The sequence below is a fragment of the Panthera uncia genome (genome assembly GCF_023721935.1).
Source record: "Panthera uncia isolate 11264 chromosome A3 unlocalized genomic scaffold, Puncia_PCG_1.0 HiC_scaffold_12, whole genome shotgun sequence".
Taxonomy (NCBI): Eukaryota; Metazoa; Chordata; class Mammalia; order Carnivora; family Felidae; genus Panthera; species Panthera uncia.
This window is the reverse complement of record NW_026057579.1, coordinates 12555674-12627762: the sequence shown is the minus strand read 5'-3', so window position 1 is coordinate 12627762 and position 72089 is coordinate 12555674.

The window sequence follows — 72089 nt, the reverse complement described above, 5'->3', positions numbered from 1 at the left end:
TTTGTATATTATTATATGATAGATTCTTACAAAAAAGCTAGAGAAATGTTATTAAGAAAATTATAAGGAAAATATATTTATAGTACTATACTGTAAAAAATCCATATATAAGTGGAAACACACAGTTCATACTCATGTTGTTCAAGGACCAGCTGTGTATCTTTATAAGAAATGAACCATTTGCATTTTTATGTGGGTGTTCCAATCGTTCTGTATTGGTGTCAGCACTTGGAATTGTCGAGTTTTTTTTTTTCCACACCCATTCTAAATAATTATATAGGGGAATCTTATTGTAGTTTTAATTTGCATGTTTCTAATCTCTAAATGATACTGACCATCTTTTAATCTGATACTTTTCCATCTGTGCATATTTTTTATTTTCTGATAAAGTATTCAAATCTTTTGTTCATTTTTAATTGGGTTGTTTGCCGTTGAGTTATGAGAATTCTTTATATACACTACATAAAAGTCTTATGAATATTACTTACAAATATTCTTTCCCTAGTCTGTAGCTTATCTTTTAATTCTCCATTAAGCTTTCATACAGCAAAAAAGAAATTAATTTATTTTAAGTAGGCTCCATGCCCAATGTAGGTATTGAACTCACAACCATGAGATCAAGAATCACATGATCTACCAACTGAGCCAGTCTGGTGTCCCTATTTGTTTAATTTTAAAATCTATTTTATTAACTTTTTCTTTATATATCATGTTATTTTGTGTCATATGTAAGAGTTTTTTACCAAAGCTTAGGTCACACAAATTTTCTCCCATGATTTCTTTCTATAGTTTTACCTTTTACATGTATAGCTGTGATCCATTTTGAGTTAACTTTTCTATGAAGTATGTAGTTTGGAATGAGATTTATTTATTTATTTATGGCAGATAAAGATGCCCAATTATTCCACTTTCTGAGAAGAAAACCAAACACCTTCCCTGTATTTGAATCTTGTCAAAGAGCAATCATATTTCTGTAGGTCTGTTTCTGGACTCAGTTCTGTTCCATTGATCTATGTGCCTCTCTCTTCACCAGTGCCTCTGTCTTGACTAATAAGGCTTTATAGTAAAACCAGGTAGTAAGAATCTTCCACTTCAGGGAACACAATGTGTTCCCTTTATTTTCCCTTTATTTAGGTCTCCATTTTCTTTTAGTGTTTTTAGCAAATAGATCTTCTACACATTAAGTTAGAATTATACGTTTTTCATTATTTTTGGCACAAATATATATTGATGTATTGATATATATCCAGCAAACATTGTGAACTCACTTATTAGTTCTAGGAAATTTTTTCAAAATTACTTGGGATTTGTTACATAGATAGTCATGGGTGTGAATATGAACAGTGTCATTTCATGCTTTCCAATCTGTAGGCCTATTATATTTCTTCTTTTATTGCACTGGCTAGTACTTCCAGCACAATATTGAATTGATGTGGTGAGAATGAATATCCTTCTTTTGTTCTCAATTTGAGAAGAAACATATTTAGTCTTTTTATTATTAAGTATGGGAGTTAAAAGTGTGTTTTCTTTTGAAACAGATTATCACATAAAGGAATTTCCCTTCTAATCCTAGTTTCCTGAGAGTTTCTCTCATAAAATGGCATTCTAGGTTTCCTCTTGCACTGATAAGAATAATTTTAGCCAGAATTATATACTCAGGAAGGAGGGCATAGTGACAGTGTAAGGGAATAACTGACTTTATTGTTAAATTGTGTAATAGAAGGTCAGAATTGGGGTTTTTAAGGTGCCAATATTGGGTGACATTGCTTTGTATTCAAAGCTAGTAGACCAGATATCACAACTACTCTACAAAATGTGTTAGATGATGTCTGCAGATAGGCTTGCCATTGGACATAATGTTCTGTGAAAACGACTTTAATATCATAACTTGCTTTGTTACGGTTATATCCATATCTTATAAGAGGAATGGATCATCAGGTAAATGTGATACAGAAACATTTTATAACTAGTTCGTTTATAATGCATACCCTACATTCTTCCAAAAACACTTGAATTTTGTAGAGAGAAAATCTGTATACTTATTATAGCCTGAAATGTTGATTAAATAATTTTACTATATTTCAATTAATGCTTTATTGACTAATAATTTTTAAAAATAATATTTCTCTAAGTTTTTGAAGCTGATATACTGCAGTTGTCTCAAGTACTTTCCTTATACTTTGGAAGAGTTATTCATTGATTTTCTGTTCTTTAGTGTCTCATAAAAGATTTACATGAATAATTATATCACATAATACATAGTAAGCCAGATTGCACTGGCCACTGCCTTGTTCCTGAATATAATTTAAGGTGCTGACATTGCTTTAAAACCTCTAAGCGTTTGCCATTCTCATTATATTAGAAATTATTGTTCCCAACTGCTCTTTCAAAATAAGGGAGATTAGGCAATACTGATATTACCCATAATTCACCTTTGGAGAGTCACAGCTTAGACATTTATTTTTGTGACTTCATGTAAGGAAGATCTTATCTGTCTCTGTCTGGAAAACCAATATTTGATCTCCCAATAGTTTGTGTGAGGCCTATGGTTTTCAGATTTTCGGGTGGCATCTTCAAATTTTATAGCTGACTTTGTAAAACATGCAATATAAATTGCAATGTCATGAGGAATCTCTTTTTAATGCCTTTATTAGCTATTTATCCCTGAAGCAATTCTTAGAAGAGCACATTTTAAAAATTAACCAAATCTGAAGAGGGTTTAAGAAAATGTATGGCTTGGCATAATTACGAATCTAGAGTAAAGACTATTCATACCCTCATTTTCTTATGACTGAAATTTATTCAGTGAGTTTCACAATGATATTTTGTATTTTTGGACTGCACATCTCTGGATAAATTTTTGCATTCAGTTTACTTCTCTTCTTTACATCTGTAATGGTAGATTACTATAGTGAGATTTTACTCGTAAAATTTTAGAATAAAGTAATTCAGTTTATGTGATAAACATTTTTAATCCAACTCTCTTGTTTTGGGAGAGTTGTAATAAAATATCAATTAATATTGCTTAAATACCTTTGTGCCTCTCTGTCTCCATATATCAAAAGAATAAATAACTAGTTTTCTTATCAGTGATGTTTTTTATGTTTATTCAAAGCCTAAAATGGAAAAAAAAAAAACCATGGAGGGGCACCTGAGTGGCTCAGTCGGTTAAGTGTCCAACTTCAGCTCAAGTCATGATCTCACGTCTTGTGAGTTCAAGCCCCACGTCGGGCTCTGTGCTGACAGCTCAGAGTCTGGAGCCTGCTTTGGATTCTGTGTCTCCCTCTTTCTCTCTCCCCTCCCCCGCTCATGTTCTGTCTGCCTCTTCTCAAAAATAAATAAAAACATTAACAAAAAAAAAAACATGGAGCAATCAAAGACCTGAAGAAAGTTAGATTAGTGTAGATAGACCACAATAATTTAGTAAGAGCCAATGAAAAGGAATAGGAGAGAAAAAAAATAACAAGGAGAATTTGGTGTCATGGAAATGAAAAGTAGTGTTCAGTAAAAGGAATGGTTTCAATATTGTTTGTTTCTTCTAGGAGTTCTATCAGGTGGAAGCCTGAAAAATACCCAAGCAGATTTAACAATATGCAAATCATAGTTGATCCTACCTTCTATTTCTATGAATTTTCTGGGTCACAAATCAGAATGGAATAGATTGAAGAAATGAGAAATGAGCTCAGTTTATACAGTATTGATTACTCTGGTTGTGACGGAAGAAAGATAAAGAAGTTAGCTTAAAGAAATTGTTTTTGTAATATATTAAAGATAGGAGACCCTTGAGCATATATAAATGATAATGAAAAAGATCCAACTGAGAAATAGAGATTGAAGGTACACAATAGTATGGCTTCCTGAAATGGGGAGAAACAAGCAGGAGATCAGAGAAAGATAATCAGAGCAGAGGAAATGTGTAGTTTGGCATCAGGAATTTCAGTAACTTATTATTTAAAGGCTTCTATTTAATTTGGTAAGAGAAAGGTAACATCCCATATCAAGAATGGGATGGAGGTGATAAGGTTAGAAATTTGAGGAGAATCACATACAATTAAAATAGTCACTATAGGAAAACATAGTAAGCATTCTATGTGATGTTGACTTCCCATTAGAGTGCAGTCACTCCCAATTCATAGTGCTGGCTTTCCTGATAGTAGTAGGGGAGGAAAAATAATTTTCCCTCTAACCTTCTAGGTGTTTGGCTGAGACCAACCTATAATAAAAGACAGGTTAACAAGAGAAAAACAAACATAAGTTTAATAACATGTATACGTCTATACATGGGAAATACCCAGGAAAACAGTAACCCACCCAAATGGCCCAAGCCACCATCTTAAATAACATCTCCAGTTAAAGACAAAAGATGTTTGGGGGCAAGGAGAAGCCCAGTTATGGGAGGTTACTAGGAAAACACATAAACAAGGGTACTGTTGCTGTGCAGATTTAAATTGTTGCCTTCTCCATGGACAAAATTTTCTAGAGATTTAGAGTCATTCTTTTCTTCTTGGAACAGAGAGGGTGACACCCTTACAAATGGAGATTTCCCTTCTAAAGGTAAATTTTCTTTTTCTCATTTTCTAAAATTTTATAAAAGTTAAATACCCTTTTGTAAAAGGGTAACGTCTCCTCCATTTTTTAGAGTTTTCCTGTGCTAGTTGTTTCTTAAAAATAGCCTAAGATCATCCTCATGCCAGAGGCATATTTTGGGGTGCTATATTCTCCCCTTCGTAATACATTTCTTCGGCATTGTTCATCTGCTGCAGCGATGCAGGCAAAGAAAAGTGATGTACTTGGTATGTTGTAAAATGGAAGTGTTAAAAATATTGAGTAACAGGGGAATTTAGATTTCTAAGAGGTATATATAAATGATGCACCATAGATTCAAAACTGCAAAGTGAGCACAGTGAAGATGAGAGGGGAATAAAATATGCAGGAAGAAGGCAGAATTATCATTGGTCATGATGAGGAAGAAGAATTACGATAGTAGTTGACTAGCAAGTTGTAGAGGTAGGAGATGGTGATGTGGGACAGTGGGACAACCATCCATAATACAAAAAATAATCTTAGTGTTAAGGCTTTACAATCATAACATACTACCTTACCTACCCATTCTATTTTTAAATCATGATTTTTTTTCCTCCTTATCTTCTTTGTTCTTTCTTCTGCCTCTAAAGTTTAGCTCTGTTACTCAGTTACATCTTTTGCTATTAGGAACAACCAAAGATTGCTGAGGGCTAACAAGGAAGGAGGAAATACAACTATAACCACAGACAGAAGCTTTATCTGGAGTATCCTGTAAGCAGATGGGCTGATAAGGCTTCATTTTTGCCCTTGTATTCCTTACTTTCACTAAGTGCTATAAATTAATAACATAGGTCTTAAAGGCTGAATCTTAGCAGGCTGAGTTTTACAGGCTCAAATATTAAGAGCAAATCAAGTCACCATTCACTGAAGACTGTCAGTAAAATCAACAACAATAACAGTAGTAATGGCAGCTAGCATTTATTGAGAATCTTGTGTCTAATCATTTTCACAATTTTATGTAATTTGTCTAGTTTACTACAACATTTCTAAAAGGTAGAAGTTATTCTTCTTCTTTTACACTAAGAAAGCCAAAGGTCAAAAAAGTTAATATTGTCCAGGTTACATAACCACTGACAAACTAGTTTTTAAGCACAGGTCCATTAGAATCCAAAGCCTGTCTTCTTTACACTGTCAAACTGTTAGTTTTTACACAAAAAATTGTAGAACTTAGACATCTTTATACTTGTGTATGTATGCTTGTGTGAATCTTACCCACTGTTAAACTGTTGTGTGTGGATTCATGCTTCAGATTTCAACTCAGCCCCTTTCCCCAGAATGGTCTTCATTAACACTACCCCTAATCATACACTCCTGCAACAATCCCTAAACTAAATTACATCCCTATATTAAATACTTTGATATAAACTTGTCTCTTTCTTTTAAAGTGTGGGGAGGAAAAAAACCACTTTTCCTGTACCCTTTGTAGTTCTTTGTCTAATCAAATTAACATAGGGAAGATTAATAGAATAATAAATCAATTACATATGTATAGGGGCACCCATGAAAATATAAGACCCAAAGACAAGCTGGGCAACTGAGGCTTATATGCTGTTTTATAATAAGGGATGGAATAGGTGCCTGGGGCTAAAGAGGGTGGGTGGGTGAAAAGAAGAACAGGATGATAAGAGCAGACATTTGATAATTAGATGTTTGTACTGCCATATAGATTTTTAAAATGTTATCTCTTGGTAACAGCTCTGGGCCAGGCCTCCGATCTAAATTCTGTTAGGTAGTTTAAGAATAGGTAGAAATTCTTCTCGAATCTGCTGGGTCTTGATTACCTTTAACTCAAAATAGTCCAGTGCCAAAGTGACACATTTTGGGGATGCCTTTTCTGAGTCAGTTCAGAAGCATTAACATGAAATTTTCTATTCTTACCATTTATTTGGAAAATGTCTATATCTTCCAATAAATTATAAGCTGTAAGAATACAACAACTATATCTTCTTTGCTGACCATTTTCTTTTGCCCAGCATTAACAGAGCCCTAGCACATAATAGATTAATAAATTGCTTTGGCATTGTGTCTTTAATCATTTATCTTCCAGCTATAGTGGATTACCTAGAGGAAATTGCCCAACTTTCCCAACTTTACATTTTTTAAAGTTTTTACAAAGATTTTATGCTTTTATTTTAATGTTCTGTAATATAGGTATTTTTACCCCAATTTATCACACAAGGAAATTGTAGATCAGAGAGGCTGTCTGGTCACACACTAGTAACTGGTGAAAGTGAGACTTAATTATTTTTAAGTTTATTTGAGAGAGAGAGAGCGAGAGCTCATGTGCATGATCTGGGGGAGGGGCAGACAGAGAGGGAGAGAAAGAATCCCAAGCAGACTCTGCACTGTCAGCATGGAGCCCAGAGTGGGGCTTGCTCTCACAAACCACAGGATCATGACCTGAGCTGAGATCAAGAGTCAGCTGCTTAGCCAACTGAGCCACCCAGATGCCCTGAAAGTGAGTTTTAAATGTAACCTCTACTTTTCTTTAACCTCTGCTGAGGTATAATTTATATACCATATAGTTCATCCACTTACAAGTGTGTAATTAGTTTTTAGTGAATTTACAGAAGTGTGCAACCATCACTATATTCCAGTTGTAGAACATTTTATCAAACACAAAGAAGAAACCTTGTACCTTTTAGTAATTATTCTCCATCTCTTCTTCCACTCCCTAACTTCTAGTCATAGGCCAACACTAATCTACTTTCTGTCTCTATGGATGTACCTATTCTGGACATTTCACATAGGTAGTATCAAAGAATATGTGATTTTTGTGACTGGTTTCTTTTACGACTTTCATTAGCAGCATAGTGATTTTGAGGTTTATCCATGTTGTGCCACATATCACAACAATTGGGCCTTCTTTCTTAAGGTCCAATTATATCCTATTGTATAGATGTATTATATTCTTTTATCCATTTATCAGTTGACCAGCATTTTATTGTTTCCACTTTGTAGCTATTATTCATAATAGCTAAATACTGCTATGAACATTCAAGTGCAGTTTTTTTGCGGGCATATGTTTTCATTTCTCTTATCTATCTACCTAGGAATGGAACTGATGGATCATATGATAATTCTATATTTAACATTTTGAGGAGTAGTCCAACTGTTTTCCAAAACGGCTGCAACATCCTAACATTCCCACTAGCAATGTATGAAAATTCCGATTTCTCTACAAGTTAACTGGGAATTAACTTTATTGCTTTTTATTTGAAATTTTGAATTTTAGACATTCTTGCAAATGCAAAGTGGTATCACTTGTGGTCTTCAGTTACATTTTCCAAATAACTAATAATGTTGAACATATTTTAATGTGCTTATTAGCCATCTGTATATAATCTTTGGAAAAAAATGTCTATTTAAATCCTTTGGTCATTTAAAATTGTTATCCTTTTATTGTTGAACTTTAAGAGTTTTTAATAAATTCTAAATACAAATTCCTTACTTGATATATGATGTGCAAATATTTTCTCCCAGTCTGTGGGTTGTCTTATCACTTTCCTGATGATGTCCTTTGAAATACAAATGTTTTAAATTTTGATGAATTACAACATAACAATCTTCTCCTTGATTGCTTGTGCTAAGAAATCATTGCCCAACACAACCTGTGGTCACAAAGGTTTACTCCTGTGGTTTTTTGGTAAGAACTTTATAGTTTTAGCTCTTATATTTAACTATGATATATTTTAATTAAAAAAAATTTTTTTTGACAGAGAGGGAGAGAGGGAGAGAGAAAGAGACAGAGCACGAGCAGGGGAGGGGCAGAGAGAGAGGAGACACAGAATCTGAAGCAGGATCCAGGCTCTGAGCTGTCAGCACAGAGCCTGCTGCAGGGCTTGAACTCAGGATGTGAGATCATGACCTGAGTTGAAGTCAGATGCTCAACTGACTAAGCCACCCAGGTGGCAGTAGGTTTTGAAAATTTTTAATTTTTATGCATGGGTCAAGGAATGGGTTCAACTTCTTTTACTTCTTCTTTCTTTTTTTGTTTTTTAAATGTGAATACTCCATTGCCCAGAACCATTTATTAAAAAGACTATTTTTTCCCCCATTGAATTATTTTGGCTCTTTTCTCTTCCATGGATCTGTGTCTGTTCTTATGTCAGCAATATACTGTGTTGATTATTGGGCCTTGCAGTAGGTTTTGAAAACAGGACATGCGAGCACATTACTCTGTACTTACACCTACTCTGTTGGCTATTCTGAATCCTTTACATTTTCTTAGGAATTTTTGGATGAGCTGGTCATTTTCTGCGAAAACAAACAAAACAAAAGAAAACAAAACAAGCTAGCTGGTATTTGATAGGAATTGTGCTCAATCTGTAGATTGATATGGGGAATATTAACAGCTTAACAAGTCAATTTAATATAGTGATTATAATACCTATGATTGCATGACATCTTTATCTTTTTAAATCTCTTTCAATGATATTTTAAGTTTCCAATGTACAATTCTAGCGCTTTTAAGAAATCTATTCCTAAGTATTTTATTATTTTTGGTACTACTGTAAATAGAATTCTTTTCATTGCCAGTGTATAGAAATAGAATTTGTTTTTGAATATTGATCTTATATCTTGCAACCATACTGAACTTGTTTATTCTAATAATCATTAATTCTAATGGTTTTGGGGAAGACTTTTTGGTTTTCTATATATAAGATCATCTCATTTACAAATAGACTTCTTTCTTTCCAATCTAGATTCCTCTTGTTTCTTTCTTTTTTTTTTTTTTTTTTTTTTTTTGCCAAATTATCCCAGCTGGAACCTCAGGTACAATATGGAAGAGATGTGGCAGAAGTAGATATTTTATCAGATTGAGGAAATTTTCTTTATTCCTCTTTTGTTGAGTATTTTTATCATGAAAGTGTTTTAGATTTTTTCAAATACTTTTTATACAACATTGAAATGCAATTTCTGTTCTTATTACTATAGTGCATGATACGAGTTGATTTTTGTATATAAATACAATCTTTATTACTCTCATATATTACTGGAATATTTCTAACTCTTATCCTGCTACTTTATTCACTTCACCAAATGAAATTCTATCCACCTTTCTAGCCATATATTTAGATCACCCTCTTTCAAGATCTGTACACCATAATAATTTGTATTATCCATGTCACTCATGGTTTTTTCAACTTATTCATGTGCATATAATTTTTACATCACTTCATAATTACATAAATACATGTATATATGCTATGTAATAATTGTTCTTAGGGGTAGAAAACACATCCCATGCTTGTATTACATCATAATTTCCAGCAAAATAGTATATACAGAACATAACAGAAAAGGTTCAATAAATGTTTGTTGAATTGCCAGGAGTTTCCAGTTTTCTTGAGGGCAGTCTTCTAATAACTATAGCATTGAAAGAGTTGATGTAATCACATTACACTCAAAACATGCTAAATTCAAATTAACAAGCAGATTTCCATTTCATTGTCTTGTCATTTTCTTGAGCTTTTTTTGTCTTCTTGATGTAAAGTTATGGCAGATATTTCAATATGTGGATGAAATTTCTAGAACATTTGAACAGAAAATCCATTTAGAAAAATGTATCCAAGTGGAAAAAGGCATTTTCAGTTTTAACTCAAAAAGTTCTAAGTGCTGAACAACGTTCACATGACATATATTCAATCTTCAGCTTTCAAACGTTAAAGACAGTTTTACAACACTAAATTTAGCACTAAAAAAAAAAAAGCCAAACAAAACCTATCTGTCAAGCTTGTGTACGTTTTGTATATGCTCAAAATCTCTTCCCCTTCTAACTTACTTTTTAAGAGTTCCTTGCAATCCAGAAATTGTTTAGGATCAGTAAAATGTTTCTCATCAATTGCATTCTGTCTTTCAGGCTCAAGTGCAAATTACTTTTACTCAGTGGTAGGAGTTTATGGGAAGTCCTACCTAGAAGTTTTAATGCAGTGGCCAGAGGAAATACTGCCCTGGCCTGGCTGTGGCCCCAAGCATTAGCTCTCAGTACATGGGTTTTTCTTTTTGCAGCACATTAGGCAAGATGAAGGCAAAAGAGATTCAGGGTGCAAGTCTTATGGGCAGAATCATTTAAAAAGAACCACTTTATTCATTTTGTGGTCTCTGAATTCAGATGCTCACAGTCATTTAATTAAGAGACATTTCATGAGAAGCCATTGGATATAAAGGAATTTGCTAGATGTCAGGATGGTTTGGGGGGAATAGGTGAGAAAAAATAGAATGATCACAGTCCATTCATTTTTCCTCTTTAGGTTTATTAAAGACCAATTTAAATGCAAAACAAATACACTATTGTTTTCTTTCTTTCCTTCTCCCTTTATTTCCTCCTTATTCCTTCCTCTCTCTCTCTCTCTCCCTCTCTCTTCCTTCCTCCCTCTTTCTCTCTCTCTCCTTTTCTTTCCTTTCCTCTTTTCTTTTTCCTTTCCCTTTCCCTTTCCCTTTCCCTTTCCCTTTCCCTTTCCCTTTCCCTTTCCTCTGTCCCTAAAGCGTTGTTTTGATTTTCTCTTGTTCAAGGCATGCATTAGACTGGATGAAGGAAAGGTTTCCACCAATTAATTGACTGTCAGACTCTAGAAAAGTCATTTTACCAGTTGTGCTAAGTTACCTGGAACCTCAAAAAGTGGACAGGGGCTTAGGAGAAATTCAATTGTATTCTTCACAGAAAGCAAATTTAAAGCACATTATCGGGACAGAGAACAATTTAGTTATGTGATTGCCATTTAGCAATGAAGAACCCCTTTCAGCAGTTTACACAGCCAATATGAACTTGCTGTATGATAGGCTTTGACTTACTCATGTGTTAAGTGGTGTATTTCCCAAACCATGTTCCAAGGAATACTACTGTTCAGCAAATGTTCCTAAATACTTTTTTAGGGTGGAAGAGAATTCTGTGGCCAAATGTCCATTGGAAAAACTTTATACTAGATCAACATTTGGATTCAGTTTTTAAATTTTGGTTGTAGAATTTAGTGATTTATCATTAATATACCCAGTGCTCATCCTAACAAGTGTCTTTCTTAATGCCCATCACCCATTTAGCCCATCCCCCACCCAACAGACCTCCAGCAACCACTGGTTTGTTCTTGTATTTAAGAGTCTCTTATGGTTTGCCTCCCTGTTTGTTTTTATCTTATTTTTTCTTCCCTTTCCCTATGATGATGTTTTGTTTCTTAAATTGCACCAATGAGTGAAGTCATATGATATTTGTCTTTCTCTGACTTAGTTCGCTTAGCATAATATCCTCTAGTTCCTTCCACATTGTTGCAAATGGCAAGATTGCATTTTCTTTTTTGATTGCCAAGTAATATTACATTGTATATATTAAATTATACACACACACACACACACACATACATACACACACACCACATCTTTATCTATTAGTTGATGGATTTTTGGGCTCTTTCCATACTTCGGCTATACTCAATAGTACTACTATAAACATTGGGGTGCATGTGCATATTTGAATCAGCATTTTTATACCCTTTGGATAAATACCTAGTAGTGCAATTGCTGGGTTGTAGGATAGCTCTATTTTTAATTTCTTGAGGAACCTCCATACTGTTTTCTAGAGTGACTGCACCAGTTTGCGTTCCCACCAGCAGTGCAAAAGGTTTCTCCTTTCTCCATCCTAGCCAACATCTGTTGTTTCCTGAGTTATTAATTTTACCCATTCTGACAGCTGTGGGTGGTATCTCATTTTGGTTTTGTTTTTCCCTGATGATGAGTAATGTTGAGCATCTTCTCATGTGTCTATTAGCCATCTGGATGTCTTCTTTGGAAAAGTTTCTAGTCATGTCTTTTGCCCATTTCTTCACTGGATTATTTGTTTTTGATAATGTTGGGTTTGATAAGTTCTTTATATATTTTGGATTCTAACCCTTTGTCTGATATGTCACTTGAAAATATCTTCTTCCATTCCATCAGGTGCCTTTTATTTTTTCTGATTGTTTCCTTCACCATGAAAAAGCTTTTTATCTTGATGAGGTCTCATAGTTCATTTCTGCTTTTGTTTCCCTTGCCTCTGGAGACATGTCAAATAAGTTGCTGCAGCCAACTGTTTGCCTGTTTTCTCCTCTAGGATTTTGATGACTTCCTGTCTTACATTTAGGTCTTTCATCTATTTTGAGTATTTTTGTGTATGGTGTAAGAAAGTGATCTAGGTTCATTCTTAGGATGTCGCTGTCCAGTTTTCCCAACACTATCTACTGAAGAAACTTTTTTTCCCCCACTGGATATTCTTTCCTACTTTGTCAAAGATTAGTTGGCCATATGTCTGTGGGTCCATTTCTGGGTTCTTTATTCTGTTCCATTGACCTGTGTGTCTGTTTTTGTGTCAGTACCATACTGTTTAGATGATTATAGCTTTGTAATACAGCTTGAAGTCTGGAATTGTGATGCTTCCAGCTTTGGTTTTCTTTTTCAACATTACTTTGGTTATTTGGGGTCTTTTCTGGTTCCTTACAAATTTCAGGATTGTTTTTTCTACCTCTGAAAAATACTGATGTTATTTTGATAGGTATTGTGTTGAATATGTGGATTGCTTTCGGTAGTAGAGACGTTTTAACAATTCCTGTTCATGAGGATGAATGAGATTTCAATCCATGAGATTGGAATGTTTTTCTATTTCTTTGTGTCCTTTTCAATTTCTTTCATAAGCTTTCTATAGTTTTTAGTGTATAGATCTTTTACCTCTTTGGTTGGATTTATTCCTAAGTATTTTATTGTTTTCGGTGCAATTATAAATGGGATCAATTCCTTGATTTCTTTCTGCTGCTTTATTATTGGTGTATAGAAATGCAAATTTCTGCATGTTGATTTTATATCCCGTGACTTTGCTGAATTTATGTATCAGTTCAAGCAGAGTTTTGCTGGAGTCTTTTGGGTTTTCCATGTAGAGTATTCTGTCATCTGTGAAGAGTGAAAGTTTAACTTCTACCTTGCTGATTTGGATGCCTTTTATTTCATATTATTGTCTTATTGCTGAGGCTAGAACTTCCAACGCTGTGTTGAATAACATTGGTGAGAGTGGACAGCCCTGTCATGTTCCTGACCTTAGGGGGAAAGCTCTCAGTTTTTTCCCCATTGAGGATGATATTAGCTGTGGGCCTTTTGTATATGGTCTTTATGATGTTGAGGTATGCTCCTTTATTAAAATTTTTCTTAATGTTTATTTTTAAAAGAGAGAGTGCAAGTTGGGAGAAGCAGAGAGAGAGAGAGAGGGGGAGACACAGAATTCAAAGCAGGCTAGAAGCTCTGAGCTGTCAGCACAGAGCCTGACGTGGGGCTCAAACTCATGAGTCCCGAATTCATGACCTGAGCTGAAGTTGGACACTTAACCCAGGTGCCCCAAGGTATGTTTTTCTATCCCTATTTTCTTGAGGGTTTTTTATCAAGAAAGGATGCTATATTTTGTCAAATGCTTTCTCTGCATCTATTGAGAGGATGTGGTTTTTAGCTTTTCTTTTATTAATGTTATGTATAACATTGATTGATTTGCACATATTGAACCAGCCCTCCATCCCAGGAATAAATCCCAAATCATGGTGAATAATTCTTCAATGTATTGTTGGATCTGGTTTGCTAGTATCTTGTTGAGAATTTTTGCATCCATGTTCATCAGGGAAATTAGTCTGTAGTTCTCCTTTTTAGTGCAGTCTTTGTCTGGTTTTGGCATCAAGGTAATGGTGGCCTTGTAGAACAAGTTTGGAAGTTTGCCTTCCATTTGTATTTTTTGGAACAGCTTCAAAAGAATAGGTGTTAACTCTTCTTTAAGTATTTGGTAGAATTCCCCTGGAAAGCCATCCAGTCCGGGACACTTGTTGGGAGATTTTTTATTAATAATCCAATTTCTTTATTGGTTATGGGTGTGTTCAAATTTTCTATTTCTTCCTGTTTCAGTTTTGGTAGTTTATATGTTTCTAGGAATTTGTAAGTTTCTGAAAAGTGGTGCAGTTATGAAAGCACACATTCTCAGGGTGCCTCAATTGGTTAAATGTCTGACCCTTGATTTTGCCTCAGGTCATGATCTCATGGTTCCTGAGTTCATCCCCTATTTGAGCCCCCAGTAGGGCTCTACACTGACTGCACAGAGCCTGATTGGGATTTTCTCTCCCCCTCTCTCTTGGCCCCTCCCCTGCATGCTCATTCTTTCTCAAAAATAAATAAATAAGCATTAAAAAATAAAAGAGAACACATATTCTCAAACCTGTGAGACCACAATAGCCTTTTTTAATGGAGCACTTAGAGGTTTTAGGAATGTAGATTCACGATTCACAAATGCTAATTTTAAGAAAAATTTTAAAATTTCTTTCTTTTATTTTGTTAGTTTTTTTTACTTGTTAAAGTCTCCAGACTTCAAGGATTAAAATATTTTTTAAGCTACTATTGTTTTTGCATTTTTTCCTTTGATATCAGTTATACGTAATGTCAGTATTTATGGCTCAATTTGGGGGAACATTTTTTCTGGTTATTTTGTCTTTTTTTCTAAGCATCTCATCATAGACACCATTTTCATTCTTATTCCTATTAAATATTTCTAATATATTTTTTAAAGTTTATTCTGAGAGAGAGAGAGGGAGGGAGGGAGGGTGGGACATAGAGCAGGGGCAGAGAGAGGGGGGAGAGACAGAATCCCTAGGAGGTTCTATGCAGTCTGTGCAGGGCCCTACTGGGGGCTCAAACTCATGAACTGTGAGATCATTATCGAAAACAAAATCAAGAGTAGGACATTTAACCAACTGAGCCATCCAGGCTCCCCAAATATTTCTGGTATTTCTTATATATTGGAAAAAATATGCTTTATAACTTCCATGCTTAATATCTGCTTTGATATTTAGTGTTTAACATGAAGCAATTGGAAGCATGTATTTGGTTAGTTCAAATAGTATGGCACAGGATTTTTTTCTTTTTTTTTTTTTTTGTACCTAGAAGATGTCTCAGGGATGGGTAAAATTCACTATTTTTTCTTCGCAATTTATAGAAATGGGAAATGCAATATAGCTATGCAAAGAATTAGTCTAGTGAGGGAGACACATTTATCAAGATTCGCCTTCCCCAGGAAGGCTGTCTTAGCACCTGACCTCAGCTCATTCTGATTCCTCCTTAGTTGTTTCCTTCAAAATGGATTCACTCAATTTCTTAGTTCTTCTGTGTGTTTTGGGCTTGTCACCTCAGAAGATTATAAACTGTGTGTGTGGTTGGGTGGGGGGGGTGTACTCTAAATATTGTTGTATGTTTACACATCCACAATGTGCTTTCAAAAGCACTTTCAAAGTGCTTTCAAAAAGTGATCTTTAAATGAATGTGGGACTATCTGAAGGAATAAAAAGATCCATGTTTTTTCTCAAACTTAGTCTGTGACGTACAGTGTAGAGTTGAGCTAACATTGACATTTTTTTTGGGGGGGGGGAGAAAAGCCCATGTCTGTAGAAGTGACATTCTATATTGAGAGGGAAATGATTGAGAGATAAGGTTGTACATTTTTTGATAATAGTTATTCTGAGTTATTTGTAGTTAACTGTATCAAGAGCTGTGTTTCACAGCAATCAATGACAGCATCATGCCTATATCATGAGTGGTAAAGGGACTTGTTTACAGGATCTCACTCAAACCTGAATATGACGTTCCACCTGATTCCAAATACCATGGCCTATCAACATTTTACCATGATTTAAGGACAAGGGTCTTTTATTCAAATAACATCACCTGTACATACATGATGGGGTTAACTAGTCTTTCTTTTTTGGATAGATATTGGGAAGCATTAGAATTTTCAGACAAGAATTAGAGCTAGGAATATAGAGTTAGCAGAAGAAACAAGTATTTCTACTTATTCTTATTTTCTATAAAGTTGTTTAAGCATGACTAGATGTTAATGTATGAATTTGGTGATTTTTTTATATAAATTTTTGTTATGAAGTGGCCAGTGAAAACTCAAGACTAGAAAAGTTTTTCTTGGAATATATATATATATATAGAGAGAGAGAGAGCGAGCGAGAGAGAGAGCGCTCATGAGAGTTTATTGTGAAAGGAGAAGCTTGAGAGCATAAAATAAAAAGAGACTAAAATCAAATTGGATGCACGATCTGAATTCCATGCAGTCTAAACTCCAAATATTAGGAAGTAAATTTTGGTAAACCTGAATGATTTTTTATCTGACAATTCCCTTCAAAATCAGATATTGACTACAGCTTGCCTCTCTGTGCTCAGATGCTTTTATTGACTTTTCTGTTCACTGCCTTGTGATGCAGTACCAAAGCGATTGGATCAGTGTATTTTCCCTTTGGGATTATTGTTGGAATCTTGGAAATCTTACAGATGCATTTATTACATTTCCAAAATTTTAGTGCTTACTTAACCAACCAGGGGCTTGCTGTTTTATGTAGTGCAGTTTGGGGAAAGGAAATAATTTACTGGAGCTAATACAGATAGTTTGAAAGTTATATCATAGTTTCTGTTAATGGAGCTTATAACCCTAGAGAAAAACGTACCATTAAAACAGTTTGGGCGAGCTTGCAAAAGTGCAGTAATGAGTTCTGTGGCTATGGCGGTGGTAGTTGTTTTTCTTCTCTCTAAATCCTGTAATTCTTCTCTACCTTTTTTAATTTTGCTAATTCTCACTGCTACTACACAAAAACTTTCTTGTTGATAACATCCTATGTTATTTTTTATGTATAATATGTTGTGAGTTAATTCACTTGTTTATTATTTTTAAAAATTTATTTAAACTTAAGTTAGTTAACATGCAGGGTAGCATTGGTTTCAGGAGTAGAACCCAATGATTCATCATCACTTATATATAACACCCAGTGCTCATCCCAACAAGTACCCTCCTTTAAAAAAATAATGTTTATTTATTTTTGAGAGAGAGCTAGCGAGCGTGCTCAAGTAGGGGAGGGGCAGAGAGGAAGACACAGAATCTGAAGTAGGCTCCAGGATGTGAGCTGTCAGCACAGAGCCCAACGCAGGGCTCAAACTCATGAACCAGGAGATGATGACCTGAGCCAAAGTCAGACGTTCAACTGACTGAGCCACCAAGGACCCCACCAACAACCTTCCTTAATGCCCATCACCCCCCAACTTACCCTCCAGTAACCATGTTTGTTCTCTGTATTTAAGAGTATCTTCTGGTTTGCCTCCCTCTCTGTTTTTATCTTATTTTTCCTTCCCTTCCCCTGTGTTCTTCTGTTTTATTTCTTAAACTCCACATATGAGTGAAATCATACGATATTTCTTTTTCTCTGACTTATTTCACTTAGCATAATACACTCTAGTTCCCTCCACATTATTGCAAATGGCAAGATTTCACTCTTTTTGTTGGCTAAGTAGTATTACATTGTAAATACATACCACAACTTCTTTATCCATTTATCAGTCGATGGATGTTCAGGCTCTCTCCATAGTTTGGCTGTTGTTGATAATGCTACTATAAACATTGGGGTGCATGTGCCCCTTTGAATCAGCATTTTTATATCCTTTGGATAAGTACCTAGAGTGATTCATTTAATAATTCTGACAAGAAGTCAGTGTTTAAAGTATATAATTATTTTTAGGTGAACCTTGAAACAATGTGAGATTTTATTTTTTACATTAATATGAGGCTTTACTAAACTCTGCACTCAGAGGTAACACAACTTTAACTTCTATCCTAATCTCTTTATCTTCCCTTTCCTCAGCCACTCCCAAGTCTGAGACTTTCCCTTTTTTATGCTTTTTCTATATTCTGATCAATAACAAATTATTGAACATATAGTGATGCTATCCATTGTACGGGATCGTGTGTACAGGGGAATAAAATACAGTAAGAATCAGGTAAAATATGAGATTTGATAATATTGCCTGAATGAAATTCAAATTCAGTCAAAACTATTGTATAATCATTTTTAATGCATTTTTCACTAAACTCTTTTATTTAAAAAACACTTTATTGAGGTATGATTGACATACAAAAAGCTATACATATTTAATGTATACAAGTCGGAGATAAATTATATGTCCATGAAACCATCACCACAATCTATGATTCCCAAAGTTGCCTCTTGCCATGCTTAGAATTATTCAAGTGTGTATGAGAGAGAAGAACATCTTATATTAACCTCTTAGCAATGAAGTATGATTAATATACAGTGTTAGTTTCAGGTGTACAAAATTTTGATTTTAAAATTCTATACTAAATGCTTACCACAATAAGTGTAGTCACCATCTGTCATCATACAATCTTTTTGACTATGTTCTTTATGCTTTACTTTTCATTTCTGTGACTTCTTTATAACTGAAAGTTTGTACCTCTAAATCCCCTTTATTTTGCCTTTCCCCCCACTCCTCTCCCTGGTGGCAACCACTGGTTAGTTCTGCGTTTAAGAGTCTGGTTTTGTTTGTAAATTGTTTTGTTTTTTAGATTGCACATGTAAGTGAAATCATATGGTATGTCTTTCTCTGATTTATTTCACTTAGCATAATATCCTTTACATCAATCCATGTTGTCACAAATGACAAGATCTCATTCTTGTATATGGCTGAGTTATAATCCATTATGTATATCTACCACATCTTTATCCATTCATTTGTCAAGAGACACTTAGGTTGCTTCCATATTTTATATATTGTAAATGATGCTGTGATAAACGTAGGAGTGCATATGCTTTTTTAGTGTTATCCTTTTTTGTCAGATAAATAGCAATTAGTGGAATTACTGGATCATATGATATTTCTATTTTTAGTTTTTTGAGGACCCTCTACACTGCTTTCAGTAGCAGCTGCACCAGTTTGCTTTCCTACCAACAGTGCAGGAGGGTTTCTTTTTCCTCTCATCCTCAGTAACGCTTGTTTCTTGTGTTTTTAATTTTACCCATTCAGTGTGAGGTGATACCTCATTGTTTTGATTTCCCTGATAATGAGTGATGTTGAGCATCTTTTCATGTGTCTATTAGACATCTGAATGTCTTCTTTGAAAATGTATCTATTCAGGCCCTCTGCCCATTTTTTAATCAGATTGACTTTTGACATTGAATTTTATAAATTCTCTATGTATTTTTGACCTTAACCCCTTATCAGAACATTTGGAAATATCTTCTCCCATTCACTTGCTTTGCTGTGCAAAAGTTTTCATTTTGGTGTATTCCTGATAGTTTAATTTTGCTTTTCTTTCCCTTGCCACAGGAGAACTATCTAGAAAAATGTTTCTACAGCTGAAATCCAAGAGATTCTCGTCTATGTTTTCTTTTAAAAGTTTATGGTTTCAAATCTCACATTTGGGTCTTTAATCCATTTTTAGTTTATTTTTGTGTATGGTGTAAGAAAGTGGTCCAGTTTCATTCTTTTGCACGTAGATTTATTATTTCCTTCCATCTACTAGCTCTGGATTTTGTTTGTTCTTTTTCTAGCCTCTTAGAACTGCTTTTCCTGGGTCTCTAAGATTTTGGACCATTGTGTTTCTATTTATATTTACTGTTTGATTTCTTGGTTGACCCACTCATTGTTTGGTACCAATTGTTTAGCCTCCATGTATTTTCCAAATGTTTTCTTGAAATTGATTTTTAGTCTCATAGTGTTGTGGTCAGAAAAGATGCTTGATTCAATTGCAGTCTTCTTAAATTTATTGAGACCTGTTTGTAGCCTAATGTGATTTATTCTGGAGTATCTTCTATGTGTGTTTGAAAAGAATTTTCTGAATATATCTATTGGGTTAATCTGGTGTAATATGTTGTTGGAAGCTATTATTTCCCTGTTGATTTTCTGTTTGGATGATCTTTTGATTGATGTTAACTGGGGTGTTAAAAGTCCCATAAAATACAAAAAGTCTCATACTATTATTGTATTACTGTTATTTTCTCCCTTTATGTCTGTTAATATTTGCTTTCTGTATTTAGAGACTTTGCTGTGTTGGGGGCATAGATATTTACAATTGCTATATCCTCTTGTTGGATGATTTATCATTATGTAGTACCCTTCTATGTCTTTTGCTACAGTTTTGATTTAAACTGGTTTAATGGTATTGAGTTCCTATAACTTTTGCTTGTCTGGAAAACGATTGCCCCTTCAATTCTGAATACTCTACCTTCCTGGGTAGAGTATTTTCGGTGATAGATGTTTTCCATTTAGCATTTTGAATATATTATGCCACTCCCACTGGCCTGCATAGTTTGTTCTGGGAAATCAGCTGACAGTTTTATGAAGTTTTCATTATATATAACTGTTTCCTTTTATTCTATTTTTACAAGTCTATATTATTAATTTATTCCATTTTAATTATTATGTGTTTTGATATAGACTTCCTTGGGTTAATTGTGTCAGGGGTTCTCTGTGATTTCTGGACCTAGATGTCTGTTTCTCCAGATTTTCAGCTATTATTTCTACAAAAATCCTTTCTATTCTAATCCATATTACTCTTTTATTCTTTTTGCTTTTCAGGTTAGTTGCTTTCCACTTCTCTGTTTTCCAGATCACTGATTCATCCTTCTGCATACTCTAATCTGCTGTTGATTCCCTCTAGTGTATTTTTTATTTCAGTTATTGAATTTTTCTAAGTAAGTTCATCCACTCTTTTCTCAAGTGAAGTGAATGTCTTTATAGACATTACTTTGAATTATTTATCAGGCATATTGCTTACCTCCATTTCATTTAGTTCTTTTTTGTTGTTGTTGCTGTGATTTTGCCTTTTTTTTAAATTTGGGACATATTTCTCTGTCTCCTCATTTTGTCTAACCCTCTGAACTTGTTTTCATGTATTAGGGAGTTTAGCTATGCCTCCTGGTCTTGAAAGTAGAGGCCTTATATAGAAGAGCTCCTGTGGTGCCTCTGTGGCACAGTGCCTCCTAGTCACTAGATTCAGGTGCTCCATTGGTGTCTCCTTTGTGAGCTGAGGGCACCTTACTGCTGTGGCTGAAATATATTCACTTCCAGCCCACCAAGCCACAGTGATTCACTTTGCCTGTTGTGGGTATACCGGGCAGGGTTTGTTCCCAATGCTGTTGAGAGGCCTGTATGAGGCAATTTTGGGGTTTGTTGGTGGGGAGGACCTGCAGTCAGGCTAGCTGTCTGCCATTAGTCTGTCACAGCTGTGGGCTCACCAAATGGCAAACCTTGCTTTCTCCTTGTCTTGCCAGCTAAATGGCTGTGTTGCTATATCTGTGGGCATGCTTGTGAAAGGGGTTATCTTCCCCTTTCCCCAAGGCAGAAATCACTTTGCAGTGCTGCTGGTCCCTGCTGGGGCCACCTGTAGTGTGTGGCAGGGCCAGAGCTGCTTTGGAGGAATGGCTATTTAGGCAGGTGGGTCTGCAGGGGAACCCTGGAGTGTTAGCTGGATGCTTCTGGGAGCCAGTGCTATGTCGGCTCAGGGAGGGGAAGAAGAATATCTGCCAGTACTTCGGTTCTTAGAGAAATCTTTATGTATACCCCAGGTGCTTTTTTAAACTGCTGCTTTTCTCCTGTATCTCATGCTGATTTATTTATTATTATTGGCTCTTCAAGGGTAGGATCTTGTTTCCTGTCATACTCTGGCTCTCCAAGAGTTAAACCACTGATTTTCAAAGCCAGATGTTATGGGAATTTATCTTCCCAGTGCATATCCTCAATGCTGGGGGTGCCTGGTATGGGGGTCTGATCCTTTTGCTTCTCCACCCTTGTGGTGTCCTTCCCCTTTGTGGTTATTCTTACCAAGAATTTTGTTCCCAACTATGTCTCCACCCATCCTACCATTTTCAATATAGCTTCCTGTCTACAATTAACTGTTGAAGGTCTACTCACTAGTGCTCAGGTCCTTTTCCGAGGTAGTTGTATATCTCAGTGTGTTAGCTGTTATCTCAGTGTGTCCATGGGATGAGGTGAGCTCAGGATCCTCTGAGTCTGCCATCTTTCCCGAACTGCAAATTATTAAGTATATAATTTATTATCAACTTTATACACCGTGTGGTAGATCTCTAGAACTCACTCACGTTGTATGAGTAAAACTTTGTATCCCTTAAAGCAGCCCTAGGAGGTATGTTTTAGTACCCTTAATCCTAGATTTACAAGTGAGAAAATAGTAATTAAATTCTTCTGAGTCTATATCTCTAATTCATAGGTGCTATTAAGTAACATGTATTAGTTGGAATAGGTTAAGTTCTGAGGCAAGAATAGACAATCCCTGAAACCTCACTGGTTTAAAACAGTAAATCTATTTCCCACTCATGGAGGAAAGTCCAAGTTGGACTGTCCATCTTAGGGCTGCACTATCTGGAATATAGAGCCTGGAAGGACACCATGGCAAAGAAAGAGAAAGATGGCAGCTAGAACTATTTTCATACTCCAAGTCAAAGGGAGGTTAGGTCTACGGAAACTTCAATAAGCACTAAATGTTTTTGCCTTGTAATGAAACAAGTTGAATTCATATTATTAAACTTACAAACTTCTTTTCATATCATACTATGCTTTCTTCAGGAGAGTTTCCCTTTGAGTCAATAATGCAGTTACTTTTCCAGATTCCTGTAGCAAATGAAAGCTTCTATCTCATGAAGGTAAATATATATATAAATGGTAGTAATCATATACAGGGGATTATGTATAGTTTCCCTAACATTTTATAATGAATCATTTTCTATATATTATTGTCCAAAAATATTTGAATGAATATATCATATTTATTAAAATATTCTATTGTTGAAAATTAAAGTTCGCTCAATATTTTGATTGTTACAATTAATGCCATTATTGTGTCTCTTGTGCAGTTCCTTAATTCAGAATATTTGCTTCAGATACAGTTGTTGAGTGGGAATTGCTGAGTCAAAGGATATTAACAACTTTAAATCTATTTATTAGTAAATTTCCCCCAAGAATAAAGTACATCCACTTGCACTTTATTAGATATTCAGAGAGTATGTCATAACATTTATTTAGAATTTTGTATGCATTTGTGAGTTGTTTGAAGGTAGGCCTCAAGTCTCATTTTCTCATAACTGAATCATTGTTTCATCTTTCTGTGAAGAAAGATCAATTCTTGCTTCCTTCAGCATTAAACTTTCAGCTTTTTTTTTTTTCAACGTTTTTTATTTATTTTTGGGACAGAGAGAGACAGAGCATGAACGGGGGAGGGGCAGAGAGAGAGGGAGACACAGAATCGGAAACAGGCTCCAGGCTCCGAGCCATCAGCCCAGAGCCTGATGTGGGGCTCGAACTCACGGACCGCGAGATCGTGACCTGGCTGAAGTCGGACGCTTAACCGACTGCGCCACCCAGGCGCCCCACTTTCAGCTTTATTTCAAAATTATAATATTTCCTTGCTCATATAATTTCCATGCATGCCTTAAGGACTGTCATCTTGGACCTCTTATCTACTCCCTCAGTTCTTTCATTTATATCATTAATTCAGCAAATGCTTGTTTTTTCCCCCTCATCTCTTTTGGTCCTTTTCTCCTCATACTTTTGATAATGAAATTCCAGATGGCAGGATGTAGTGAGATATATTCCAATAGTGAAAAGGTAAAGGTATAGGAAGGACCCTGTTGTAAAGACAGCCATTAGGTTTAATGGAACCTCCCAAATAAATCCATATAGACTAGAATTAAAAAATGGAGTAAAACACCCCTGACTGGATTATCAATTTGCTTCTTCTTGTATCCGGTTAAATAGGACATTGGAAAAATTTAATACTCAACCATTTAGATGTTTATAAAGACACTGATATTGGAAAAACCTCAGGAATGTCAAATTCATGAAGATGGTTCCTATCTCAAGAAACTGACCTCTGCTTTATTCTAAGAGTTATATTACCAGTCTACTACCTTCCATTTTTCCATTTGTTTTATTTAATCAACATAAATGCAGCTTACCTTACCTATTCTATTGATTTCTGTAGCATATTTCAGTAGTACCACAGACAGAGGCAAAGACAGTTCCCTCTTATGCTCTGATTGATGCAGTCTTTTACCACACATGACAAAGTGATAGATGTACTTAGTTAACTTTCTCCAAAATCATTAATGCCATACTCACTGGTTGGCTACTCAGGAATTGGTTAAGTACCTGTCATGCATTTGCTACCTGAAACACTGCAATACTGAATAAGGAGCCCATTAATTTTCGTTCAAGATCAACTCAAGAGAATAGGTATGAAATGCATAGTTAGAAAAGAAGTAGAAGAATATATACCATGGGCTACAGAGAGATATTGGGTACTGCAAAATTACAACCTAAGCCTGAGATTAAAAAAAGAGAAAGTAAATTGATTTTTCTCTGAATTTACACTTGGGAAAATTGTTTAAAATGCTAATAAGTTTTCTTGCAAGCCACAATTTAGATGTTGAGTTCTCAAGTGTATGTATGTAGCATCTAAATTTTAATCTTGAAGCCACAAATACACTCAAGCACTAGAGGGCAAATTTTTGTTTCAGAAAAATGTTCTAAAATGAGACAAGAATGAAAAATATAGAAAATGTACAGATTGAACTAAAAGGTAATAATTTCATAGTTACCAAAGGAACCTAATGAATAAATAATGAATACTCCAGAAAAATGGGAGAAAATGTTACTGACCTAGAAGAAATATATTACTAATACTTTAGTGTAGCAATTTAATAGTTCTCTTCTACATTTTATATCAATATTACTCACATAGACTCTTTAAGCTATAATTAGACTTTGCCTTATGGAATAAAAGCTATGGTTTATCTTTTCCTGTGAACTCAAGATAATTTCTCTTTTATAGTTAATGAGGCAGTAAGTAAAGCCTAAGAACCAGTTAGTTGAATATCTTGCATCTCTAAAGGCTTCAACATGCTGACTCTCTCTTTCTCCTGGTTCTATGTTCAGTTGAAAAGAATCTTTTCCACATATATAGTGTTTTCTGCTTGGGGGGGTGGGGAGATAACTTTCGCATGGTAACTGTTTCTGGAACCACAGATAAAGTAAAATAGTAACTTACTATTTTAGAGAAATAGTAACAATGCCTTACGTCTGTCTTATTCCAACAGAGAAATATGGCTGACCGATGGCCAAGCAAACAAGAACATAAACAATGAACACTTCTAAATAGCAAGCCTCTTCTGACATGAAGTGTTAATATTTATTCAAAGAATTAAACATGGAAAAGATCTAAAGGAATGAACTAGACTGTATAGCTTTCTGTAGGGAGAAAATGCAAGAGAAGGGAACATTGTTCTAAGGGAACATTGTTCTATTTCTGCCAGCAAGAAGTTACCAAGCTTGTGAGGAAAAGGTGACACAGACATATATACTAGAAAAATCAGTTATTAGAAGATATTTAACAAACATAGATTTTTGTACCCACTATATTCCAAATAAAGGTTTAGTGTCTGGGGAAGACAATACTGAACAAGCTAGAAAATAGAGCTTACATTCTACTGAGGCAGGAGACAGACAATAAAGACAGAAACAACTACAGAGAGAGGTGCAGTTATGAATAAATGCAAAGAAGGCAATGGTCCTGACAATGGCAGGCGGTAAAGTGTAGCTTTCTGTGGATACGATGGTCTGGCAAGTCCTCTCCTAGGAAAGGCTTTTGAGCAGAAACCTGAATGATGAGAAATAACCAGTCACTGATAGTTCTGGTTGAAGAATGTTTCAGGAAGAAGCAGCAGCAAGGTTAAAGGGCCTGAGGTGAAAAGGAATTTCAGGTATTGAAAGGACGTGTAGCTGGAGCTCATTGCTGTGTGCACATGGATGGGGAGACATGAGATATGCACACTCAGAAATGGCTGATATTATATAGTCACCATAGTTTCCCAGTCCGTTCAACTAATATGTCATGTCACACTCAAATGCCTCAGCTTTATGACCTGAGATATTAGAATAATAACATTGTATATCTCTTATAAAACCATTCCCTTTCTATTGATTTTTGTCCACAGAGATCATCATGGTGCTATTATGATTTCCATTTAGTACTTACTCGTCCTTACTGGTTAGTTGTACAATCAATACTGTGTCTAGAAAGCAGAAGCCATCTTTATTTCTCTTATCTCTTTTTGGTAAGCAAGAGGGAAGGGATCTCTCTTGCATTGGGAAACAAACAAATTGCTGTGGAAGTACAAGTAATAACATCATGTTTCTCTGGTACATACTAGGAAACTACATTGTTTATTTGCAAAGAATCACTTCTGCTTTCAGCCAAAGCTTGGTACTATCCAGACATTTCAAACTGCACATTATAGCTTGGCTGCTTTCTTTAAGGAAACTCTGAGTCCTGAGGCCATCTTGCATTTGGAGCAGACGGCTGCCCTTTAAATCTAGTGAACCAATCATTGATTTATTTGCCAATTTCTGACTATATTTTGCTCAAAAATACCCATTTAAAAACAAACTCACTCCCCAAATATCTTTCCATGCTGTGTCAGCCTACTTTTATAACCCCACATTATCACTGTTAACATGTATTATATAACTTGTATGTGTGTACTGTGTGATTAAGAATAGATTATTTTACCTTATGCCTGTACGTACCTTAAGAAATAATTTCACAGAAGTTTTCTTGTTCATTCCCAAGTGCTCCTAAGTATTGCTGTATACATTTTTGTCCATTTGTCTGTCTTTACTGTATACTAAATAACTCTGTAAATATTCTTCCTCTTTCCCCAGTTTAAAAAACATCTTAGACCTTTAAAAATTACTAAAAATACAAGCATACTTTAAAAATCTTTGGGGCACCTAGGTGGCTCAGTCAGTTGAGCGTCCGACTTCGGCTCAGGTCATGATCTCACCATCTACAAGTTTGAGCCCCACATCAGGCTTTGTGCTGACACCTCAGAGCCTGGAGCCTGTTACAGATTCCGTGTCTCCCTCTCTCTCTGACCCTACCCCGTTCATGCTCTGTCTCTCTCGGTCTCAAAAAAAAATAATAAACATTAAAAAAAAATTTTTAAATCTATATTCATAGCCAGAACTTGGGGAAGATGGGAACATGATGTCATATTGCGAGATGGCAGAAAATAAGGACTACTCTAGCCCAGATGATTTCTGTGTTATACTTGAGAATCATCCGTTTGTTCTGTTAGCCTGTATTCACTAAATATCCATTATATGCCAAGAGAGATTTCAGGGACTGCAATATAATTGCTCCTGTGGAGGGATGTAACAACTCCAAGATTAAAATATAATAAAGGCAGCCTAAATCTGGTGGTAGAGGTCAAAAAGATGACTTTCAAAGGAGGTAAGCTTAAAAGCATGAATTTTCCTTTTGCAATCCAAGGCAGTGTATTCCAGGGAGAGGGAACAGAATATATAAGGGCATAGTGTCATTTACTAAGCATGGTATATATAGAATGAGAAAAGTAGTTCCCCCATTGCTTTTTTTTTTTTTTTCTTTTTTGTATCAAGGGAAGTAATAGATAAGTTTGGAGGCTTTGCAGGGATCAAATGTGAAGACTTTTACATGCCAAACAAAGGAAGAATTCTGGACAATTTTTGTATAATACATTTACCAAATCAGATTGAAAAAAATACTGAGATATTTGTGATCAGAAAGCATTAAACATGACCAGAAGTGGAAAATCTTTGTGAGAATACTGACAGCCTAAAGTAAGGAAGTGTCTTAGAAATGGAGAGAGGAGAGTAAGAATCACTCAGGAAGAAAACTGTCAGAATTTAGTAAGTAATTGCATATGGTCAGTAGAGGGGGTATTTTAAAATGCGTTATTGGATTTTGGCTTGGGAAACAAATATATGTTCACCAAGATATAAAAAAATATTTCTGAATAAAGGAAGATTACAAGTGTGTGTGTATATATATATAGTTATATAGTTAAACATGATAAGCCTATGTAATAACTAGGTTTTGGATTGAACCAAGTTAAACTGTCTTGTTTAGCTCAAAAGAGTCAACAGAAATCCCATATTATTCAAACTAATCTCCTATATTCGTGATTCTGAAGCTCAGAAGATATATCTGGACTGGGAATATAAATTATGGTCTCAGGTAATATAAAAAAAAAAGCCATAGTTACCATGTTGAGGTAGAAGTAAAGCCTGAAAATAATCCTTAGGTATATATAGAAAGGAATCCTGAAAACACTTCGAAAACTGAGTGACTAGCAGTATGGGAAGAAAACATGGAAGACCATGGAGTTATAGAAATCTGCGAAGTAGCCAATCTCAAGAAGGAGAAGATGCATGGCTTCCTTTGTCAGATTCATGAGCTAAGTCAAAGATAACTGAAAAGAAGTTGACTAGATTTGACAAATTTGTAATTGTTTTATAATCTAAATGAGTTATATATCAGTTGAGTGGTAAAAGCAGCTTGGACTTTGAAGCAAAAGTTGTCTTATATATATATATATTTTTTTTTTTTAAAAGGTATGGTAAACTTGAGCATGGTTATATGATGCAGAATAGACAGTATAGAAGAACAAAATAAATACACAGCAAATGACAGGTTACTTCAAAAATAAAGTTTCTTCAGGCAGGAAGAGAGGGGACAAAAGGGTGGAGATAAAATTTGCAGGTTGGGGAAAAGTACTTCTTTGCTTCATCAAGTAAGAAATACATGCATTGGGTTCTAAGCACATTGTGTCATTAAGTAGGATATTGACAGGCGTGAAGCTGATGTGTTGTGTCCTATAGAGGATTGGTCTAGGGGTGGGTTATAGGCTTGAAATGCAACTTTAGAATCACTGTTAATAGTCTTTCACACATGATAGAGCTCATTGTTCAAAGTACTTTATCCAACTGAGCCCAACTGCATCTTTAGAGTCTTTCTCTGCACATAGCCCATCCAGATGGCCACTATCAGTAAGCCAGGGCTGTTTTAAGAATAGAGGTCTCTATATCATCCTTTGCCAAAGTGAAGGATCTGACTAGGGATGGGTGCTAGGATTAAAGTTTTATTTGGGGGTCATTGCTTAGATGGGATACACTTTAGTGATTTCAGTTAGCACAATTAAATTTTTTTAATTCTCTTTAGCAACACTCACCAGTTCAGGTACAAAGTGTTTAGGCTTTTGCAGAAAGATGAGGCATATGGACAGAAAGGTGAAGATGGTATTGGCAGGTGATAGATGGAAGAGATGCCATTGGAGTCTTGGCTGGCTAAAGGAGGAAGAGGAATGTAGAGGGTGATTATACACTTAGAAAAGAGGGGAAATTGAAGCACTGGAGAGTAGAGTCTCAGAGTATGTTTAATGAGAATGAGAGTGAGGAATTCGAGAGTAAGAGACTGAGTTAGAGAAAGAAACAGCTAAAGAAAACGAGAAAGCAAGAATTGCGACAAATGCATGACCTTGGAAATAGATAAGCAATATTGGAGGTTAAAATCATGAAAGGTAATGGTGCTAAGGAACAGTTTGTTAGATGTTCCTCCATGAGGACTGGATTTGGAGTGTGGACAGAGATTTTGAAGTCCCTCATGGATCTGGGTAAGGTATTGGAACATTGGTAGAAAGCTGTGTGGGTTTTGACAAAGGAGGGGATTTTGCCTAGGATGTAAATTGAAGTAGGCTGGAAATGGCAAGTAGGTGAATGCTTCCTTTACCCCTTGAACACAGGGTCCCTAGAGCACTATATTCAAATATTGATAACTGTGATCTATGGTAAGAAAGTTATTTTACATTATTACTAGGAACACATACATCACCACAGAGAACACACTCCTATACATACATGTGCACACTTACATAAACAGTATAGTCTAAATGATTCCCCAAACGATATTTACTCTTACTAATTGTGATATGCTGTAATAGGTTCTATTTTAATCTATCTTATTGTGTTTTTTTAAAAAAATTGTAGTATTTGTCTCTCCTTGCAAAATAATTAGTGTCTGAGTGGGGGAGGGGCAGAGAGTGAGGGAGACGCAGAATCCGAAGAGGGCTGTCAGCACAGAGCCCAACCTGGGGCTTGAAGTCACGAACCATGACATCATGACCTGAGCCGAAATTGGATGCTTGACTGACTGAGCCACCCAGGCTATCCCCCCCTTTTTAATGTTTATTTATTTTTGAGAGAGAGAGATACAGAGCATGAGCAGGGAGGGAGACAGAATCCAAAGCAGGCTCTAGGCTCTGAGCTGTCAGCAGGACATTCCCAACAGAACTTATCAATTCTCAACAGAAACGTGTAGATATGTACAATACAAATTAAGAATGTTTAGGCAGCATTATGCGCAATAGCTTAAAACTAGAAACAACCCAAATGTCTTTCAACCATGGAATGGATAAATAAATGGTGATGTGATTATAATACAAAATATTTTTTAGCAACAAAGATCAATAAACTACAACTATGTGCAACAACATCAAAAGGTAAGGCCATTATGGCCAAAGGCAACCTCCAACAGGCTGTCTAGAGAAAGCAATGACAGACTTTAGTTATCTTCCTTCTACTAGACTGAACCTTTTATTTTGGATCAGGAATGTGTGCATTGGAACACCTTGGAACCAAGAAGATAAAAATAGAGTTTCAGCTATGGTTCCTTAGGCCTACATGAACAGCAGGAGATATTTCTTGCATAGAACCAATTCCAAAAGGGCAGAACCTTTCAGGGGCCTCAATGACATGAGGTATAAATCATCATTCTCGCTGTTACCAATAAACAATGCTGACAGGCTGATACAAACCACCCTGAAACTTCTTGTAACCATGATTACCAAACAACACTATTAGTCTGTTTTAAGCCTTGATCAAGAGTCAGTGCTGTGCAGCTACATTTCGTATTTCAGTGATGTAGTACAGGTCAATGTCAGGCCTGTAGAAACACCTTCAAAGGACATCTAGTAATCAATAAATAGATAAATATATGAATATTCCCTAAGTTAATATGCTGTTTTACTAAATTTATAGTAACTTTGTCTTAGTGCCAAATTATTAAGTTAGCTACAACTTTTTACTGAACAGCATACCTCTGGAGTGATTTGTGTTCCACATAGTGTGACTTTGTTATACCTGGAAACCAAACCTTATCATGAATGACTGTAAAACCTGGCAATGTGTAGACAGGAGAAAGAAGACAGAAAAATTATAACCTCTTCAAGAAAGGGAATTATTTCAATATTTCAAAGGTATCTACTGCACATAATCTCAGGAGATTCCAGACCTCTGATTGAAATGGCAATAGTGTGTAAAACCACTGTTCCATTAAGTGTACTTAAAAACTATAATTGTTATTTTATTCTGGAAGAGTGCTAACAAAACTTTCCGCAATGATAGAAATATTCTATTACTGCATTGCCCTATCTAGTAGCTGCTAACTACTTTTAATTATTGAGCACTTGTAATATGCCTAGTTAGAGGAACGGGATTCTTAATTTTATTTAAATTATTTTAATAACTTATTTAAACATTTAAACATTTTTCTAGATATGTCTCCTCTGGTAAGGGAAACTAAAGCAAAATTAAACTATTGGGACTGCACCAGAATAAAAAGCTTCTGCACAGTGAAGGAAACCATCAACAAAACAAAAGGAAAACCTACTGATTACTTATGGGAAGAAGATATTTGCAAGTCATCCATCTGATAAGGGGCTAATCCCCAAAATATATAAAGAACTTATACAACTCAAAACCAAAAAACTATTCAAAATATGGGCAGAACACCTAAACAGTTATTTTCCCATAGAAGACAGACTGATGGCTAACAGACACATGAAAAGATGCTCAACATCACTCATTATCATGGAAATGCAAATCAAAATGACAATGAGATATTACCTTACACCTGTCAGAATGGCTAAAAATAAAAAACACAAGAAACAAGTGTTGGTGACGATGTGGAGAAAAAAGAACTCTCATGCACTGTTGGTGGGGATGTGAATTGGTACAGCCACAGTGGAAAATGGTATGGAGGTTTCTCAAAAACTTAAAATAGAAATACCATATGATCCAGTAAGTCCACTCCTGGGTATTTACACAAAGAAAATGAAAATACTAATTCGAAAAGATATATGCACCCCTATGTTTATTGCAGCTTTATTTTTAATAGCCAAGGTATGGAAGCAACCCGTGTCCACTGATAGATTAATGGATAAAGAGGATGTGGTATATATATCCTATAGAGAGACACAATAAAATCATGCCATTTGAAACAACATGCATGCACCTACAGGGTATAAATGCTAAATGAGATCAGAGAGAGACAAAAACCATTAATTTAGGAAACAAAACACCTGGGCAAATTAAAAAAGCAAAACAAAGACTCTTAAATACAGAGAAAAAAACTGGTAGTTGTCAGAGGGGAGGTGGGTGGAGGGATGGATGAAAAAAAAAATACACGTGAAAACAAACAAAATATTCAAACTCACAACACTTAAAATTAGGACAAAGAAGCAACCCATTTCCAAAATTTGGAGGATTTCCCCCTAACTACAGGGCTGAGGGAAGAATTTTGATTGCCTCATGTGAAATTGTTAAGATTGGGGACAATTTTTATTACTCCTCTATCCTCTGCCTTCCCCCTGCCCAGCACTGTCATTCCCCCCCTCACACAGAATAAAGGTCCCTACATACAAGAAATATGAGCAGCCATTATGCTAGGAGTGTATGCTTTCCTTTGAGGTAACCAGAGTACAATATACTCAAAGACCAGTTTTTTACTTTGCGTAATTAACATTTTAATATATGTAAAACAAATGAATGGGCAGCCAGCGGGGAAAGGAGTAGGGTCAGTGATACAGTGCATGTTGGGAAGAGCAATCCTCACAGTCAGGTACTGAGGAGGAAAACATAAAGAGAAAGAGGTCTGGGAGCAAAGCTGTATATACTGGGAAATTAACTTTTCCTTTTCATCATTTCAGAGCTCAGCTCATCTGTACCAGGGGTAGTTTGTGAGTGAGAAGTGGGCAAGGCATTACCCATTCTAATCTGCTATCCAATTAATAAACTCACAAAAAGCAAGTAATTAAATGGCTCCCTAATTTCAGAATAAGTATACACTCATGGAAATATACACCATGAGGCCTGAAAAAATATTGCAAAACAAGCTAAGATTATTCCAAAGATGGAAAAAATAATGTTCCTTTGGTAGTTGGATGAAAAATAACTTGGGTGCAACAGGTGTAGAAATAAATATTGAGAGAGCAAGCTGAAATTAAACTCAACAAGATAAGAAGAGGAGAGGGATGAGAGAAGGAACTATCAGGTTGATGGGAGCCTGAAAATGGAATTGTAAGATTACTATCTACATAAGAGGTGGAAAAGATTAAAAGTTACATTATGGATAGGGACATTTTAGAAGACAAAATTGTCCCTCAGCAAGAAGAGAAAAAGTCAAGAAGATGAAATGTTGATGGAGCAGCTAAGAAATGTGGAGGTCAGGGAACATATGTAGATAAATTTTGTCAACATAAATAACATTGCAGTATAAAGAAAATATGCATTTATCAGTTGATGGAAAGAAAGTGTGGTTTATATACACAATGGAATACTACTTGGGAAAGAGAAAGAATGAAATATGGCCTTTTGTAGCAACGTGGATGGAACTGGAGAGTGTTAGGCTAAGTGAAATAAGTCACACAGAGAAAGACAGGTACCATATGTTTTCACTCTTACGTGGATCCTGAGAAACTTAACAGAAGACCATGGGGGAGGGGAAGGAAAAACAAAAGTTACAGAGGGAGGGAGCCAAACCATAAGAGACTCTTAAAAACTGAGAATAACCTGAGGGTTGATGGGGGGTGGGAGAGAGAGGAGGGTAGGTGATGGGCACTGAGGAGGGCACCTGTTGGGATGAGTCCTGGGTGTTGTATGGAAACCAATTTGAAAATAAATTTCATACTAAAAAATAAAGAAAATATGCATTCCTGTATTTAAATTTATTTATAGAATACTGTTCTGGATTTACCCCTGGGGATACAGAGGTAAAGAATATAGGAATGTTTACTTTTATGATAAGGACAGAAATAAATGAAAAGATTTTTTAAAAAGGAAATCATCAATATTAAGTGCTGTGATGAGCACAATACAAGTGATGGGATGCAGGACAAAGTGACCAGAGGTCACTTAATATTGGGTGGCCAGGGACACCTGTCTGAGAAGACAGCATTTATTCCTGTCTCTGACCATTTTCTGTTGATTGCTCGTGCCTTGGTTTAGTCAGGAACATTCCGACAGAAATGGTAGCTGTTGGAAAGATCCTAAGACCAGAACAAGCTGGTATATTCTAGGAACTGAGAGAAGACCCTATATTTTAATGATTCTAAGTAAGAGAAAAGGAGTATCAGAAAAACAGAAGCAGATTATCTAGGACTCTGTTAGCCAGGGTGAGGACTTGGGATTTAATTGTACTATTGTCATTACTACTGGAAACCACTGAAAGATTTTTAAGATCAGGATTGGCAAAAATGAGATTGAATTTTTAACAAAAGATCAGTTTAACTTTGGTGGAAGAATGGAACATAGGGAAATATCTATGAGGTTTTGAAAGAAGTTACTGAAATATTCTAGGTAGGATATAATGTGTGTTAGTAGAGATGGAGAGAAGTCAACACATCTAGGTTATCCTAGGCTCCAGCATAGGGTTAGATGTTTCTGTGCAGTGGGGAAAGAGACCAGGGGTGCTGTTTTTGAGACTGGTTAAGTTTGGGATCCATTTAAAATTTAGATGCCTATGAGATACCAGAGTGGAAAAGAGTAAATTAACTATTGCATGTAAATCCTTAGTGTTCAAAGGAGCTCTCTGGACTAGAAATATAGATTTGTGAGTGTTAATAGATGAAAGTTCAATCAGGAAAAATACACAATCTGCAAGTGAGTAAAAGAGTCTGAGAGTCTCTGCATTATTAACAGAATCTAATAGAGGAGTATCTGTAGAGTATGGAAATGAAAAAGTTGTGAGGCAGTAATTTATAGTATATCAAACTACCATCATACATGAAGGAAAGAATAAGCAATTCCAGATATGTGCAAACTATAAAGTATTATACTGCCACCCTGCCTTTAAAAGAGAACACTTAAAGTCATGCTTCCAAGTAATTGAAATTGAATCAAAATTTAGTATTCAGTAAAGATGATGTTGTGGTTTTATACTCCCCTTCTAGAAATATATCCTAAGAAAATTATCTGAAATATGGATGCAAATTTATGCACAAAAGTGTTCACTGTAGATTTTTTGTTAATAATGAAAATTGCAGTCAACATTAGGAGGGTATCCATATGGTGGAATACTAGGAAGACATGGAGAATTATGTTTGTGAATAATTTAAATTACATAGAGAAATGATTATGAAACACAGTTAAGTGACAAAAAAGCAGGATGCCACATTATAGGTGCTGTATCATCTCTATCAATATGTGTAGAAAAACATCCTGGAAGGGAAAAACTTTAATATTATTGGTGTTTGACTCTGGGGGGTGAAATTGGGAGGTGAAATTACTTTTCCGGTTTCATTGTTACTTTTTGTACTTTGTAAAACTTCTAAATCAGTATTACTTACAAAAATAGAAGATTGTATTTAAAATGTTTAAAACTTGAATAGGTAATATAACACCTATGGAAACATGCAATAATTGATATAAGGCCAAGTAAAAAAGCAGAATAAATATTCAGTATGCATTACTGTTACAAATATATAAAGGATAAGTAAATGTATGCATGTGGTAACAGTACCTTCAAAATACTAATGTCATCAGTATTAATTGAAGTTGGAGAATACTATGAATTTCAAGTTACTTGTTAAGTAGGGAAATAAACACAGAATTCTAATAGTTACTGATGGAACTCCCTTTTAAGACTGCAAGTTTATGAATGCAGAGATTAGTTCCAAGAAGGAAGAATCTAAATAGAGCACAGGTAGTGAAGAGAACAAGGAAGATGAGAACAGGCAAAGCTCATGGAAAAAAAAAAATCAATCCCAGAAAGTCCAACAACCAAGTACCAAAATACTGAACACAAATTAGAAACTTGTAGTTCATCACACTGGTTGTTCACTATGTATAACGTAGTTCATATTTACTGTAGTTCAAAATGTTGTTCATAGTGTAGTTTATAACATTACTACTCGGGGAGAAGAGGTAGCCTGCCTCTACCTGGTAGTAATGGGGGAAAACATAGAAGTAAGAGAGAAAACTACAAGTCTTCCCAAAACAACACAGAGCCACAAAATAAGCCAATCTACCCTCATCCTCCATCATTAGTACCAACCATTATTGAAACTATATGTGACTATATGAGCAAAAGAACACACTCTTAAGATAGGAACTCTGTCCACAAATGCCTCAAAATAGGAAAAAAAAAATCAGAGAAATTCCCTATCAAACTACTCAAAAAAGAAAACAGAGGCATTTTATGTGTTATAAAGTTTCCTATGTATCCAGTCAAAAGAAGAGCAAAACAGTCTTATATAAATTAGGTAGTCTTATAATCAGGTTGTTTAAAAAAAATAGACTCTGAATTCAAGAATTACGAACAAAACCTACAAATACAAAAAGATGTGAAGTTCAGGGATAGTTGATAGAATTCAGGAAGGAAATTAAAGAAAGACATTTTTAAATAGCAAAAATGAAGGATAGATTTCAAAGTGCCCAAGGGAGTATAAAAATGAAAATCTAATAATTAGGGACATTGAAAGAAAGCAGGAAAACAAATGAATGTAAACATTACAAAAAAGAAAAAAGAAAAAGAATATTGCTAGAAAAAACGTGGTTAAAATGTAGGACATGCAAACAAAATGTAACAAATCTATTAAGACGAATAACAAAACAATGAAAGCTAATATTCACAGCAATAGTGCAAAACATTTTCAAGCAAAAATCAAATCTCTAGATCAACATAATTGAAAGAACTCATTGTGCATCTGGAAAGACTTGAGTCAGAGCAATCACTCCATGACATACTAAGGTAAAATTAGAGGATTTAAAGACAAATATAACTTTTGTGCCTACAGGTAAAATGACCAAATTATTTAAAAGAATAAGAAAGCAAGTTGGGCACCAGAAATTTGAAGAGCACATCAGCTGTAACAAATTGGCAGTAGAGAAGGATTTTCAAAAAACTCAAGAAAAGAAGTTTGTTAGAGGATGCACTTCACCCTGGGAAAACTCAATAAAAAATATTTAATATATTTAATTTTAGATCTAAGATTAAAAAAGGAGCAACGACATGGTGGAAAAATAATATATAAACCTATTTCTGAAAGATAAGAAGAATCCAACTAAGAAACAGGAGGAAAAGAGAGAAAGGGAAAAGTAGAATATGAACATTAATTGTTATGTAAGTAACAGTTGAGTATCAAAGAATGCCATGTAAAATTGGCAGTGCATTTAGAAAAAAAGACTTAATTTAAAAAGGGGTATATTAAAGGTAAGATTACAAAAGTAATTGCTATTTTAAAATGTATACTTTCCTAAATACCAAGCAAACACATAACAGTGAGAGGAAACACAACAAATATAATATGCACAGTAATTATGATGTAAAAAAATACAGCAAAGCTGAGACAAAGCATATCAGTTGTATCAGTAATTATGAATGAGCTTAACTCACTAAAGAAAAGGATTTTCAAACTGATCTCAAAAAGAAAAATCTAATTGTTTATGTGGTGCATCTGAAGTCAATTGATTCAAAGGCTAAAAAAAAAAAAATAAGAGATGGTTAAAAATATCCTAGGTAACTGAAAGAAGTAAAGAAACTAGATAAAGGAGAAGTAAGCCAAAAAGAGAAAAAATTCAGTGAGATAAAGGATGCTTTTTAATTGCTAAAAGTCATGATTTACAGTGAAGAGTTAACAGTTATGAATATCTAGGCAAGATATAATAAGAATCCATGAATCCACACTGAGAGATATTTAGATCAATAGGTATTAAGATAAATGATAGATAGGCAGAGGAGATGAGAGAAAGCTTTCATATGATGAAATGTCAACTAATATGAAAGAAATAATGTAGAAAATTGCATTTTTACAACTATCATAATAAAAATTGATGCAGGCAAGAATTATTCATTAAAGTTAGCCTCCTGGGGGATGATCAGGTTTGATGAGGACAGGATATTGACAGTCTTAGAATTACTATATAATTTATATAGTAAAATTATATTAATGCATGCAAACTATACTGTGCAGAAACTGGATAATGCCTTAATGAAGTACAAACATATAAGTTGTGATTTGGAATGTGATACCTTAAAGACCAATTTTAATTGAGGGACACTCTCTAAGATACTGCCCTTATTTTTGAAATGTATCAATGTTATGAAAAATACAGACTAACTCTTCCAAATTACAGGAGAGTAAAAAGATACATCAACTGAATGCAGTAAGAGTTCCTGGATCTGTCTTGAAGTAGAAGACAAATTCAATAAAAAAATATTATTGAGATAAGAAGGAAATGACCTGTAGTTTAGATAGAAGCATTGTATCAAAGTTAAAGTTCCTGAAATTGAAAAATAAGTAAGTTGTATTTTATCCCTGAAAGTAAGGAGCTGCAGAGAACAGTAAAAGGAAGGTAATGTAGACACTTCTACGTTACTGGTGCTACCACATTGGTGGTAGAGTGAGTAAATTCTTACTCTTGAATATATATTTTAAGAATTCCTAGAGGGGCGCCTGGGTGGCGCAGTCGGTTAAGCGTCCGACTTCAGCCAGGTCACGATCTCGCGGTCCGTGAGTTCGAGCCCCGCGTCAGGCTCTGGGCTGATGGCTCGGAGCCTGGAGCCTGTTTCTGATTCTGTGTCTCCCTCTCTCTCTGCCCCTCCCCCGTTCATGCTCTGTCTCTCTCTGTCCCAAAAATAAAATAAAAAATTAAAAAAAAAAAAAAAAGAATTCCTAGAATTTCTGGTTTGCTTCCATCCCTTGATACACTCGTTTGGTGATATGGGGCAGCTATGTAATGGAGACAGTTTCTTGTTCCTATTATGACCTGAATCTGGAATGTAAAAATGTTCTGGCATCTTCACCAAATTGGAGTGGTTGGACTCATCAGTGAAAGGGAAGACTTAAATCCTGTGCCCACCAGTAATCAGGCCAAGCAGCATGATCCTGAGGTATCCTGAGGGACATTTCCCTAAATATAGACATTCTAAAACAGAAAACATACCAATCTGTCACAAATCTATGAATATGAATACTCTGGATGTGGTTTGAAATATCCCTGCTTTCAATACAGAGGGGAAAAGTGGAAACATATTTATACAAGTATGAAATGATTTCCTCATTTTCACTGATCGGACAATTTCACATTTGAAATTTTAATTAATTTTTTGTTCTTCTATTCAGGAGATCCTCACTATGCCCTCCTTAGGCTTATGTGTTAGATGTCAAACTGAAGTGCTTCTAAATATTCTATTCTTGAATTATTTTTATTTTCCCCATTTCTAGTACTAGTTCAATCCTTCATGGGTAGTGGTTCAAGAACTTTCTAACCGCTATCGCTACTAAAGTTTATCTCCCATACAATCTGTCATCCAACATGTGACCCTCAGATTTTTTTGCGTCAAATATAAATCTGACCATGCTCTACCCACTTTTAAGATTGTAATAGTTTACTTGTTCTATAGGACAAAGCCAGCTATATCATCATAGTAAATATTGTTCTCTCCCAAACTTCCTTCAGTTGATGTAGAACTACTTTCTGTTTTGGGAACAAACCACATCCATGTGTATTTTTTCTGAAGTATGCCTTCTTTTTAGGGTTATTTTCCTTATGCTTCTGGGAAACTGAGGCCTTGATTAAAATGTGTCCTCTCTCATCAAACAATATTAAGAGGTGCAGATATGGACTTTCACGGCACATTATATCTGGTTTCTTTCAGACTAGAATATGTTTCTAAATTTCTCTATTTCCCTTTCCCTGGTAACTTGGACCATAGCTTCTGTGGTGCAGGCCTCACATCTTATCCCAGTGATTTGTACAATGTTTGGATCCTGTTATAGTTTTAATAAATATTTGTCAAATTCAAAGATAATATTTACCATGACTACATAATTAAGTCAACTGGAGAAGAAAATAAGATGTTAGGAGAATGGTCTATAAAAGAAAATCCCCCAAAGACTTCAGAAGCAAGAGCACATGTTGCACAAATGGTCTGAATGCATGTACCACCCATTAAAAAGTTTCAGATTATACCTAATGATACTCCATTAACAACACCCAAGATGATTTTGAAAACATTAAAGATGTTGGACAGAATTAGACATCTGGTTTGAAATAATTCCAGTGGGATACAGACAGGCAATCTCTTTGAAGTAAAAATGTTTATGCAACACAGAAGAATTATCAAATACTCTACCTACTGCCAGAGAGTGGCTGCAGCCAAATATTAAATAATGTGAAAGAGAAAATGAGGCTGTAATTCTCTCAATGGGATATAAACCGAGAATAGGCCTTGTTTCAGACATGTATTGGGACACAAGCAATACATTCATTCAACAGTATTATCTTTAGTACAAAACAAAATGAGGAAAATGAACAGAAAATATAATTTTGCCTTTCAAAAATTTAACTCAGAATAGTGCCTCTTTATCATTTTTGAGTAGTGCTTTGATTTCAGTCAAGGGGAATATTAAAAAAGTAAGACGTTAATTACTAAGTATGTAACTTTTTCTACTCTTGTTGTTTTTATATTTTTTCTTTTAAGTAGGCCTTTGTGTATACTTCACATGATTCATTTATTAAAAGACTTAAGACTATGAGCAGAATAAGAATTAATTTTCATGGCGTGGTTTCTCTTATTTGCATACATAATGACACTTATCTTTAGTAAAGAGGCTTTTGAGAGGTAAGTAAGAAGTAGATAATCTATAGAATTCATAAGCACCATCAGGACATCTTTATACTCTGTTGTCCTCCTCCCTCTGCACTGCAGAACTTGGCTCATGATTCCTTTCAAACTACATTATAAACAAGTCAAATTCCAGCAGAATATTTACATCAGTGGCTCATTCAACCTCTGGCTTGAATAGGCTTCCTGGGCATTGAAATTATGGCAGGATTATGACTTATTTGATGAATTATATGAATAGTAACCCACCCACTTCTATGTGTTACAAGCCAGGTCCCTTAGGGAATGATAAGAATAATAGTATTAAGTAATAATACTTAACATTTATTGAGCAATTACCATGTGTTGGTATTTTGTTAAGGAATTTACATGTATTTTCTCACAGAAGCTCCATGATGTGGGAAATATTACCTATATTTTATACATGAGGAAACTCAGTACAGTGTGATTATTTTCCCAAGAGCCATATGAAGTGAAGAAACAAGATATGATCCAGTTCTGGTCCAAGATAGCAACATAGGAAGACCCTGAATTCTCCTCCTCCACAAATACACCAAATCAATACGTATTTTTAGAGTGGTTCCTTCTGAAGAACAACCAAGGATTGACTGAACAGTTTCTGCATAACAAATGATAAGGAGACCACACAGAGAAGAGTAAAAAAGACAGAGACACTGTAACAAGGGAATCCCTACAGCCAACACCACCATTGGAGGGATAGTAATATGAGATTTGTCTACCCGGGGGCACAGAAAAAAAAAGTCATGGTTTAGAAGGACAACTAGAATGTAAAGGAACCAGGCCTAGAACACTGACAAGCAGCAGAGAAGTTGCTGGAACTCTCTCCAGGTCATATGGGCTGGCAAACACCACAGTCTACTCCTTCCACCTTGACAGAGCTGATGGGAAAAGGGTCTGGATGTCATAGCTGGCCTGCTGCCTCAGTGAGTCCTGAGACTCCAACCCACACTAGTCTAGGACACCCTGGGACATGGAAAAAAAAAAAGTTAGTTTATAAGAGCAACTAGAATCTAAAGGAGTCAGCTCTGAACTCTGCCAAATGGCAGGGGAGCTGTTAGAACTTTCTCTGGGCCAGGGGGCTGGTGAATATCACAGTTTGTTTCCATCCCACCTCAATAGTATAGATGGGAACAGGATCCAGGCATCCTAGCTGGCCTACCGCTTCAATGAACACCAAGCCCCTAGACTACATTAGCCTAAGCATTCCTACCAAGACAGCCTCAGGGCAGTGCATACTGGGATACCCCTAGTCAGTGCTTACTAGAGTTCCAGGCATTGTGCCAAAGTGACACAGGTGCAAAGTAGCCAGAACACTCTGGTCCACACCACTTTGGCTTCATATGGCTTGTTAGGGCAACTCCAGCATAGAGTGCTCTAGGACCTTCTGACTCATTCCTGCTTTGGCTCCAGCAACCCTGCCAGAGTACCCCCTGATATAGAGCACCCCAGGAAACCCTGGCCCATGCCAGCCTCAGCTCCAGCTACCCTGCTAGGACACTATCTGCCCAGAGAGCCCCCCACCCCTGGACACTCAACCTACCCCAGCCACAGATCCAACCAGAAGTCACCAGGCACACACAATCTATACAGCGAATGACCACACACAAGACAGTTTCTTCAAGTTTAGGAGAAATGGATGTTCTAATTCATAGAAACAAACACAGCAATTCAAAACTAAAGGAGGAGACAAAGGACCATGCTTCTACCAAAAGAACAAGATGTTATATACAAACCTAATGATAACCTCAAATCAAAACCCAGTCATAGATATGCAAAAAGTAAAGAGAAAGGAATCTCAGTATCTCACCAAAGAAAGCCAGCTTTGATAGAAGAGAGCAAGGGAAGAAAGGAACAGAGAAGAACTACAAATACAACCATAAAATAAGTTTTAAAAAATGGCAAATGCATACCTATCAGTAATTACATTGAAGTGGACTAGACGTTCCAATCGAAAGACACATATGCGATTGGATTAAAAAACAAGACCCATCTATATGCTGCCTACAAGAGACTCTTTTCAAACCCAAAGACACATGCAGATTGAAAGTGAGGGGATGGAGAAACATTTGTCATGAGTATTGCTACCCATGCTTTCTTTGCACATCCATTTGCATATCAAATAGACTTTAAAACATAGACTGTAACAAGAGACAAGGAAGGACACTATATAATAATCAAGGGGACAATCCAACAAGAAAATATTACAAATTATAAATATGCAACCAACACAGGAGCACCCAAACACATAAAACAATAACAAACATAAAGGAAGTAATTGATGCTAATACAGTAATAGTTGGGGACTTTTAAAACCCCACTTACATCAATGGACAGATCATCCAAACAGAAAATCAACAAGGATATAGTGACTTTGAATGATACACTGGACCAGATGGATTTAACAGATATATTCAGAACACTCCATTCTAAACATCAGAATATACATTCTTTTCAAGTGCAAATGGAGAATTCTCCAGGACAGATCACATGTTAAGGCACAAAACAAGTCTCAACAAATTTAAAAAGATCAGTCATACCCATGTATCTTTTCTGACCACAACAGTGAGAAACTAAAAATCAACCATAAGAAAAAAATCTGGAAAGAACACATACATTGAGGTTAAATCACATTCTACTAAACAATGAATGGGTCAGCTAAGACATCAAAGGGGAAGTTAAAAAATACATGGAGACAAATCAAAGTGAAAACACAATAGTCCAAAATCTTTGGGATGCAACAAAAGTGGTTCTAAGAGGATATAGCAATACAGGCCTACCTCAACAAGTAAGAAAAAACTCAAACAACCTAACCTCATACCTAAAGAGCTAGAGGAGGAATGAATGAAGCATAAAGCCAGCAAAAGGAAGGAAATAATAAAGATTAGAGCAGAAATAAATGATATAGAAACTTAAAAGTCCCACAATAAACCAAATCAATGAAACCATGAGCTGGTTCTTTGAAATGATAAAGAGAATTGATAAGTCTAGCCAGACTCATCAATCAATCAATAAGTAAATAAATAAAGTGGGCTCAAATAAAACTAGAAATGAAAGAGAAATAACAAGTGACACCACAGAACTACAAAGCATTGTAAGAGAATATTAGGAAAAAATATATGCTAACAAATTGGACAACCTAGAAGAAATGGATAAATTCTTAGAAACATGTAACCTACCAAAACCGAAGCAGGAAGAAATAGAAAATTTGTGCAGACTAATTACCAGCAATGAAATTAAATCAGTAATCAAAAAACTCCCCACAAACAAAAGTCCAGGACCAAATGGATTCACACATGCATTCTTCCAAACGTTGAGAGTTAATACCTATTCTCCTCAAATTCAAAAAAAAAAAAAAAGAAGGGACAGGAAAACTTCCAAGCTCATTCTATGAGGCCAACATTACCCAAATACCAAAGCCAGATAAAGACACTACAAAAGAAAACTACAGGCTATTACCCTTGATGAACATAGATGCAAAAATTGTCAACAAAATATTAGTAAACCACATTCAGCTATTCATTAAAAGGATCATTTACCATGATCAAGTGGGATTTATTCTGGGCATGTAGGATGGGTTGATATTCACAAAATGTCAATGTGATACACCACATTAACAAAATGAAAGATAAAAATCATATCATCTCAAAAGATGCAGAAAAACTATTGGGCAAATTCAACTCTCAAGAGTTTTTATCTCATGATAAAAAGTATCAACAGATTGAGCTAACATCAATTGTTAGCTTGGAGATTTCCCTCTAAGATCAGGAAAAGAACAAGGATGTCCACTCTCACTACTTTTACTCAACATAATACTGAAAATGTTAGACACAGCATTAGACAAGAAAAATAAATAAAACGCAACTGTATTGTCAAGGAAGAAGTAAACTGTCACTATTTGAAGATGACATGGTACTATACAGAGAAAACCCTAAAGACTCCACCAAAACATTATTAGAATAAATTCAGTAATGTTATAGTATACAAAATATATAGAAATCATTTAGGTTTCTACACACCAATAATGAAGTAGCAGAAAGAAAGAAAACAATTCCATTTACACTGTACTACAAAGAATAAAATACCTAAGAATAAATTTAAAGAGGTGAAAGACCTGTACTCTGAAAACTAGAAAACATGGATGAAATAAATTAAAGACACAAATGGAAAGACTTATCATGTTCATGAATTGGAAGAATTAATATTGTTAAAATGTCCATACTACATAAAATAATCTACAGGTTGAAGGCAATCTCTATCAAAATACTGACAGCATTTTTCAAAGTGGTAAAACAAATACTAAAATTGGTATGAAACTACAAAAAAACTTCAAATAGCCAAAGCAATCTTGAGAAAAAACAAAGCTGGATTTCAAGATAAACCACAAAACTATAGTCAAAACAATACTGTACTGGCACAAAAATAGACACAAAGATCGATAGAACAGAGAATTCAGTAATAAACCTACACTTATATGGTCAATTAAACTATAATAAAGGAGGCATGAATATAAAATGGGAGAAAGATAGTCTCCTCAGTAAGTAGTGCTGGGAAAACTAGACAGTTACCTGCAAAAGAATGAAACTGTACTACTCTCTTATACCATATGCAAACAAAACAAAACAAAAACACCACACCTCAAAATGAATTAAAAACCTAAATGTGAGACGTGAAACCATTAAAATTCTTGAGGAAAATATAAGCATCTCTTATACATCTTAAACATTGGCCTTAGCAACATTTTTCTAGATACGTCTCCTTAGACAAAGAAAACAGAAGCAAAAATAAGCAACTGGGACTACACCAAAATAAAAAGCTTTTCCACAGCAAAGGAAACCATCAACAACACAAAAAGGGAACTACTGGACAGGAGAAGATACTTGTAAATGATATATCAGATAAAAGGTTAATCTCTAAAATATAGAAGGAAATATTACAAGTCAAAGAACTTATACAACTAAAAAAAAAATACACCAAATAATTTGATGATGAAAACGGGCAGAGGATATACATAAATACTTTTCAAAGAAGACATACAGAAAGCCAGCAGACACATGAAAAGGTACTCAACATTACTAATCATCAGGGAAAGGCAAATTAAAACCACCATGAGATACGCCCTTACACTTGTCGGAATGATCAGAATCAAAAAAAAAAAACAAGAAATACCAAGCATCGAGAAGGGTGTGGAGAAAAAGGAACCACTGAACACTATTAGTAGGAATGTAAATTGGTGCAGTCACTGTGGAAAAGTTTGGCAGTTTCTAAAAACATTAAAAATAGAATTGCTGTACGATCCAGTAATTCCATTCCATTGATGAGAATGAAAACACTCACTTGAAAATATATTCGTACCCCTATGCTTATTTTAGCATTATTTACAATAGCTAAAACATGGAAGCAACTTAACTGTCCATCGATAGATGAATGGATAAGGAAGTTGTGTTATATGTACACAAGGGAATATTACTCAGCCATAAAAAGAATGATATCTTGCTATTTGGGACAAAATGGATGGACCTTGAAAGTATTACGCTAAGTGAAATAATTCAGACAGAGAAAGGCAAATACCATATGATTTCACTTATATGTGGCATCTGAAAAACAAGTGAATAAACATAAAAAGCAGAAACAAGTTTATAAATGCAGAGAACAAACTGGTAGGTGCCAGAGGGGTTTGGGGGTAGGGAGATTGGCAAAATGGGTGAAGGGGATTGGAAGGTACAGGCTTTCAGTTACGGAATGTATACATTGGGGGGATGAAGGGTATAAAATAGTGAACACAGTCAATGGTATTGTTTAAGTGCTGTATGGTGCCAGATGGTAGCTGTACTTGTGAGTGAGCGTAGCATAAGGCAGAGTTATCCACTCACCATGTTACACACCTAAAACTAACGTAACCTGTGTGTCAACCTACTTCAGTTTAAAAAAATAGCAACATAATAATAAACACACCAAATATAGCTAAATTTTAAGGGGAAAGCTTAAATAATGTACAAATATGCAAAACCAGAGAGTAAAGAGCCAGGGTTAGAACCCATATCGCCGTGAACCCCACATCGAGTGACCTCTTAGCCAACCCATCTCCCTTGATGGATTGACACTCGTACACAAAAAAAGGGTCAGAAACTTCATAATCTCACCTAGTCTCCCCTTTTTCAATCATCATAGTTATTTCTCACTTTCTGAAGTCAGTCATGGGCACCCTGGACTGAAGGCTCCACCCAGCCTCTCTCCATATTTTCCTGCTGTATCCTACTGCCACTGATACATCAGATGGCAAGAAAATTATGTGTTTCCATTTGGGCCATTTTAAAGTTTAATCCTATAAACATAGAATGTATGAGGCTCAAAACTTAAAATGGGAAAGTAGGTCCAATTTTCCCACAATTTTGAACACGTGCTTGATTGATAAATTTATAGTTTATTCAGGTATGCTATCTGGCACTATGTAAGTTTCAAAAATTAGGAGTATGCTCCCTTGGAGATACTACCATTTGTAATACTCATTCGCAATTTCTTCAACTTCCACACACAATTTTTGAAATACACGTTCTTCATTGGATTTTTTTCTCTGATCTGCTGATGTCTCTTTGGCTGTGTAAAAAATCTACTTCAAACACTGCTTTATGTTCACAAGTCACTTACAAAGCATTAGTATTTCTTGAAGATTCATTAAGTTGATTTTATTTTCAAGAACCTAGTATTTTAAAGAAAAAAAACTGCATGCGAATCATCCTATATCTCAACTAGAATTTCACTTTGACCTTTTTCTAAAACATATGACTTACTAGGTGATTTCACTATTACACTTCTTTGTTTTTGAAACCTGTTGATTAATACTTGATTCAAGAGCTGCTTCATAATACCTGAATTGTTGCTTAGCAACTAGCTCAGTTCTTTCTAGGTTTTAGGAGGCTGCACATGTTGGAAGGAAAGGGTGAAGCCATGGGATGATCTTAAATAAATAAATGGCTTTCAGTTTTCCAAATATCAAGTGATAATAAAACAGTATAAGTCTTTTAGTCCCCAATCTATTGTGATCTGTCATAGAGGAACATTGTTCCTACAAATTAATAATGATATATATGTTTCCTACAAGAGTATTGTTGATTTTATTCTAGTTATGTCTCATTCTATTTTCCTCTAGTAGTATATTTTACATTATGCTGATAAGTTTCTTAATAAAGATTCAACAGTTTTAACTAAGAAACTACATTTTGGAGATTGTCCTACCATTAAAAGGAAGGAAAGAATGATGGGGTACATACTGGCTATCCATGTATGGCATACGTGTCATCAGTGACTTTTCTAAAATAGAAAAATAAATGATCACAAACTTTTATTTGCAGATCTTTGTTTTCATTGTCAAAAACTGTGAATATTCTAACCATCATACAAAAAGTTCTACAAAACCAGAACTTTTTGGTTATTTGGGTATTTGTATCAGTGTCTTTCCAGAAGGAATGCTTAATTGAAGTATTTGGAAACTTAACTGAATGGATGAAAGCTTGCAAAAAAGAGGAGCTTAGAATGGGTGAACAAGAATGCAAAAGCGGTTTAAGTCATTCAACAAGAATGAAATGAAAGAAATTCTAAATGTCATGAGTTTTATATGAATAACCAAACTTTAGCTGTACTTATCACAGTGGTTTGCTAAGTTTCCAAAAGGTCCAAAGCTGAAATATCAAAAGTGAGACTTGATCTTCACAGGGTCTCTTAATTTTGAAACAAGTGATACTAAGAACTCTGTGAGTCTAATATTGAGATTATCTGAAGATTCATTAGACTGACTGCAATATAAAAAAAATCAATGAAAAACAGTGGACAAATAAGTTTGCATCAATTTCAGGAGTAACAATATTAATTAGAAGCTAATTATGGTAGGAATGCTTAGGATCTGTTTGGTTTTCTTCTTAGAGAAAGGCATACACAAATACGTACCCCAGTACGTGTGACCAAGGCATACCTGATAAGATAGGTCTATTTTTTCAAAAGAGCTATTATTCTTTATTTTAACAATACAAATAGAATTTCTGTTCTTCCACGTAATACCTGGGAGGTCTTAAACAATTCATCTCTCCTTCAAGAGATTCAGTTTCCTCATATAAAGTAAATGGGAGTCATAATTAGGTACTCAACCAAAGGGCAAAATGTGGTATAAACAGCTTTCAAACCAACTGGAGATTCACAGTGAGACACATATTTTACACTGAGATCTAGTACATACACAGGCACATGTGTCTGAACAGAAGATCCTGGAAACTCTATCTACCTTTCTATGTGTAATGCACCCTACTACTTTCTATTTCTTAGTACTAATTTATTTTCATAAAAAATAAAAACTTGTTCCACTTCATGAAATTTATGTTTAAGTCTACTAATAGGTTACAAACTATAGTTTGAAAAATATTACAGTAGGGGGTTACAGGGACAAGATCTTATGATTTGAGGTGTTCGGTGTATGAGAGCACTCTTACACTTCCATCTAAATGAAATCATTCATTCATTTCAGGCACACTTGGTTGAATTTATTAAAGAACTCAGTACATCAGATAAAATAAGAGAGGAAAAATGATAATTGGTAACCTATTGCTTTGATCTCAATGGTAACAGTTTGATGATTAAATGATAGTATGCCACCATTCCTGTTTTTCTGAGAATTTTAACAGATTACCAGGAAATAGTGTTTTTTTTATAAACCATAAGTGATAGGAACATTATTATGTATTTGATGAAATTATAGCTTTTGGGTTGTTGATTAGCTATCTAAACATACTATACCTTTTCTTTAATATTACAGGTTATTTTATTTCCGCACTATCCTATGGAAAATATTTTCTTTTATCCTTCACATACACCTGAAGATGAAATAAGGTTTGCTTTCAAAATGTACTTCATATGCTTGAAATAAGTAATTCCATTTCATGGAGTTATATATTTTTAATGCCTTTTCTACTTTCTGATTTATTTCCATGTCAGGAATGGATCCTGAAACACCCAGTAGGAAAAAGGAGGGAAATGGGTGTCTAATACATACTACTCACTCCTGTACTCCTTAAACAGCTACATTATAGCTCACAAGACTTCATACTAAGATGTTTCTGATCTGGAACCTCCTAAATTGAAAACATTTTATTCAGTGAAGTTTGTTTCTCCTCAATTTTCCTTAAAGTATTTTTAAAATGTTTATTTTGAGAGGATGCATGTGCACACGTGTGCAAGAGCATGGGGAAGGGGCAGCAAGAGGGAGAGAGAGAACCCCAAGCAGGCTCCACACTGTCAGCAAAGAGCTGGATGCAGGGATCGAAGTTATGAGCCAAGAGATCATGACCTGAGCCAAAAATCAAGAGTTGGATGCTTAACTGCCTTTAACCACCCATTTGCTCCTCTCCATTAGTTTTTTTTTTTTTTTTAAAGACCATCCATGTTTATCTATGTTGGGATTAAGTAAACAAAACCCATATAAAATTAAGACAAGCTAGAAAATTAAGAGTACATCTTCTCCCAGTTGCTTAGAACAGAAGAGCACGTTAGAAGTCCATGCTGTGAATTCCCACCCATGTGTCAGAAGAATGGAAGACTATGGTTTACCTGTTCTTCAGCTGTCTTTCCACCAGCACAGATTTTGTTCTCCCTGGATGAGAACTGAATACAAATGTGTTTGTAAAAGTTGAAACAATGGATACTCATTAGTAAGCCGAGATGAGCCCAGAGCTCTGATTCTGAAAATCAAAAGCCAAGGCCTACCATCATCAGACTGTACAGAGAATGGGGGGTAGTGAGCAAGGCTTACTCACAGACCCCGCCAGCCATGCAGGGAGCCCGTCTCTACCTGCACCTCACTTTGACAAAGCTGCTGTGGGGAAGGACACTGACGGAGCTGTGAGCCACGTTCCTCCCTGAAAATCATCTCTCACTGCACAACACCAGCTTCTGTTGCACATCTGTCCCTCCAACCCCATTTCTCCTTCCTGTTCATCTCTTTTCATATATATCCAGGTTAAACTCTTTGTTTTTCATTGTCCTCAAGGTGAAACAGAAGTGAGGAGGTAGGTGAGCAGAGATGGGGAAGTGCGTGTCAAACTTAAGCTCTTAATTTCACGTTTTCAAGTTTTAAAAGCTTTTCAGTGATAAAAGATAATTGCCTAGGTCTTAGGTTAAACATACATATAATTATGGTTTCCTTATGGAATCAAAATTCCTGATGAATCAACAAGTGTGGTATCACCACAAGCTGGTGGAACCATAGTAGAGGCCCTCTACCAAAGGTGTTTGCTCAAAATGTTGTTTATAAATACATTTTTATCACAAACATTAGTGCATTAGACCAGAGTGACCAAACCATACATTGGCATACTACAAGTATTCATGAAAAATTCAGGAAGAATTCTTGTTACTTTTTTTCCATCAGAATTTTGGAGATAGAGGCACTGGCAAGGAAGAGGATATGTAATTTTTTTTTTTTTTCTTCAAGACCTGGTTTCACTGTGCTCTTCTCTGTGAAACTCTTCTTAACAATATGCTGCTGTAGGTAAAGCCATAAGTTTCTCTGTACCTTCCAAGTCATGTAGACTTTTTTTCTTTTTTAATTTTTTTAACGTTTTATTTATTTTTGAGACAGGGAGAGACAGAGCATGAACAGGGGAGGGTCAGAGAGAGGGAGACACAGAATCTGAAACAGGCTCCAGGCTCTGAGCTGTCAGCACAGAGCCCAACGCGGGGCTCGAACTCGCGGACCGCGAGATCATGACCTGAGCCGAAGTCGGCCGCTTAACTGACTGAGCCACCCAGGCGCCCCTCATGTAGACTATCTTAAATGCGAAATAAATGTCTGCTATATCAGTGAATAGATAAGTGAATGAAAGAAGTTAACGAGAAAATAAAATTAATCAGATCAGGTAGGTATTTCTGTTAATTTGATTTTGTTGACTGTCATTAATACAAACATTTTGTTTTGGCTCAAAATACCCAGAGATAGAATCAAAAGCTTTTGTTTATATTTGAATCAGCTAATACTTAAGTCTTTTGTTTTGTTAGCTTAAACTTGACCTTAGTGTGAAACTTTACCATCACATTCCCTGTAAATACCTTAGATTTCAGTTCACCAAGAGTATTGAGATTTAGCTACAAGAAAGAAGGAAAAGAAAAGGAAGAAAGCAAACAAATAGAAATCCTTTAAGCTTTAGAGCTTCATTTAGAATAATCCTTTTCGGGGCACCTGGGTGGCTCAAAAGGTTGAGCTTCCAACTCTTTATTTCAGCTCAGGTCATGATCCCAGGGTTGTTGGGATGGAGTCCTGCCTCAGGCTCTGTGCTAAGCTTGAATCCTGATTGATACACTCTCTCTCTTCCTCCCTCCCTCCCTCTCTCTCTCTCTCTCTGTCCTGCTGCCCCCTCCCCCTGCACTCTCTCTCTTTTTTCCTCTCAGATAAAAATGGAAAAATATTTAAAAAATAGTCCTTTTCTCTAGGAAATTTCATAACTTATCCAAAAATCCAACATTCCTTTTGTTTCAGAAAAAAATTAGTAACTGCTCATGCAAATGATTGGATGTGACTAGGATGATAATGGGGCTGGATATTTTTCTCTGTGTTAGTAACTTTTTGTGTGTCTGTCTTTCCTGAATACTAATCAAGTAAAAAAAAAATAGATGGGTATAGATAATATAATACAAATTATGTTCAGTCCATGGTTATTCACGGAGGGATATACAAGTCAACCTAAGACCTTCTCCAGTTCTGAGGTTTGGTTCAAGCTCCCCCGACAAGTATGCCAAGAAGTTGTGTGTAAGAACTCTTGAGGTTACTGTTTCCCCAGGTTCACAAAGAGATGATTGGTAATGTGTTTTCCTTTACATTTCAGCTCATTTGGGACTTTATAATGAGCTAAATATATAGTGCAATATTTAAAGGAGTTTTAGGAAATGACCCTCATTATTAAATGTATCATGCATACAGAAAACTAAATATATATATATATATATATATATATATATATATATATGCAAAAAATGAGCTAGCATGATGAAAAGAAATACTGATGTGTTCTTTGGAAGGATAAATTAATTTCTTTCTAGAGAGAGCTGACATGCTAAAGAAATTATCCTAAAAATTTTGTCAAAATAGGTCTTTAAATTTCAGTGTTTATTAAAATAAGAAAATGCCAATAATAAAGACTATGATTCTGAATTTACTACTAAGATGAATGTTTTTGTTGTAAAAAATATCACAAACATTTGCAATATTGTGACTATTATCAGAGATATAACAGAATCACTGTGTTGGCATTTGGAGTATGTAGCTTCTAAATGCCCTTTCTTTTTGTAAAACGATTTGTTCACACATTAATTTGGATGATTACATTAAACTGTATAATTGCTATTATACTCTCAAATCAGTTCTAATTATTCCAGTAGTGATTATTAGTAGAAAATTTTCCTTTGTTTACTATACCCTCTACCACTCCCAAAACAACTTCTAAAACAAATACGAGCCATCCTAAAACATAATGAGGCATTATTCTCAAAGTCTCTTACATCTAGTTCCACTTGTATGACTTCGCCAAAACAAATCTCTGAGAAGACTCACTAATGAGACAATTTAATGGATTCTTTTTAACCCCCATACTTCGTGTCCTTTCTGCAGCATACGAGAGATTTGGGGCAGTGGAGTAAGAAAACCCTGTGTCTGGATGTCTTTTCTCTTAGCTTCTGTGCTGTTGTGTTCCCTTCTGTCTACTTCATGACTCTCCTTTCTCACCCACCCTTTCCGTAAACATGTACTAGAACTTGTCATCAGTATTTCCTTTGTCTGTAGTTGCTCACCTGGATATCACATCTTTCAATTTCCCACAGTTATGAGGATGAGTCAAAATTTGTTTTATTCATGTCTCAGCATTATTTTAAATCTTAAAAAAATATTTCCTCATAACCCCACAAATCTACATGCTAAAAATTCAATTTAAAAAAAAATCATGCAGTTTTCTCACCCACGCACTTCTAAACCAACTTCTCTTCCTTGTCTGATGTTATCATCATCTACTACATGTCCCTGAGTCAAAGCTTGAGGTCACTGTTGATTTTGCCACTTAGCTCATGTGTAAGATTTAGTCACTTGCAAGTACTATTGATTTTATAAACTAATATAGTACATTTATTCGGCACCTACTCTATGAGAAATGGCTTTTAGCACTTTGCATATATGATGATTTAAATCCTCAAAACATGACAGTGAAGGAGTATCACTGTCCACATTATAAAAATTTGGAAATAAGGGTTCAGTGTGTATAAGTAACTTACCTAGTCAGAAACTAGACAGGACCTGGGGTTCAAACCCAGTTTTTTTTTTTTTTTTACAATAATATCTCGTGTTCATTCCACCAAACTCTATCACTTTTATTTCCTTAATGTCTCACATCCCTCTTCTCCCCAGTTCTCTTAAATCCACATCACATGACACTTCCTCTTGCCTGCACTCTGACTCTTACTTCTCATTACTTCTATTTTTCCTAAATGACATCTTTGTCATATGACTCTTCCATAAATTTTAACTATTCCCCCATTGTTTGCAAATTATGTACAGACCCCTTTGACAGGTTATTGAGTTAGAACTCTTTGCTTGTACTCAGCAGAAACTGATTCTGATTAAGTTAGGCAAAACAAAATGAAAAAAACAACACTTCATAAACACACCACACACGCGCATGCGCACACACACACACGTACACACACAGGCAGTTTATTGGTAGGATACTGAAGAGCTCACTAAAGTAAAGGAGAGGCAGGGCCTTGGGAAGAATAAGAAAGTGGGCAGATTCTGATAGTGGGACTCATGAATCTTTGTGTGAAGGTGCTGTAATCAATGGACTCATCTTCATGTGCCTCCTTGATTAAGTCTCAAATTCCTTAGGGGCAGATGCATTGGCCCATATTGGGTTACATGTCTACCTGGTGGTAGGTGATAGAGGAAGAAGGGTAATAGTGATGATATTGATAATCCCAATTATAGTAGATGGCGGGAAGAATGGGAGCACCCCTAAAGAAAAGTACTCTATTTCCTAAAGAAGAGAGCAGAGGCACTCACGGGTGTAAAGGACAAGTGTCCATATGCAAGGCCTGTAGGTGCTCCAATGGAACCACGGCCTTTTTCAGCATCATTGCCAACTCCCTCTTCCAAGTTATGCAACCCTGAAATCCTCACCATTCTCCATACATGCTATTAGCCTTTTAGGCCCCTGTTTTCTGGAATATTTGCCTTTCCCATGCCTTTAACAAAAGACTTACTATCCTTCTAGGCTCTGTGCAACTGATACTTTGTCATGATTGTTTCAAGATCTTTACTGACAAGTCATTTCCACTTCCTTTTGTTTTTTCTAAGCATTTCCTTTTGCTTATCTTCAACAGCACTTTTCAAAGTCTGCTTTCTATATTTTTTAATGAAATGTAACTGCTTTGATGGCATGCATGTTTTACTCATCTCTGCAAACTCTCTAATGTTGAACATCAGTCCCTAATTGCAGTGATTAATAAATATAGGTATAGTTATTTTTCTATGCCATTTTTCTTATTGTTGATTCAAAGTACAGGATTTAATCTAATGAAATTATATCAATTATCTCCAAACTTATTGTAATATCCATGATGGGGAATTACACATAACACTTCAAATTATTAACTTATACATAGTAGATAATGAAAGAATGTGTTGATGCAACCTTGATTTAATAAAGTTTAATAGCAATCTAACAGATTATTTAAAAGAAAAGGATAAAGTTACTGAAAGGGGGAGGGAGAAAAACAGTCCAATAATCACTAGACATTTGTAAAAAATTAATTCTTAGAACACAGCTATGAGATGGGCATTGTTATTTTACACATGAGGAAACTGAGGCTTGGATGGGGTTAATTTCTTAACGGAGATAAAAGATACAGAAATTGTCACATATTAAAGACTGCTTTTTCCATTAATTGACAACTTTTTACATCTGAAATAATGAACATATATGGTTTTAAAAATATCAAGCCAATGGGCTTCCTCATAAAAATGAGCAGTAATTCTGCTCTAACCTTCATTATCTCAGAGGCAGCCACCTATAATCATTCCTTTTTGGACCTACTCTGGTGGTTAACTGCATTTTCTATGTAATATGCATATGCTACACTCTTTTGATGGATTGTAAGGAATAGACAGGGATTCTTTTTCAAATAATTTTTTAAAAGGCTAAATTACAGGATATTATAAAAGAAGGATAAGATAAATCCATGTAGCAAATAACACAATAGAAAAACAAAAACAAAAAACAATTCTTAGAAGAGGAAACACAGTTGTCCACTGAACACAGAAACTATTCTAATCACAACTAGTAATCTAAGAAATCAACATTAGCAAGATTCCATTTTCAACCTAATGGTTCAATCTAATGATTGGTAAAAGGCAAAACTTGTAATAATGTGAGGATGCAGGGAACTAGAGCCAGGCAGTGTTGGAAGAAGTGTAAATAGCACAGCCATTTTGCAGGGCAATTTGGTAGCATCTACTAAAACAAACAGAACCTCTGCACATTCTGTGACCAACATTCCACTGCACTGTATCCTGTGCACAAGCACCTTCACACGTGACCACGGAGAAGCGTATGAGGCTGTTTACTGCAGTGTTATGCTAGGGGATACTGGAAACAACTTCAATACCCATCTTGTACAAGTTGCCTGTTCATATCCTTTGCCATAATTTTAATTGGTTATCTGCATTATTTTATTGATTTACAGGAGCTCTGAATAAATTTTGGATAGTAACCCTTTGCTTCATAAATGTTGCAAATATTTTCACCTAAGTTCCCACTTGTTGTCTAACTTTTCCATGCTTTTTCTCCTTTCAAAATTTTATCTCAATTCTAGTTTAATTGATGAATTTTAGCATTTGCTTTATATATCATTTTTGGAATTGCCTTTTTTACCTCAAAGACTGTGATTTTTCTTACTACCTTCATGGCCTTAATTATTTCGTCTCCCTGGAATTCTTGTTTTCATGATCTCTTATTATGAAAGGAAAGGAGCTCTGTTTACAGTTCTCCCTTACCTCCCAATAATTTCCTGAAATCAAGTCTTAATTAATATATTTAAACCACAATTTCTTTGACAGATTTTGTTTGCTCTGGGTCTGCGAACTGCATTCCTTTCTTCTTGTAGTGAGAACAGAAAGTAGACTTCAATGGATTGTTCACTGTCAGCCTCTCCTGCTCCTGTGTCCTCTGTGCACTCTGAAGGCTCACTCAGTCCCAGAACTCCACTGGGCTTATTTTCTCTGCTGGCCTTCCACAGGTTCTAGGATACAGCCTATTCTGCTGTTTTTCTCCTACTATGTGGAAATTAATGTACTGTCTTACTCCTTTTTAATAGTGATTTACAACGTCTACATTCCTTTAGTATCATTGTAATGTGCATTAAGAGAGGAGGGAAATAAATGCATATGTGTGACCTGCTATCTGAGAAAAAATTACCTCACACTGTTCAAAATTATATTGTATTATCTCTTTTGTTAAGTTTATTTGTTTTGAGAGAGAGAGAAAGAGAGGGCATGAGCAGGATTGGGGCAGAGAGAAGGAGAGAGAGAGAATCCCAGTGCAGAGCCCGATGTGGGCCCACAAACCAGGAGATCATGACCTGAGCCAAAATCAAGAGTCAGATGCTTAACTGACTGAGCACCCAGGCACCCCAATTACTGTATTATCTTTAAGGTCAAGTGAGTTTACCCTGTGTTCTTACTGGAAAAAAAAATTATAAAAGAAGAGATTTATTTATGCATTTAAATAAAATATGTTAAAACTTCACCTATTTGAGCTCTAATTGTTCCTTATTAACAAGATGTATTTTCCTCAATTTTATCATTATATATTTAATCAGGACTCTGCTAGACTTTTTTTCAAAACCTCTTGTCTCTAATTTCTGTTTCCTTAAAATTGACTCAAGCCATAGAGCTTCTAATGGTCAAAATCACATCAACAAAGAAAAATAAACTCAATATAAAGTACTCATAGAAATTATTCAGGCTCTATTTTAGGAACTTGTCTTTTTCATCTTTTCAGATGCATTCCTGCTGTTCCCTCAGCCATCTGCTTCACATGCTTTCCTCTATACCCTTAATGGGGATGGTGATACCCTGCTGACAGCTAGAACTCTATCATTGTCATCATGTGGGACACTATTCCAATCTAAGGCATCTCAACTGCCAACTACTTTTCTATTGTCTTTCTCTACCAATTCTCATGATTGTGACCAAGGGCATGAGTGAAACCCTGATTAGCACAAGTAGACTGAAGAAGAACAGAGTCCTACACAAAATGCAGCTACCTAGCTTTCAACAGATTTCAAAGCAGTTTGCATTCATATACAACAACACAAACGTCACTGAATGATTCTTACAAAGCTCATCATATCATCTTACAAACTTCTATTTTCCCTTCAAAGAAGGGTACCAGGTCATTTGCTCTTTAGTTTACACATATAGGGATATATATATACACACATACATACACACACATATATATGTATGTATGTATATGTGTGTGTGTATATATATATCACATATATATCATATATATATATGTGATATATATATATATGTGTATATATATATATATATATATATGATATATATATATGAGTTTGGAATGAAAGGAGAGGATGAGAGATTGCATCTAAAATGAGAAGCAGGAGAGCAGAAAGACCTAATTAATCCACATTGTTAGCTAGCGTGGAGCAGTCCCTGGTTCCAACTTCAGCATGGACATAGCAATAATAAAACAGAAAGAAGAGAGGGAATTTGTACTGGAGAAAACATAAGAATATAAGGAGAGTTTGCCTTCTCAAGTCAAGATGTGGATGAGGGACACCCACCCCAGAAATATCCCCTTCCTTTTTTTGTTTTTAAAATTTTCCAGTTTTTCTCCCTTGTTCCTCAGGAACTAAATCCCTTTGGTGCTTTCCTCATTTCTCCTGTTTCAGGGAAAAGTGAAATAAACATCTTCACCTTAGTGTTGGTAATTATTTTGCTTAAAGGAAGATACACTCTAACTTTAAAAGAAAGACATGTTTTGGTAAAATAGAGATCCCAGAAATAAGCACCCACATACATGGTCAAATGACATGGTGCCGAGACTATTCAATAGGGGAAAGACAGTATTTTCAACAAATGATATTGATAAAACTGGATATCAACACAGAAACAAATAAAATTTGGCACTTACTTTATTTATATTATGTATAAAAGTTACCTCAATATGGATCAAAGATCAAAATGTAAGAGCAAAAACTTGAACCCTTAGAAGAAAAAATAAGGGGAGAGCTTTATGGTATTGGACTTGGTAATAATTTCTTGGATATGACAGAAAAAAACACAGGCAGTAAAAGGAAAAGAAAAAAAAATAGATAAATTGGACTTCATCAAAGTTAAAAGCTTTTTTTTTTTTTTTTTTTTGCATCAAAGGACTATCTAGAAAGTGAAAAGGCAACTCACAGAATGGGAGGGAATATGTGCAAATTATATTCTGATAAGGGATTAATATCCAAAATATAAGGAATTTGTACAACATAACGACAAAAAACAAACAACCCAATATAAAACATAGGTAAAGAAATAGGTGCTTCTCTAAAGAAGATATACAAAGTGCCAATAAGCAAGTAAAAAGGTGTTCAACATCACTAATCATTATAAAATGCAAATTGAAGTTACAAGGAGATATTACTTCATGCCCATTAGGATGGCTATTATGGAAAAAAATGTATTGGTGAGGATATGGACAAATTTGATCCTTTGTGCGTTGGTGGTGGGAATGAAAATGGTGAAGCTGCTTTGAGAACCATTGTGACAATTGCTAAAAAAATTAAACATGGAATTACGATATGATCCGCGATTCCACTTGTGAATGTTACTCAAAAGAAGCGAAAGCAGGGACTCAGATATTTGTGCACCCATGTTCACAGCAGCATTGTACACAATAGTCAAAAGGTAAGTGTAACCCAGGTGTGCACTGATGACTGAACTGATTGTTGCATAACAATATGGATGTGCTTAATATCACTGAATATACTTTATGTTATATATACTTTGCTACATAAAAAAATATATATGAAAAAAAAACCCACATAGTTTTGAAATGGCACATAAATTCATTTTAACCTAGATAATGGGAAGACAACAATTCTTAGTTCACCAAAGGCAATTTAGTAATGAGTTACAAGGAAGGGCAATTGGGGCCTTCGCATACAATCATTCAAATACACTTATGTATTCCTGTCACATTCCAGGGACAGTGTTACAGCAAATCAGATAATGTCCCTGCTCTGACATGTAATTCAGGAGGACAGAGAAAATTAATCAAATAGTGACAAAAAATCAATTTATAAATATGTAAAATGTAAATGTATTTGTATTGAACAAGCATTAAAATCTTTATTTTTCCCCCAAAATTTCCTTTTAAAACCACTTTCTTGATATTCTTCCTTAATGCTGGTTGTAATCTCTGGCAGGATTCAGAGGATTTTTTTTTTAGTCAATTACATGAATAAACATATAGCCTTTGTGTAGGTAATAAAAACTTGAGTCTAGGTTATCAAAAGCTTTTTTTTTAAATCATACCATTTAAATATTCTCTCCCCTAACTCATGCCTTATTATCCTTAAAGGACTACAGGGAGTAATAGAGATATTATAGATTTCTTCTCTCCTCCTTGCTTTGCCTCCTCTCCAATTAGGCAACTCCAATTTGGGAACTTGTAGAGTTGGTAGGTCAGTAAAAGAAGATAAATAGAGGAGCAAATCCTCATTAGGCCAGCATAAATCTCTACTCTTTCCCAAATTCTCCCTTCCACCAAGCTTTTGCATCCAGTGACACTTCAAGGTACTTTCTGCTGAGGTCACCTCTTTCTCTGTCTTTTGCAATAGTGCAAACTAATAGCACTGCAGCCTTCTCTTGTTTGTGTGTGTGTGTGTGTGTGTGTGTGTGTGTGTGTGTGTGTGTGTATGTGTTTCTCATTCTCTCTCTTTCCTCAGGTCAAGGTATAGCATCTCAAGAACCCAATTACACCTCATGTTGTTGAAAACCACAGCACATGGACAACTTTTTCCAAATAATCAAATAATGAACTGAAAATAATCTCCAAAGTGACTTTTTCTGTTATATCTTATAGGCAGATGATGTTCTAATGTTGGCAGAGATAGCTTTGTAATGCCTTTCTTGAGAGTTTTATATAAGTAGGTTTATTAGTCTGCCAGGGCTGCTATAAAAAAAAGACCACAGACTAAGTGGTCTTAACAACAGAAATTTATTTCTCAAATTTCTGGGGGCTGTTAAGTCCAAGGTCAAGGTGTTGATTAATTTGGACAGCTGACTTCTGACCTTGTTCTTACATAATGGAAAGAGAAGGAGGGAGAGAGGGAGGGAGGAGGAGGGAAAGAGAGAGAGAGAGCAAGCGAGTGAGCTTGGTGTCTGGGCCCCATCCTTATGATCTCATTTAATCTTTCACTTACTCATTGGCCCTATCTCCAAATACAGGCACAATGGGAGTTAGGGCTTCAATATATTATTTTTGCAGGGAACACAAATACTTGGCTCATAACAGTACATAACCTTATATTCCCATTTACCTGGGGTAGTCTAATTTCACATCTATGGTCAAAGCTTAGTTTTTAATAGCATTCCAGTTTATTCACAAAATTGTGCCAGTTTAGATGATAAATAAGAAAGCCATCTCTTGTGTAAATATTCTAGCACTTTATTTTATTCAATCATGAGAATAAAGGAAGTCCTGCCATTTGGGACAACATGGATGGATCTTAAGGACATTATGCCAAGTGAAAAAAAGTCAAAGACAAACACTTTATGTTTTCACTTATTTGTGTAATATAAAAAAGTCCTAACTCCTAGAAATAGAGATTACAGTGTTGGTTGCCACAAACTAGGGGGTAGGGAAATTAGGGAGATATTAATCAAAAGATACAGACTTGGGGTGCCTAGGTGTCTCAGTAGATTAAGCATCTGACTTTAGCTCAGGTCATGATCTCACCGTTGTGAGTTTGAACCCTACCTGGAGCCTTCTTTGATTCTGTGTCTCCCTCTCTGCACCAACCCCCCTCCCCGTCCCCCGCCCACTCACGTACTCATTCGCTCTCTTGTGCGCTGTCTCAAAAATAAACTTTTTTTTTTAAAGTACAGACTTTCAGTTATAAGATGAATAAGGTAAAAGTATCTAGTGTACATCATGATGTCTATAATTAGCAATACTGCATTATAAAATTGAAAGTTGCTAAGAGAGTAGATTTTAAATGTTATCACAATACACACAAAAAAGGTAATTATGTGAGGGGATGGAGGTATTAACTAATCTTAGTCTGGTAGTATTTTAAAATATATATGTGTATCAATTCATCTCATTGTACACCAAAATGTACATGTTATACATCAATACTATCTCAATAAACCTGGAAAAAATTACTTAAAGACGAGTCTGCCCTAATACTGCAATGATTCCCCCCATTATAGCCTTAGAAGAATTTCAGCACCTTGGACAGTTGCAGGATAAATCCCATCCTATTTTCTAACCAAAAGTGCTGAGAAACTGAGGGTTATATTGAGAGAAACAATTAACTCAATTTATCCAATTTCATGGAATCATTTGATTTTTCTAGATTGTCAAATTGTCTACTATATTTAATAAAATACATTGATTATAAAATTTTACATTTTTTGTTAAAATATTTTAAACATGCTATTTCACAAACAAAAAGATAATGCTAAAAGTACACTGTTCAGATAACCATTATCATAGGTGAATAAACAAATAAGGCTACTAAGCTATTTCTCTGGTACCACTAATAACCTAGTAGCCATGTCTCCAGATTATAGGCCCAGTGATTTGGAGAAAGCAGCCTTTTAAGTTCCTAGTTGTAAACTGATGGTTATTTTCATATATGTGGGAATTTCTTATTTCAGGTTAATTTTAGGGTCTCAGAGCATGGTGGAGAGAATATTGGCTTTGAGATTTAGGAGGCATAGGTTTTAGGTTTAGGTATAGGATTGGAGTAGTATTTTAATTCTCTGGCTCTTAGTCTCTTTGAGACTGTACAACTAGATAACCTGAGAGGTATAACTAGGTGATCTCAAAGTTCCAATAAATGTGTAATTCATCATAAAGAAGTCACATGTGCCTATCAGGACTTTCTTGTCACTATGATGTTCAGCATCTTCTCTAAAAGCAGGGCAAGATACTCTGTAAACTAAAGGCTTTTCTCAGTTCTTGCAATCATAGCAGCCAATCCTTGTGGGAGGCAGTGGTGAGCTATGGATTCATTTCCCCTGTGACAAGAACAATATCATAAAAAGCTTTCTTGCAGCTTGGCATGCCTGTTATAAGCAGTGGCAAGCATTTTAACCATGCTACTACTAGAGGTTTTCATTACCTTAAGTGACATCTTACATCACTAGTGCCAGCATAGCTTGTCACCAAGTACCACAGAACCATATCTGCCTCCCCCTAGATCTATCCTACTAGCACAGGCAATTTTGCTTTCTGATGAGGCTTATTGTAGGCTGCAGAAAACCACAGTGTCTTACTCCATGGTTACACAAATAACCTCCTCAATCAAAGCAGACAGATTCAGGTAGCAGCATTCACTGCCTCCTGATAGAGCGAAAGTTTTCAATCTGATGAGCTGGGAATGTTCGAGTAGCATTATAAAAAAAACAGATGTGCTGAAAATGTCCATAAATGCCTTGCACATAGATTGATGCATTACCTCTTATAAATGCCCTTGTCCAAGTAAACATTATCAGGTCAAGGGAAAATAGTCATCATCTTTTAATAATCTTATTTTGAATTTATGTTACAAGTATCAAGGACAAAATAAATTACGGATCATAAGCAAAAGGAAGCTAAAAGATCACGTGTAGTGTGATGTCCTTAAACAGTTCTTGTACTTCAAGCAGAAAATTCTGGTTGTGACCCTCCATGTTCCTCTTCTTGTCTGTTTGGACATAAACAAGCTACCTAACCTCCATAGCCTGCTATTGCCAGATATGATATTGGGTTGAATATGCACTTTTCTAAGATGACTTCTGATCTGATAGCTCTTGATTTTAGTGCTCAGAATGAGATAGCACTTTTCTCAGAACTTCAATGCTTTCCCCATACCACCCCAGCACTACTAGCTTTGAACTTCACTATCCCTAAAACACTCCAGACCTTATAGGTCTTGGCAAACTAAGACACATGCATTTAAAATATCTTCCCATGATGTATAAGAATAAAATGTACGGGCAAAGAATTTGGATTTCTACTAGCAGAGTTTAGGCAAACACAGAAATAAAAATATTTTTGTGTGTTTTAGCTCATATTACTATAGCCCCCCATTTTATATAATAGAGGTACCTACAAGTTGAGAATTGTATCCTTTCTTCATTTAATTGTCCTATCACTTTATCTCTTTTATAATGTAACTGGATACTGGCAATCATCATACTTATTATATAAATTTATATTTAGTAACATGAAAAGAATTTGTGGTCTGTCAATGTTAAAAAGCATTACAAAAAGAATTTAGTAATTTTGTAAACTGACGTTTATTTTCATATATGTGGGAATTTCTTATTTCAGGTTAATTTTAGGGTCTCAGAGCATGGTGGAGAGAAGATTGGCTTTGAGTAACCCCATTATACTTACTTATATTTTCATATATATAATAAATAACTGTATATGCATACATAACTGTTTGGAAAAGTATTCTGTGATTCTATGTTATAGGATCATAACTGCTTTTTCACTTTTCACTATAATTTGAACTTATTATAATGTACATGCATTACTTTCATAAAAATAAAACCACAATGATACAGAAAAATAAATCTTTCAAATCAAAGTCCAAATTGATTCCAAATATGCTTTTCCTAAACCTTAGTAATTATTATAGCCAGACTTATAAATATGTATACAGATTGTAATTATTCTTTCTTATATTTGTGGCACAATCATTTTTCATTTTAGGCAAGAATATTTTATACACAAATTGAGGTGTATGTGTATAAATAATGTTTTCATTTTAAAATTCAACCAAACTGAATAGTTTAATTTTAGCATTTACCTGTGAACCTCTCATCTAGTTTGTTAACAGATACCCAATGCATGATTTTGAATGAATAACAGATTTTAAAATGATTTAATTGCAGTAGATAATTTGAAGATAAGGCACGTTTAACCGTCAGGAAACATGGAAAATTAATTGTTAGCCCTTCTTTCATAGATGATGAAAATGAGATACAGCTTCAAGTTGCTAAAAGTCTCTGAGTGCCTACTGGTTTTTTCTCAAATTTTTTTTTTTATTTTAAAGGACTTTAATGATGAGTCTAGGATTGAAGAGTGACCTTTGTTCACAGACTTAACCTACATGACTTCTGCAAACAGTCTGAGAAGTTTTTATTATATTTTATTAAATAAATTCATATTATAAAATATTTTCTATAAAATAAGTTTAGATACATATAATTTTTTTTACGTAAAATAAATCCAGTAATCCTATCATGTGGAGAAAATCATCGATAGCATTTGGTTTACATCGTTTATATTCTTTTAGCCTTTTGTGTGTTTGTGTATACAAACATTTTTTAAATCAAGAAATTATACTGTACTATCTGCCTTATAATGTATCTATTTTACTTATGGAAAACATATGAGCTTCCTTGAAACATGTTAAATATTTTCTTCTATTTAAATTGGTGATAATTTATTTCATGGGTGTGCTTTTATTTATTAAAACTTCTATGAAATTTCCTCCAAATTTTGGAATGCTAATTTTTTTTTTTAATCTGTAATTGTGGTCTCTCAGGATGGTTTCTCAACTAATGCCTTTTCTAAATTACAGAATGCTTCTAGATTCCATGTGTCTTCATTGGTTTAGGCTACTGTAACAAAATATCATAGAATGAGTGGATTATAAACAATAAACATTGGTTTCTCACAGTTCTGGAAGCTGGGAGACCTAGGATCAAGGCATTGGCAGATTCAGTGTTTGGTGAGTGCTTCCTCATCCACAGTCTTTTTGCTATCCTAACATGGTAGAAAAAAGAAAGGATCTCTCTGAAGCCTCTTTTATAATTGTACTATTCCTGTTTATGAAGGCTCTGTCTTCATGACCTAATCACCTCCCAAAGGCCCCATCTCCTAATACCATTACTTTAAGTGTTAGGATTTCAACATCAATTTTGAGAGGATACAAACATTTAAACCATAGCACCACATATTGAAAATTTTCTAAATCCAGAGAAAACAACAATAACCAAATAGTACAATGCTATCAATGATTGTGATAGCATTTTAACAGAGATGAAGGAAGTTATACCTGTAAGTGCTTTGCCATCATACAGCCATCTAGATTGGACTGTTGTCCACCTTGCTAAGCTGTAGTCTCATTGCTACTCAAAGATGCTTCAGCCAAAATGGCAAATTCAGCTTTTCTACATTTGGGCATTTTCCTCATGCAGCATTCTCAGATTGGAAGTTTCTGTTGAACATCTTCAAAAGCTGAAATGCTTCTCATTCTTGAAGTCCAAAATTTTATGAAATTTTAAAATTATCTCTAATTCCCTGAGATAATTTTTATATTTATCTAATTTATATGTATCTTTCACGAGTTTTACACAATTAAAATATTACTAAAGGGCTTCTAACCGAGTAACAGATTTATATGAGTATATCCATAACTTTTGATTTAAAATTTCTGAATCCAGAAAGTTGCTTGTCAATAAACAGACTTCCTAAAAATACCTTCTGATAGCCTTATATTCTTTTTTTTAAATGTTTATTTTTGAGAGAGAGAGAGACAGAGCATGAATGGGGGAGGGGGAGAGAGAGGGGGAAACACAGAATCTGAATCAGGCTCCAGGCCCAGATGCAGGACTCGAATCCATGAACTGTGAGATCATGACCGAAGCCCAAGTTGCATACTTAACCAACTGAGCCACGCAGACATCCCAAACATTATATTCTGTGAAACAGTTTCTAACTTTAAAGATTTAATTCATATGCAAGGATATTTAAGTTTGGGCACTATATTTTCACTACTAAAAATAAGATTATCTTCATTGTTGAAGAAGGCAGGTGAGGCAAAGCTTTATCATTTCCCCCTTGGTTTCATGCAGGTCACAATCCCTTTACTGGTAATACTTTTTTGGATGGAAGGAGCACAGACTCCAAACAAGTCTGAAATCAATGGTATGTGCCCCTATACAAGATTGTGCTGTAAGTCTCCATCCTGGTACTCTAATCTGCTGTATAATCTTAATTCATTCTCTAAAATAACCATCCTGCATTTGGAAAGACAACAGGATATTGACACTAAGCCACTGCACAGCTGTGGAGAGGATTAGGTATGAGAGTATTAGAAGATGTATCACACCTACAGAACATCTTCCCACCTACAGATTCAGCTATCATGAGGCAATCCATTGGAAAGGAAGAAGTGGGCAGAAAGAGGGAGCTAGTTGCAGCTGACTTTGACATGTGGTTAATTATTTACACTTTAAAATAGCTTAGAAGCCACTTTTTTTTTTCTCTCCCTCTTACAAACGTCAACTAACAGAGTCAGGTGTTTGGGCAATGTGAATTGTCAGGTCTAACTGCCCATCTTGACCTCCTTGCTTCAGTAGCAGCACCTTTTTTTAAAAAAATTTTTTTTCAACGTTTTTTATTTATTTTTGAGACAGAGAGAGACAGAGCATGAACGGGGGAGGGGCAGAGAGAGAGGGAGACACAGAATCGGAAACAGGCTCCAGGCTCCGAGCCATCAGCCCAGAGCCTGACGCGGGGCTCGAACTCACGGACTGTGAGATCGTGACCTGGCTGAAGTCGGACGCTTAACCGACTGCGCCACCCAAGCGCCCCAGCAGCACCTTTTTTAAGCCCAATGCGTGTGAGTTGAAAGAAAAATACCTTAAATGGGCTACGTTCCCACAGTCAAAGCAAAGCTAGGAATGGAAGCAATTATCCAGACCATTTAGGGAAAGAGAGGTAAAGGTTTCTGGACATATCAGCCAAATAGAAAATTAACGCATGAAAAATGGAAAGCACCAATTCTCATCACACTTCAGCTCTTGCTTTGCAGAAGGTTTGTACAAATGATGTCCCTGAGTATAAATGGTGAAGAGCTAGAAGGTACCTAAATGCCACTCGTTTATCCTGGTTGATTCAAACCTACCAGCCTCAAACTTTTTGCCCCAGTCAACTCTCAACCTCTGCTTTGCCTCTAAGAATGCCAAGAGCCACAAAACTCTCAACCACTATCTAGTGCAGTGTTTCAGAAATCTATTCTTGTAGAAAATCGGCAGGTGGTTTGTGTTCCTTTCTGTCATTCCTCCAGGTTCCTCTCCCTTTGTCTCCTTTCTCACCCATTTCTAAGCACCCAGTGGTACTTGCCCTTCCCTAGCCTCCCAAGACTTGGTTTTGCCTGCATGTCTAGGTCTGTGAATTATGGTATATACTTGGTTTGTCATGACACACAATTCACTGTCACATTAAAAAAAAAAGGAAGGATGTTTATCTTGTAGCTTGCATTAAATGTGATGTTAATACATTAATGGGTTAAGTCATTATCTACAGTTTTTCTCTTTACATTTTAATTGGGATTAAGCTGCAACTGGGACTGCTATCTTCTAAAACCACTGGAGTTACAATACCATGGTAATTTCAGGCACTGTGGATGGATAATGAGGGACAATTGTGGAGCAGGTGGACCTCTTATTGCCTATAAAACACACCTCCTGTGATGCCATGCATAAAGTTGGATGGCTGTTAAATTCAGCCAGTGTTTTATGTTTTCCTATTTTACTCTGGGTTGAAATACACTGTCATTATTATGTCAGCCACCTTCTTTATACCGTCCTCACCTCTCCTGCCTTTATTAATGACTTCAATGTTGCTCCTGTAAAAGTCTAGAAGAGTATTCCTTTTTGCTCCCGCTACATTTAAATTTCCAAACTTTTTATCCCTTCTTATGCCTGCCCAAAAAAAAGTGTGATCAGAGAAAGTCTTTTCAATTATCCTGCTCATAGGGAATAGGAAATAGAAAATGGCACCACCAATGGCCATCTGGTGGCCCTACCCTAGTGACACTGACTTGTTTTAACAAATGTCATGAGAGCAGATTTAGAAGAAAAAGAACTTGAGGTTTCCTTTAAAATAGATCTAGGTTTGTTTTAGTTCTGTCCTTTACTAATCATGAGAACTTGTATCAGGATGCCTGATCTGTACAGACTTTTATTTCATCTCTAATGTGGAAGCAATATTATTTATCTCAAAATGTTACTGCTGGGATTTAACATATGTATACGAAATGCCTAAGACTGCAAAATATGCTACAGTTCAGTGAATGGTAGCTTAGTGGTAGTATTGGTAGAGCACTGTTGCAGGAGTTAAAGAGATGAATTTGGTACACGGGCTGTCTCTCTAGTGGCTAGTGGTGAGTTAACTTGAATATCATGTCCAATCTGAAGTTATAGACTGAATTGTTATCCTCCAAATTCATATGTTTGAAGCCCTAACTCCCAATGTAACTGTATTTGAAAACAGGGCTTGTAAGGAAGTAATTAAGGTTAAATGAGGTCATAAGGGTGGGACCTTAATCCAATAGGACTGATGTCCTTATAAGAAGAGGAGGCACCAGGAGTGTGTACAGAGGAAAGGCCGTGCGAGGACACAGGGAGAAGACAGCTTTCTGGGAGGGGCCTCAAGAGAAACCAACCCACCGGCTCCTTGATCTTGAACTTCCAGCCCCCAAAACTGTGAGAAAACCACTTCCTGTTGTTTAAGTAACCCAGGCTGTGGTATTTTGTTAAGGCAGCCCCTGCTGACTACTATGCCTGACATCAGTTAGCTGCTTTGGGAGTTCAGATAAGAGAGAGAGGTTTTCTGTTTGTTTCTCAATGAAGAAAGCAGAGAAGTCTACATGGAGGGAAGCCTTGGAGGGCAGGGGGGTTGTTGAACAAAGGGAGACAGGGACACAGGCAAATACAGTGAAGAGTCTGCAAGCCCAGTTGGGGGAGATTGGAAACCTAGGGGCAGAACACAGGGACAGCAATGTAGCTCGGGGATTCCCTCAGACAGAATATTATTTCTTCACTCTGGAAGTTAAGCATATAGAAAATACATATGACTATATATACATAAATATGACTTTTTTGGCATTTAAATAATCATAATATATACCTTGATAGCAAATTACCTCTTTTCCAGAAAGGTCTGAAGCTATTGTTTTGCACAGTAACATGATCCATGACATCCACCAAGTTAGTCTTCTATACATAAAGGGCATGTTTTGAATAAGAGAATTAGGTATTTTTTGAAAACACCTTCTATTCCAACCAAGGAAATAACAGAACCCATGCTGTTCTGATACATAAAAGTTTTTGACTACAACAGTTTGGATTGAATTCCGGGCTCCTCAGTTTATAAGCTGTTTGCCTTTGACGAGATCCTTAATTGTTGTAAACCTCAGTTTCCTCGGCAATAAGCTTAATAGTTACTCCTACTTCCTACTTCAGGGGCTAAGTTGTGAGAATGTAAAAGAGGTGTGCAGTTAGTACAAGCAATAGTAACCCCTGTTTTAAATATTACGCTCTAAAAAGAGGTTAGGGAGGGAGAGAGCCAAGGCATGGGAGACTCTTAAAAACTGAGAACAAACTGAGGGTTGATGGGGGGTGGGTGGGTGATGGGTATTGAGGAGGGCACATTTTGGGATGAGCACTGGGTGTTGTATGGAAACCAATTTGACAATAAATTTCACATTAAAACAAAAATAAATGAATATTATGCTCTAGTACTTATCAGGAAACAAGATTGTAGCAGCCATCGAAGAAAAGGCGTGGTGGTGTGATGTGATAGAAACCACTTGCTCACCTCCCACTTCTATCTCATACTGCATTCACGTTAATTTCTTTGTTCCTGGAATAAACATTAGACACTTACCCTCTGGGCAAAAGCAGTGATGGTTCTAGGAGCATTTGGGGAAAATAGAAATACTTATTATGTACTAAGTTGTTGGCAGTCTTTACAAACAGATCTTGTTCTTCCTCAGCCAGCTAAAAGAGGACTCTAAGGTAAAATATACTTTGATGAGGTTTAGGATGAAGAGATACATTTGTCATGCACTCAGGAGAGCAGATCCAGGTGAAAGGGTTTGGAGAGGAGTGTTGGGCAGCCCTGGGCAGCTGTCAGTCCCAGGAAGATGGGATAATCAACAAGAGAGAGGATGCAGATTTTGGTGGCTCATGCATCCTGTAAACAAAATATACCTATTTTGTTTTATTAAAGTTTGTAACAGGCTCTTTATGGTGTAGTATATCACATCTGCCCCCACCTGTCATCATTTCTGGGAAAACCAGACCAAACCTCCCTATAACTTTGCATATAGAGTTCTACAGGTTCATGCGTTACCTGTCATCAGTTCTAGAAGAGGAAATACCTTGATTAAGACTTTAATCTCTTAAAAAATATTGCTAATGTTCTTTATGTTTTTAAATACCAATGAAGGGCTGGAATTTTCCATCAATTTATTTGGGGGGGCATATGTATTACATATCGTGCGCGAACATGTTTTGAGAGCTTCACAGATATTAATTGATTTAATCCTTATCACAACTCTGTGATGTAGAAACTATTATTTATATCTCTCAAAGAAGCTGAGACACAGTTAAGTATATGTAAGTCCACAAAGCAGATACATGATGGAGAATGGCAAGGAAACTTGCTATCTTAATTATTATCTTAATCATTAAAACCTCTATCAGCAAATACTACCAGATATAATAATAAAATGC